This window comes from Lolium rigidum, chromosome 7 (genome assembly GCF_022539505.1).
Source record: "Lolium rigidum isolate FL_2022 chromosome 7, APGP_CSIRO_Lrig_0.1, whole genome shotgun sequence".
Taxonomy (NCBI): domain Eukaryota; kingdom Viridiplantae; phylum Streptophyta; class Magnoliopsida; order Poales; family Poaceae; genus Lolium; species Lolium rigidum.
In genome coordinates, this window is record NC_061514.1 from 48543839 (window position 1) to 48615927 (window position 72089).

At 47.3% G+C, this 72089-nt stretch overlaps 2 protein-coding genes across 5 annotated transcripts; both read right to left on the reverse strand.

Moving 5' to 3' along the window:
- Positions 1-4324: 4324 nt before the first annotated feature.
- LOC124670284 (disease resistance protein RGA2-like) lies at positions 4325-58831 on the reverse strand. 4 transcript variants are annotated; one of them, XM_047206784.1, is made up of 9 exons: positions 58400-58831; positions 53495-58266; positions 53193-53316; positions 7519-7602; positions 7288-7406; positions 6851-6965; positions 6473-6644; positions 6298-6375; positions 4325-6210 (listed from the first exon to the last, which is right to left on the reverse strand). In XM_047206784.1, the coding sequence occupies exon 2, from the start codon at positions 58242-58244 to the stop codon at positions 53505-53507; it is 4740 nt and encodes a 1579-aa protein (XP_047062740.1). In that variant the 5' UTR covers positions 58245-58266; positions 58400-58831; the 3' UTR covers positions 4325-6210; positions 6298-6375; positions 6473-6644; positions 6851-6965; positions 7288-7406; positions 7519-7602; positions 53193-53316; positions 53495-53504. The 4 variants fall into 4 exon arrangements, 3 of the variants coding, with proteins under 3 accessions (XP_047062740.1, XP_047062741.1, XP_047062742.1); XR_006992468.1 differs by lacking the exons at positions 53193-53316; positions 53495-58266; positions 58400-58831 and adding an exon at positions 7960-7993; XM_047206785.1 differs by lacking the exons at positions 4325-6210; positions 6298-6375; positions 6473-6644; ... (1 more) ...; positions 7288-7406; positions 7519-7602 and adding exons at positions 51541-51641; positions 51759-51842.
- Positions 8272-13534, reverse strand: LOC124671297. The gene is made up of 2 exons (XM_047207687.1): positions 13324-13534; positions 8272-12953 (listed from the first exon to the last, which is right to left on the reverse strand). Exon 2 carries the CDS (start codon positions 12943-12945, stop codon positions 8272-8274), a length of 4674 nt encoding a protein of 1557 aa, XP_047063643.1. The 5' UTR covers positions 12946-12953; positions 13324-13534.
- Positions 58832-72089: the final 13258 nt, after the last annotated feature.

Sequence of the window (72089 nt, forward strand, 5' to 3'; positions counted from 1 at the left end):
GACGGACTCCAACCAAAGGAACACGCACTAGGAATCGCGGAGGAAGCTGGCGGGACTTTTGATTAAAGATGTACTAAACAACAAAGGCTTGTTTAGTCCAAATAGATGCTCTACCTCCAAATAGACGGTCGTTACTACCGCTTGTCGATCGTGAGCTAAATGTATATATATATGTAAGGGCTACATGTAAAGAGGAATCGACTTTTACTTCCAACATTTGTTTGATCGATCTATATATATATATATATATTGAATGAACGTGTACAATTTCTAGTAGCGTACAAATATATGCAACTTTTATTTTCGAACGAAAAAAATGATATAACAGGCGGTCGGTGGCGGGGGAGGGGTGCTGCACCCCTCAAACCCTAAAGCAGCAGCGTTGTGCGTGCGCCACGTATAGGACCTTTTGTCGCGGGTGGTAATACCGCCCGCGACAAAGGGCCTGTGCCCTGCGCGCCGGGCGGCTGCCACGTGGTGGACCTTATGTCGCGGGTCGTAAGTGACCCGGGATAAAAGGCCACCCTTTTATCGCGCCTTGCTTGTCGCGGCTGGCCGCCCGCGACAAAAGGCCCTAACCACCCGGATCAAAAGGCCTGTTTTCCACTAGTGGGCTGTGGTGGCCTGTGGTTCGCATCGCAGGTGAGGGATGATATCGAGCGCTTGCTAGATGTTCTTTCTCTGGAGTAGTGTAGATTAACCACATAGTAGTGTAGATTAACCACATAGTCTGTAACATAGTAGTGTAGATTAACCACGTATTGTACACTACTATGTGGTTAATCTACACTACTTCAGGACTAAAGCAGGTACATACGGGCAATTGCAATTTGTTTCTGCACACATGTTGAATATGACAATTTTTAAAATTTGGTTTGATATATGTTTCACTTGTACAGATTATGGACTGCCCGGAGATGGATGGTGTCGATGTTCAAAAAGAATCGAACGACATAGCCCGAGACGGTATTGTTAGAAGTGAACAAATATTCATGTGTGACATGTAAATTTTGCACGTATATGACTAAGAATTTTTTTAAGGGATCATGATGTTACAAACAATACAAGATGTTAACCAGATAATGTTTGTCTTGCCCCGTAGCAACGCACGGGCATTTTAACTAGTACAAAATAAAGTCTAAAAGATAGTAGTAAATCTTCGAGGTCTTCAATTTCTTTCTTCTTCCAGAACACAATCTTGTACTCTTCTGAAGGCAGCCAAAGATAGATAACGAACCATAGACCTGTAGATACCGACGAAAGTTCTCCCATAATTTTTTGAGCCGCAATGCCAAGGCTGCGTGCACGCACGCAACCATTAAAGCAATCATACAACATCGGCAAGAGTACCAACACCAGTATGTCAGGGAATAATAACCGACTAGCTTTGTCGTCGTTGATGGAGAGCCGAGAGTACGAATCACCATTGTCGAGGACGTAGCAGCCGGGATAACAACTGCGAGGATAATCCTCCTCGCGGCAACAACGACAAAAGATCCAAAATCGATCCAAAATCGATCTAGCGAAGCAAGATCCGAAGGCCCATACCTAAAAAATTGTGATCGTTCAACACCACCATTGACGCCGGGAAGAAGATCTCGTCGCCGAACGAAAGGCCGAAGATCACTTATTGCAGACGATGCCATCTCCATTGAGGGGAAACCAACAATAAGACGACTACCAAAATCCAAACATAATATAATGCAAACAATACTTTTATTCTAAACTCCACGCATAGATCGGGTTCCCCACTCCTCCCGATGCCGGCGAAGCCGGCCGGAGGAGGGGGAACCAATCTATGGAGGAGGATGAAGTGGAGGTGGCTAGGGTTGAGGTGGCGGCTGAGAGAGGAGAGACGGATTAATCACGATCTTAGTAGTTCAAAAAAACATTTTTGAGCTGATTTCGAGATCGCGCAGAATAGCACCCATATTCGAACAAAAAAAAACGAAATTCAAATATGGCGGTAGAATTGATCATCGCAAACAAGTTCATAAAACTGAAATTCGACATTGCGATCGCAAAATACATTTACATATAGATTGGCCTCCGCTGCGTGACCTAACTTAACTAATTTTCGGCCCTACCGGGGCCTCTACGCACGGCGGCCGTCGTCGGCGACCTACTCGGAGTCGAGGTCGATGACCTCCTGCTTCACGCGGCGGACGGCGGCATCCTTCTGCATCGCCTCGTAATCACGCACCTGACGGACGGCGTCCGCCTCCTCGTGGCGGAAGCATGCGCGCGCCTCGGCCTCCGAAATGACAGCGACATGTTGGATCGCCGTCGCCTCTTCCTCGTCTTTGAGGATGTAGTCTGCCGAGTTGAGGACGGTGCGCGCCGGCGCCGCCTCCTCCTCCTCCTCGTCGCTGCTGTCGGCGACATGCGGCACAAGGGCACGGCCCAACGCGCCAGAGGAAGAGCCCTCGCCGCTATTGGCATAGCGGGCAGCTTCCCCAGCGGCGTCAGCCCCCAGTTTGTCCACCGGCGCGCGCTCCGCTTCCGCGCGCCCTCCGAGCGCTTCCATTTCCGCCGCTCGGCCTCCGAGCGGAAGACGGGGGGAGGGGGGGGTGGCGGCGAGTTGTTGCTGCCAAGCCACCCGCCTCCCCTCCCGTTGCTGTCGGCGCCAGCCATGCGGTCGCGGTGGAGCTCGCGGAAGAGCGGATGCGGCGGAGGGGAGTAGGGTTTTGGAACCCCACTCCTCTCCGCGGCCTGTATAAATAGGAGCCGCGGGCTCACTTTCTTGGGCCTCGAAAAAGTTTTATGGGCCAGGCCTCTGATTCAGGCGCTGTTCTACGCTGCTTTTGGCCCAAACCTGTAAATCACTGGAAAAAATCCGGCGGCATTTACAGGCTCTGTTAGAGTTGCTCTAACACACGCTAGTTTACGGGTTCGGTTCGAAAAGTAGCGCAAACCGTAAATGAGCCAAAACCGAAAAAAAATATTCATGTTGAGACCAACCCAACTCGGCCTGTATTTGCAGGGGTCCAACGAGCGAACCGAACACGACCCGAACGCAACCCCTAGTTTGCGCGTGACGGAAATTTCACCTCCTCCCAACCGCCGCTGTCGCCGCCGATCTGCGTGCCCTCATCGTTCTCTGCGCCACCGTCGCCCGATCTCGGCAGCGTGAGTCTCGAATCGACCCTGTCGGGCGCCGGAGCTAGCTCGCAGCCCCCGCCACCCTCTCCCGTGGCCGCCGGAGCTCCCGCCACCCCGGCCACCCCCGCCGATGTCGTGAACCTGGTCGATTCCATGAGCTTCCTCAAGAGGCGGCGCGCGGGAACGCACGTGGTCCCGCAAGCAGGTGTTGCGGCCACCGGTGTTGTCCCGGCGGTCCCCGGTCGAGCCAAAGGGGCCGCCGCAGCCAAGCCGACGACGGCGCCGAAGACATCCCACGCCAAACCGAAGTCTTTAGCACCAAAGAGAACGAAGTCGAAGACCACGACGAGTCGTGGATGCCCGGCCCCGCTCCCATCCTCGTCGCCACCGGCAGGTGCCAACGCGAACGACACCCACCACGTGCTCAACGACGGGTCAACAAAGTAAAATGAAAATTTGAAGTCCAATCCGGTTTAATTTGTGCGCAAAAATTAAGCCCGATTATTGGTAGGAACGGCAACACCTCGTATATGGAGATGTTAGAGGAGGTTGATATTGCCGTTCCAAGGTTGTTCGGACGCGATCAAACCGGCATGTAGCCGTTGGGCAGCGGCAATGGATCAAGTACAAGCGAATCCTCCTAGCGGCGTAACCGTCGACGAATATGCGAGTGAATTTGCTCAATTTGTGTTTTCCATAAAATATGTCGGAGATTTGTCTAGATTTGGATGCATTAGATACTAAATAACATCTAGATACATCTAAATTTTAACATATTCCAAACAAGTTTCGTGAGACGGTAAATTTTAACATATTTCAAACAAGTTTCGTGAGACGGAGTGTGTACACAATTCTCGCATTAGTCATCTGATGGTGACAGATGCAACATACACAATTCTGGCAGTAGCCCTCAACTTTTATATTCAGAGGAGGCCTACAAACTGATGCTCTCTTCGAGATGTGCTGGTCATAACTTGTTATTACATTTAAAAACTCACGTGTATTCTTTTCTTGCGCTGTATCCATAAATAAGATGATTTTTCTCAATGTAAAAATAGCAGGGCGCATAATAAACATGACAACACACCGACGACATGATTTGAGGATCAGCACTGCCACCTCGATATCATAATACCACTAGAAAGGCCAAATTTTACATTGAACCATTGCAGGCACGGTATTTCTAACGTAACACAGGTAACCACACAGACATCCAAGCAGGTTATGAACATACTGCAAAGCAGTGCATTATATTGATAAGAACGGATGAATTTTTTTGGCCTATTTCAGCACCATTCATACATAGGAAACCTTCTATAGAAGCTAGAAGGAAAATAATGTGTGGTAACAACCCATTATCGCTTCACTATCACATTGTTAGAAGTAAGTGGCTACAAAGGGAAATACAAGGTACGGTTCAACTCAAGCTTCTCCATGGCAGATTCTTCCCTTGAGAAAGATGTCTCAAATTCCAGTAAATGGCAGACCAGATCTTTCACAGGGTATAGGTTCCTGATTCAACTTGCCCACGTGTTTGTAAAATACCTGAAAGCTTAGCATAGATAGATTGCAAACAAGTGTTCATGTGCAAACAATTATTAAGACCCTCATAAACTTCAGTTTGAGACACTTCCTGCAAACTTATCAAAGTAGCAAGCTAACAATTGAGCATAAGTTTAAACTAAACCTCATATTCATTGCCACGAGAGAATGGAGTTACGAGAGTGAACAGCATCAACAATATAGTTATCAAAGTTTTAGAACGCCAGGTCACTAGGTTGTCTGACTTCAACATCAAGAGCAAAAGAAAACAAGAGTAGCCAACACTTTTATTCCCTTATCAACCTTCCAAGGGCAGGTGTCTAGTGAAATTATCTTGTCATGATCCGGTACTACACTCATTACATAATGGCAGCCGTCACTGGCCAATGGCCAAAGTATTTCCTATAGCTACTTTATATTTGTGGAAAGCTTATCTAGAGCTTGGTAGGGTAATTCCAAGCTTATCTGATATCTAGATTGTAAAGCTAAATAAGTGTTCAATTCCAGTACAAAAAAGTTTTTCAAATGCCAGTCATTGGAATAATAATGTCCAGGGTATGTGGGAGAGAATGGACTCAAGCGTCATAATAATTTATTGAGAGGCCTATGCAACGAAAGGTGATCTCAGGACGCAATAGATGTTCTCATTATCTTTATTGCACAGGTAGAAGTTCGATTAGCCATTCTGCACATGAACATTGAAGCGCTGCTGAAAATTTCCTCCTGTTTGAGGATGAACATTTCAATCTTCTATATGGTGCCCCCTTTTCTTCCTTTTACTTTTTTTCCTTTTCCTTTTTCTTTTTATTCTTTTTTTTTTTGTGTGAGAGGCATCAATGCTGACAAATTCACAAGGTTGATGAAGATGACCACAAAGGGCTTTTGTGCCTTCTCGAACTTTGGTGAGTGTGCACAATCAACTACTAGGGATAGCAGGATATGCGCTATATAGGTAGGTATGGTGTGAAGACATGGAAGAAACGGTTTAATTCTTGGATTTTGATATGTACCCTGGTAGAGTATGCAATCTCCCGATCAAGGTAAGCATTGCCAAGTGTCGGAGGGGCTAGAAAAAATTGGTTATGCAAAAGAAATGACTGGCTTTTAAAAACTTCAGACTAGAGGAACATCAAACTTAACAATACGCACTAAATATTCAGATTGCAATAATCAAGGCTCATGAAATCTTCTCTTATTTGGCTTTGGTGGGACAGAAAAATATTCCGGATCAATAAGAGCTTTATCTTTACGACTATATGTATGAACTCATCACTCTCGTATATTATATCATTGGCAATGAATACAGAGGATGTAAGTGTGCTCAAAAGCTAGACTACCAACTTATCAAGAAAGCAAAAAGTTCTCTAACCAAAGTCTCATGAGGCAACAAGAGTTTGACACTTGCACATTGAATACAATCTAGCATAGCTAAAGCGATCATGCATTTCAGTGGGTTTAACTAACCTTCGAACAAAGGTACCTTCAGGGATATGTCCCTATAGTAGAGCTGTTTCCCATAATTGTACCACAAGCCATATACCAAAAACCCCAGGATCATAGTTGTGTCTGAAAGTTTGGAACATAAAATAATTATACAACAACCTTTTATCTTTTATACTTCTAAACGGGTCAAAGGAAGAACATTGTGCATACCAACTAATGACATCCCGAGATCTGAATTGGCTCCACGCAAGCACTAATATCATGAGTATTGAGTATTTGTTCAAGTTCCTATAATTCATTAAATTCTGTTAAGCCACAATTATGAAGAATGCAAGAACACCTTGTATTGATTCAATATAGAACCGAACTGTAGAAAAATACAAACCTAAATTTCAGTAGCAAATCACCGAGTCCCATTTCTTCCAACATTACGCCTTGACCTTGGTGATCTGACCCGCACAGGGCGAACAAGCCAAGTTTACCACCAAGTCTCTATGGGTGACGACCAAAATGCAAATGAACTTATCTAGAAACAATCAGAACGAGCAGAAGAATACCTGCAGAAGATAGAAAAAAAAATAGGTTTGTCATAAATCACATCCATGGAGGAAGACAGAGAAGTTACGAAATAGTATTAGCTGAGAATCATGTTAGTTTCGTGCTATTTTTTAATACAGTATATTCTAATGTGTTTGCTGGAACATCTAGGTATTGGTAATTTGGTATGGTACAACATGATACAGTTATATTTACACATACTTACCAGAATGGATTTATCTATAGGAAGAAGATACCACATATGACCCTCATGTGCCTACTGTACATGGATGGAGTGATATCTACAAGGCTAAAACAATGTTAAACTCCAAGATGGAGCCCTGCATAGTGAATAAATAAACCTCGGTCAGACATCAGATTATCCAGTATTGAAACTTATCTAGAAAAAAAAGAACGAACATAAGAATACTTGCAGAAGATAGACAAAGTGTTAAGTGTGTCATAAATCAAGTCCACTGAGGAAGACAGAGAAACTACGAAATAGTATTATCTGAGTATCATGTTATTTTTCTTGATATTTCATAAATATATTATATTTTAATGGGTTTTCCTGAACATCTAAGCATTAACTAGAAAATCATGTAGGGGATTGGTAATTTGGTATGGTACAACATGAGTACAGTTCCACCTACATATGCTTACCAGAATTATTGATTTATCTTGTAGGATAAATATACCACATATGACACTCATGTGCACGCTGTACATGGATGAAGCGAAATATACAAGGCTGCAACAATGTTTAACTCAAAGATGGAGCCCTGCATAGTACATAAATAAATCTTATTCAGACATCAGATTAGCTAGTAACCAAACCTGAAAGTTTTGACTTGATGCATGGAATTAGGGAACTGTGATGTTACACATGCGTACCATATCAAGACTATAATGTTAGAGCAGTGCCTCAATGCCGAGAATTCTACAAAGATGGGAGAATTTATGACTCCATGGCCCAGCCTGCACGGTATTATGAGCACTCACAGTTTAGACTTTTGGAATAACAACATAAACTGGGGAAAGATTGATGGTATTTGTGGTTTCTGGTGTGGGATAGGAAAAAACAGAGGTTAATGGTGGGAATCGTGGATGGATTCAAACAAGATCTTATTTGTTCAAACTGAACTCTAGTACAGAACAGTCCATAAGAACACAAGAAATCGTCTCAAAAAATTGAAGGACACACGAAGGGAAATTTGCCTCAGGTAATCAAAACAGCATCAACCAGATGAACAAACTATGATAAAAAAAATTCTTCTTCTAAAGTGTGAGGGAAGTGAGGCAGTACGGATTTGTTAATTATATGAGTATACTAACCAGTTTTATGTGCAGGATGGCAGATACAAACTGACTGTCACGCTTGCAGCTGGCACCCAGAAACCTTGATCCCACGGAGAACATTGTAGGAGTCTACATGAATATACAAATCCAAGGAGAAACCTGCACGGAAGATCAAAACAAGTGACTTATTTAGATGAAACAAACAACAGTGAGTGCGATGCACCAAGCAAAAGAAAAGGAACGATTTTGAGGCTTACAAAGTTACGAATCGGAAAGGCAGGGGAAGTAACTGGGAATGAGTACAGAGATTGAGGGAAAGTGTTCCCTTGTTACATACCTTGGATTTGGTCAGGTTTTAACAACCGGAATGGTTCCTATTAGCTTGCAGCACGCCCTTTTTAGCTCCTCGCTGTTGCCGCCATGGACATCTAATTCTAGCATTGAACTTGGAAGGCCATCCTTGGGCAGCGACTTGATGGCGTGACAGGAGGAGATCTTCAGTTTTTCCAGAGAACTCGGGAGGCTGTTGGGCAGCGACTTGATGGCGTGACAGCAGGAGATCTCCAGTTTTTCCAGAGAACTCGGGAGGCTGCTGGGCAGCGACTTGAGGGATTTACAAAGTTGGATCACTAATTCCCGCAGAGAGCTCGGAAGGCTGGGCAGCGACTGGATGGCCGAAATAAACGAGATCTGTAATTCCTTGAGGTTGATAAGCTTGTGTAGCCCTGCAGGGAGGCGCTGCAGCTTGTCTCCCCCGACAAATCGGAGGTATTGGAGAGAGGTGAGTAACTGAAGGGCATCTTCTTGCTCCTCTGTCAAGCTCTCCACCTCGTCGCCAATGAACCTGAGATCCAATCCGGTGAGGGTGGAAGAGAGGAGGCTGCAGATCGACGCGGCAAGGACTCCTGTGTTGCTTGCCGTGGTCAGATCCAAGAGCTTGGAGGAACGGGAAAACAGCTCTATGTCATGCGGCCGTGAGGGGTCGGGATCGGCGAAGAAACCGGAGGCATCATGGATGTGCAGTTGTGTGAGGCGGCCGTGGGCGAGGAGAGGCCACAAGCCCTCGGCTGTTGCCTCCCCAAGTGATCTCATGTTTAATTGGGTGAGAGAGGTGAGGTTTGAGAGGTGCAGCGTCTCCATGTGCTTAACGCCATCCAGGGTGAGCTGTTGCAGGCAGGTCGGGAAAGGGGGAAAAGAGGAGGACGAAATCGAGGAGAAGAACTCGGGGCAATTTTCTATAAACAACCGGCGGAGGGCGCTCAGACGTTGGAGCCCACCTCCGCCTGCGTGGTCATCGTTCGGTGGATTGACGAAACAGTGATCAAATGTCAAGTCCTGTATCTTGGGAGGCAAGAGCAGCATTCCTTGTGAATATGCCGCAGCTGTTATTATTTCCTTGTTATCGCCTCTTGTCTGCTGCTGCTCTTCCGTTGCTGTGTTTGCATTATCCGCCACACCTAACCCATTTATATTCTTACAATCACATATTGTCAATTTTGAGATCTCCGGAAAGAATGAGAGCAACAGCGTCAATTCTTCCCCACTAGTATCACAGCGAATAATATGGAAGTATTCACATGAAAACCGGTATATGCCATGAACCACACCTTGAACCCGCGGCAAGATGCCACTCCGACAATCAAATATCGTGATATCTTTCAGCGAAGTTAGCACTCCCATGTGATTCAACGGCAGGAGAGGACATCTACTCATATGCAAATATTCCACATCAGCTAGATTAGAGAAATTCACCCCATTCCACAACACATTACCGTGACCACCTTTTACATTAAGTTCCACCCCTTTTTTCGATCCATGTATTCTTGTTCTTCCGTAAAAGAGCTCCTCAAAACCTGATCCTACTGTTTCTATCTTAGCATGGCATGAACAATGAATTCTCCAAGGGATAGGAGGCAAGGCCGCTAGTTTTGGGCAGTGTGCAATAACAAGCTTCTCTAGTCTAGGAAACCAAGCCATTTTCTTCTCTTGTTGTGCTTGACAGGAAGTAGGATGTGAAAACGGTAACTCCGTAAGTTCAGAACAATATGTAATGATGATCACTTCCAAGCGGGAGAAAAAAGGACAAGCACCATTTCCAAACCACTTTGTTAAACTAGACATATTACTTAATTGAAGCCTTTTCAAATTATAAAAGCTTGGAGATGATATACTACAACACTGATACTCTTCGCCACGCTCATTAACCATCCACATCTCCCCTAGAGGTGGAAGATTCTTCCATGATACACCATCCAGACAAAGAGATTCCAAATATTTAACTGAGAGATTATCACGTAGCCAGGATGGGCAATTAGTGCCCCCATGCCATTTAATGCATAGCTCTTGAAGTTCGTCATGTGGTACAAGACTTTCAAGGATACTTTCTTCTTGTACAGGATCCTTATTAGGACGCTTAGCATCCCATTCTAATATGAGTTCTCTTAGGTGGTTCTTGCGTGTCAGTTTTAACTCATTTGCTTCCTCTTTTGTTTGCACCTTTTCAAGATTATAAATACCAAGTGATCCCCTGATCTGTTTCAACTGCCCAAGTTGACTCGGTTCAAAACCCTCACTCTCCTTTCTCACCCTAAATGCCCTTAATTCCTGAAAGAATTTTAGTTTTCCGACCTGAGGAATATCAAACTGGGGGTTATTAGGTATATGTCGTTTCACATAAAAGTGACGTAATTTTACAAGGTTGCTCATACATTTAGTTGAAATAAGGCAAGCACCCTTGCCATCTACATCAATAACCTCTAAATGGTACAATCTGACGAACGCACTTGGTAAGGAGATGGTCCTGTAATCCAACGTACTCATCCTTAAGTAGCGAAGATGGACAAGTTTTGCAAAGTTGTGGAATATATCATCCATATCATATGACACCCCGGACAAGAAAATGACGCGAATGGCATTAGCCTCCCTAAACAATGCACCAAAAGTTTTGGCAAAGCTTCCTTGGTAATCTCCAAACAACATTAAAGTATGTAGGTTCTCAACCTTCAATCTTTTCCCTAGTGCACTCAAATTCTCATTATAATCTTCAAAAGACAGTTTATTCTCAATGTCTGTGTTATCCACGGTGATAGACAAGTAACGTATCGTGGGGGGTATTTGTATGTGCTTCAAGTTAGAGCCATTTATGCTAATACAGTCATACGATGAAACCTTGACTGCTAAGTTGTGTAGTAGGTCATGGATAACATAACAAGGGCTTCCTTTCTCTTTTTTGTTTGTTTTAAAAAATCCATAATCAACCAATTCATCTAAAGATCTACGTCCATCATCTTCATTTCCTTTTTTCATCGGATCAGGTGAATGCAAAATATCTAGTCCAATCCACAAGTGAACCAACTCTTCCCTACCAAATTCATAATCTTCACGAAACAAAGAACAAAAAGAAAAACATCGTTGCAAACGGAAAGGAAGGCAGTCATAGCTAAGCTTTAGAGCTGGCATGATATCATTTTCGTCCGTTTGTGATTCCCATTCTTTACTTTCTAGAACGCTTCTCCAGTGGTTCATTGTAAGGTTGTTTCTTAGTAATCTACCAACAGTTCTCGCTGCAAGAGGTGAGCCCTTCAATTTGTCCACTATTTTACTCCCAAAGTCAGTTAATTCTGGATGGTTAACCCATGGGTCTTGTTCATCGAATACACATTCTTTGAAAAAAGACATAATATCTACATGACTTAGACGCTCGAGCTGCAGTGAGCATTTAGTTGTCTTAACTGCGTTTGCTACATGAGGTATTCGAGTCGTAACTATAACCATGTTACCTTTCCCCCCCTCTTTTTCAAATAGAGCTAATAGTTTTTTCCACTCATTCTTTGGATGTTTCCACACATCATCTAAGACAAGTAAAACCCTCTTTCCTTGGATTCTTAGCTTGATAAGATCTTCATCACTCGAACTTTCCTTTTCATTATCAACTTTTGGGATCTTTTTCACAATATATTTTGCCAACTTATTTGCATTAAAAGCGTGAGAGACACATATCCATATGCGAACCTGGAAATGGCTCTTCATTTGTTCATATATGTGTTGTGTGAACGTTGTCTTGCCAATGCCCCCCGGGCCAACAATTGGAAGAACAGTAAGTTCGCAACATTCACTATTATCAATTTCATGTATAATAAACTTTTTCTGATTATCCCTCCCATATAACTTAGGCTCTATAATTTGTGGGGTGGTTTTGGGTCTGTTCATGGCAATGTCCTGGTCAGGGATATGGCTATAGCTCAGTAGCGCTCTAGAGACTGCAGAATATATGGTATTAAGCTGTTCTAAGATGCCCAATATCTTTGTAGACATCTCCACCCTATCGAACTTCAGTCTTGGTATTTCTGTACCACCACTTCTCTGTTTTACCATGGACGGGCCAGCATCGGTTTGAGCATCATGGTCGACAGACAGTAAGGAGAAGCAAGAGAAGTGTTTACCGGTATAGTGGATAGCCTTAGGCGGCATGCATCCGTTGTGAGCCTTCTGGACAGCCAGCTGATTGTCGGGTGACGGTGGTGATGATCTGATCTCGCGCCGGCCACATGAGCGGATGCCTGAGAGGCATCCTTGTTTGGCACCATTGTCAGGATCGTCGTTCCTGGTAGCAGGAAACTTAAGTTTGTTCACACAAGCTCTAGCCGTGTGGCGAGCGTTGAGGGCGAGGTTTTGGGCCCAGCCAGCAGCATGCTCGTCGGCGGTATGGTAGGTGCCATCGAGCTCATCCTGGATGCGGAAGTAGTCGAGCTCGTCCAGCACGTCATCAGCCCCATACACGACCTGGCGCAGCTTGTCTAGCAGCTCCGCCAAATTAGGGTCGTTGGGGATCGCCTTGCCCTGGGCACTATTCAGCTTCACTCGCGCCTCTAACAGTACCAGCTCTAGGGCTTTTATGTTGGATCCGAGCTGTTCGCTCGCTGTCCACGCCTCCAGCACACCGTCGGATAGTGGGCTCAGCGCCTTGCCCACCACCCAGGCCGCGGCACGGATCCCGGCCGTCTCCATCGCAATGGTTGACATCGATGTTCCTGCATGAGATCAATCGAGAATTCAAGATCAAGATGAATATATTGTCTCCATACCGGATTAATGGGCAATTACGCACTTTGAGAAATAAGTTTGACTACTAATTTGGTTAATAAAATATAAGATATATATCACAAAAATTATATTATTAAAAACATTTTTTGAATACGAATCTAACGGTATAATTTTTGTGGCATATATCTCATATTTTGTTGACGAAATTTATAATTAAACTTATTTCTCGAAATGCGTAATTGCCCATTAATCTGGTATGGAGGTAGTAACAACTAAGAAGCAGTGAACCACACAGTAGCGGGTATGGCTGCAAGAGGGTCACATCAATAGTCAAGACAAGATATGAACGTACCAGACCAGCCAGGTGCCCGGATGGCAACGCTACAGAATGAGTTAGTCACCAGAACAGGTACTGAGCTGTTGCTTCCACAGGAGAACTAGCTAGAAAAAAGGTCAGGAAGAAAGTGTGTGGATGCGACGGTGGAATGCCAGAGCGAACTGGGTGCAGCTACCAGATATGTGAGCTGTGGAGTAGCAGGTGTGCAGGAGGAGGTAAAATATATAGAGAAGTGAGGTAGCTCCAGATCTGGCACTGGGTCTCCTAATTTTGGTGCCACTGGGCACTGGGATGCAATCTACTCACCGGGGTTGGAGGTGGAGACTTCCGGACGCAGGTCAGGTGACATGCAAATGGCATGTCACGTTGTGCCTGGCAGCCTTCAATCCACCATCCAGCAAGGATCCAACGCACCGTAGCTTCCTAAGGCAAAAGCAACATCCAGATATAGACCAAAATGGGCACGCATGAGGGCATCTCCAACGCTACGGACGCGCGGACACATAGCAAATTTCAAAATAAAAAGAAAATAAATATAAAAAAGGAAAACCAAAACAAATCTCCAGTAGTACTCGTCGTCGTCGCCGTCGATGAGGACGACGCCCCCCGGCGGCGACGCGCTGTTCCGTTTGGACACGCCGGAGGGCGCCGGGGACTCCGGCCAGAACGACCACTGCGCCCTTTCCCAGGCGAAGTGCGAGTCCGGAGAGCTCGCCGGCCTGCGCAGGCGTGCCAGGCGTGCCAGCCGCGCCGCCTCCTTCTGTTCCTCGCCATGGCGTGCCGGCAGGAGGAGGCCACGTGCCAGGCCGCGCCCCGGGCGGAGGAGGAGCGCCATGCCGCACTCCAGCACGAGGCGGACCTGCAGGCCGCTGCGGCGGAGCAGCGGCAGAAGGAGGCGGCGTGGCTGACACGCCTGCGCATGCCGGCGAGCCCTCCGGTCCCGCACTCCGCCTGGGAAAGGGCGCAGTGGTCGCCCTGGCCGGAGTCCCCGGCGCCCTCCGGCGTGTCCAGCCGGAACAGCGTGTCGCCGCCGGGGGGCGTCGTCCTCATCGACAGCGACGACGACGAGTACTACTGGAGATTTGTTTTGGTTTTCCTTTTTTATATTTATTTTCTTTTTATTTTGAAATTTGCTATGCGTCCGTGCGTTGGACGCAGCGTGCGAACCAAACGAACACGCGTACGCGCGCCGCTATTCGGGTGTCCGCGCGGCCACCCAAACGGTCTAAAACGGACGGTCCAGAGCGTCCGTTTGGGTCGCAGCGTTGAAGATGCCCTCGCGCGTGCCCATTTTGGTTTGTATCTGGATGTTGTTTTTGCGTTGGGAAGCTATTGTGCGTTGGATCCTTGCTGGGCGGTGGATTGAAGGCTGCGAGGCACAGCGTGACATGCCATTTGCATGTCACCTGATCTGCGTCCGAGACTTCCGTGTCTGCATCGTGTGCACCGTCGACTCCAGTAGCTGTTGGAAGTTTGTTGAGACGCTGATTGTGCTACTTGTTACTACTGTAGTACTAAAAGTGATGGCCGGTGCAGTGTCGAATCTTCACTTGTACTAATGTCAGATTAATTAAATCGAGAGCAGCAGCTGCAGGGCAAATGCCCCCAACGGATCTGACAAGCTAGACTAATGTAATTTCCAGCCAGGTAAGGCTGGTGCTAGTGGGGGCGTGAGGACGGGCTATAACGCCCGGCGCGGGGCGGGAGACAAGTGAGAGCGAGGCGAGACGAGAGCGGGAGGCGCCGGCGCTGGCGCCGGGCGGTATCGGCCGCTCTCGCCCGCCTATAGCCCGCATTAGAGGCGAGAGCGGGGCGAGAGGGAGGCGATAGCGGTGCTAGTGGAGGCGGTAGGGAGGAGAGAGAAGTGAGAGCTAGCACTATAGCCCGTGCACAGGCACCGTGGGGTAAGAGTGGGGTGAGAGTGAAGATAAAAGCTGACGTGGCGAGGCTACAGTGACGTGATACATTGGCACCAGCCTGCATTCAGATCCAGTGGCTTGAAACTAATAACAACTCGTGATTTCAGATCTCGTGCTGACTGGACGGTGGCTTGGCAGTCTTCACGATGCTTGGTGCGATTGCAGAGTTGACTGGAGTGGAAGAAGACCCAGCCCCAATTAATGACGGAGCCATGGATATGCGTGTGAGCAGCAGCAAGTTGTGAGAGCAATTCCAATAGTGTAGCCAGCTGCTAGCTATAAGCCAAGTGCCATGTTATCTATAGCTAACTTAGAGCCAACATATACAATAGTGAGCTATAAAAGTGTAGTACTTTTACAATACATGGCCCACCTTTTAGTCTCACATAGTGCTTTAGGAGCACGTGCTTAGAACTGGCTACAAGATAAGAGCCACTCCTCTTCTCTCTCCTAATCTCTCTCTTCCAACTAAGCAAATTTATAATATTTTATCTCTTATAGCCAGCTGACTGTACCTTATTGTACTTGCTCTGAAAGCTCCAAGCAACGGGTGGGAGGAGCTACTGAACTGCTTCGGATCTCGTGCCAACTCAACTGCTGAAGTATAGTGACAGCAGCACAATGGCTTAGGAAGAGGGATGCACATGGATTGATTCCACAAGAATCATAGGCAGTTAGGGCATCTCCAACCCGGCGATCCAAATGGACGTGCTAGGTGGTCGCGTGGACACCTGGATAGCGGCCCGTATCCGCGTGTCCGTTTGGGTCGCACGTTGCGTCCAACGCGCGACGCAGATGTTAGAAAAGCAAAAAAAGGTAAATTTGAACGAAATTTTATTTTGGGCAAATTTGTACATAACCATATTTTCGGCAAATAAACTAACAAAAGAAGCCCTCTATATGGGCTTTAAAATTTAAAAAACAAATCTAAGAGCATCTCCAATCGCGTCCCCCAAACCGCGCCGGATCGAGCGTTTGGGGGACGTGTTTTGTTCGTGCCGCGTTTGGGGGACGTCGCTCCCCAGCCGCGTCCCCCAAACGCCGCCCCCAAATGAATATTTGTGCACGAAAATAAAGATTTTCATTCAATTTTGATTATATATTACAAAGTTTGAATGAAAACGGCTAGATTTCATCTAAACCTAGACTACCGACCGCCGGCGGCGCGTTCGACGGCCCCGCCCCGTCGTCGCCTCCCCTACGCCGCAGCTCCTCCTGCGCGCGCCTCCTCTCCTTGCGAGCGGCGTTGGCCAGACGGTCCCGCTCCCGCCACGCGTCCTCCGCCGTCCCCTCCTGCGCCGCCTGGAGGGAGAGCTCGATGGCGCGACGAATATGCGCCTCTTTGCGGGCACGGGCGTCGTCCTGGAGCTTCTTCTCCGACTCGAAGGACTCGACGAGGGCGCGTTGGCGATCGGCCGTCTCGTTCGGGTGCGGCCCGTCGTCGTCGGACCGGTCGAACTCGTCGTCATCGTCGTCCTCCACCTCGGTCTCCTCCGCCTCGGCCTCCTCCTCCTCCATTGGCGCCTCCTCCTCCACATCCGTTGGCGCCTCCATCATCGCCGCCGCAAACGCGTCGGCCTCCGCCGCCAACCGCTCCGCCCGCCTCCCATAGCGCCTTCGGCGCCGCGCTTCCGCTCGCCGACGCTCCTCCGCCGTCACCTGCTGCTGGAGCTCGATCGACTCACGCCGCCGGCGCTCGATCGAGTCACGCCGTTCACGGAACAGCGCACTGCCGCTCATCGCGGCGCGCCGGCGCTCGTCGGCCCATCGCTGCTCCATCTCCTCCCGGTACCGGCACCGTCGCGCCTCTTGCCCCGTCGAGGCGTCGAACGCCGCAACGGTGTCGCACTTCGCTGCTCTCGCCACGCTGCTGCCGCCGCGGCCTCCTCGAGCTGCGGAGGCAAGGGCGAGAGAACGCCGCTAGATCCGCCGCCTGCCGGCGGGCCTCCTCCTCGAGTGCCTCCTCTAGTGCCGCACGCCGCTGCCGGGCTGGAAGTGGAGGAGACGGCGGTGGAGGGAAGTGGCCATCGCCGGGGCGGTTCGCCATTGCCACTGGTGATGGAGGAGACGGCTGTGGAGCGATGAGGGCTGTGTTTGTTGCCGGCGGGGTGTGGTGGCTACCGTTGATGAGCCGGGAGACCTTTTATAGACGCCGGCGTCGGGAAGAAAGCGCGGGAACAGGACGAGAAGAGGCGGGAAGATCGCGCGGGAACGGGCGGTGGCGTGCGAACGCCGGCGACGCGTGGAGGCTGCGCAGCACCGACGAGACGTCTCGCCTGCCTCTCCGTCGCCATTAAGGCAAAGATGCCGCTGCGCGCCGCGAGGTAGGCGACGGTTAGGTTAAAATTAACTGTGCCGCTGACGCGTCGGCCCCGCGCCTCCTCGCCTCTCATTTCGTTGTGTCCGGCGTGCCCGGTGCGTCCCCTGTGGGACCGGGGACGGGCTCGGGGCGCCGGACACCGCATAGGGGCGCGCCGGACAAAAAAGGGCTTTGGGGGACGCGGCTGGAACGCTTTTTTTGTCCGGCGCGCCCCAAATCCCTTTGGGGGACGCTTTGGGGGACGCGACTGGAGATGCTCTAAAAACCCTCTACTAGGGTTTGGTCTAGGACACGGCGGCCGCCGGTGCGCCGCCTAGTCCCTGTGGGCGTCGTCGGTTTCGGCGTCGACGACGTCCGGGCTGCGAGACACTGTTGTGGCTCGACCACGCCGGGGACTCCGGCCACGGAGACCACAGCGCCTCCTCCCAGGCGGAGTGCGGGTCCGGAGCCGCCCGCCGCTGCTCCGCTGCAGCAGCCCGGATCTGCGCCTCTTCCCTGAGGCGCTGCTCCCTCTCCTGCCAGGCGAGGCGCCTGGCCTGCTGCCGCCTGGCCTCCTCCGCGCGGCGCCTGGCCTCCTGGCGCTCCTGCTCCTCGCAGCGGAGCCTGGCCTCCTCCTCCCACCGCGCCGCGCGGGCCTGGTCGTACAGGGCCCAGGCCTCGGCGTCCTCGACCTCCTGCCGGGCCGCCTCCTCCATTGCGGAGGTGCGAATGACAACTTGGAGTTGCGGCCATTTCGCTTCCTCCTCCGCCGCCGATATTATTAGCGCGGAGGTCGGGGTCCTCTTCCGAGGACTCCGACGGGCAGCAGCAGCGGCAGCGCCGGTTGCGGCAATACCGCGCCGCCGCGGGCGGCCTCTCCGATGTGGAGACCGCCGCGGTTTCCTCTGGCCCGCAGCGCCGGCGGAGGGCGGCGGCTGTTGCTGGCCTCCGAGTCGTTGGCTCCGGTAGCGAACCGTCACTTGGGGGCCATGGCGGCGGTTCACGTCTCGGAGAGTGGGGAGTGGAGTGGGGAGTGGACTAGACACTACTAGGAAAAGCCTCATCAGTGGCGCACCAAAAAATGATTCTGTGGCGCATGGGCGGTGCGCCACAGAATTCTCGCCACAAAAATAAGGTTTACGTGGCGCACCGGCCCATGCGCCACGGAAAGTCTTATTTCGTGGCGCACCTGCGGTGGTGCGCCACAGAAACTTATTTCTGTGGCGCACCGACGGTGGTGCGCCACAGAATTTTTTTTTGAAATTCAAAAAAAATGGCGGCCAGATCTAGATCCCGATTTTTTTAATTTTTTTTGGTATTTCGCTGGAAAGGAGGAGGGCGGCCGGAGGAGGAGGAGAAGGTGGTGGTGGAGGTGGTGGTGGAGGAGGTGGTGGAGGAGGTGGTGGAGGAAGAGGAGGTGGTGGTGGTCACCGGAGGAGGAGGAGAAGGTGGTCGTCGCCGGAGTAGGTCGCCGGAGTAGGAGGAGGAGGTCGGCCGAAGGAGGAGGTCGCCGGAGTAGGAGGCCGGCCCCGGAGGAGGTGGTGGTGGTGCTGGAGGAGGCCGGCGGGAGGAGGTGGTGGTGGTGGTGGTGGTGGTGGTGGAGGAGGAGGAGAAATGGAGGAGAAGTCCAAGGAGGAGAAGTGAGGAGAAGTGGAGGAGTAGTGAGGAGAAGTGGAGGAGTAGTGAGGAGAAATGGAGGAGAAGTGGAGGAGGGCGGCAAAAAATTCAAATTTTGGACGTTAATTCTGTGGCGCATGGTCACTTGGTGCGCCACATAATGTTTTTTTCTTTTTTGGTATTTTGCAGCAAAAAACTTTAACTGGCCGTAACTTTTTACTCTTTTTGAATTTGGGGATTCTAAGAATTTCCGTGGGAACATTTTGATATATTATGCGTTTTTTTTTTCGAGTTCGTATGCAACCAGAAATCCAGTTTGATGATTTTGCAACGCAAATTTGCAAAAAAAGTTGAAATTCATGTTTGTTAATTTTTAGTGGTGCTAGATGACATAGTACACATGGGCATCTCGAAGGATTTTATTTTCTGTAATTTCTATCTATTTTTTTTATTTTTTACAGAGGTCAAAAAGGCGATCGGGGGGGGGGAGTTGCGTGGGGAGCAAAAAAGTCTTCTGTGGCGCATGAAGCTCATGTGCGCCACAAAAATGTGTAATTTTTGTGGCGCACCATCCCACGTGCGCCATAGAATGACTTAATTTTGTGGCGCACTGGTCTTATGCGCCACAAAATGTCTTATTTCTGTGGCGCACATGGTATCGTGCGCCACAAAAATAGCGAAACCAATGATTGGGTGTGGTCCCAACCTTATTTCTGTGGCGCATTAGCTTGTGGTGCGCCACAAAAATAAGCTATTTTTGTGGCGCACCAGGGCTGGTGCGCCACAGAAACAATTTCTGTGGCGCATATTTGGCTAATGCGCCACATAAATAAGATCCGCCTATAATGCTTTTCCTACTAGTGAGAGGGCCAGATCCCTCCTGTCCACGGCCATTCACATTTGTGCCGGGTTTGCGCCTTTCTAGACGCCGCGCCATCCGTATTTGCGGTGTGCGGCCGCGTTGAACCGCGCTTTTGTCCGGTTGAACCCATCCGGACGTGCGGACGTGGGATGGGTCGCCGCATTGGAGATGGCCTTATGCCTTACTCCAAGCTCTAGGGATGGTTTGGAGGGGGTTTGGTGTACCTAAGGATTTGGGGAGGTTGGATTCGGCGACCGCAGATGAGTCCTCGTCGGCGAAGGGAGACGGAATTCGTGGCTGCCGTCGCCGGCGGCGAGGCCATGGCCGTAGTCTTCGTGTTTGCCTATGGCGGATTGGCGAGTTGGGTTAGGGATTTTTCATTCTTGGGCTTTGACGATAGGATTATACACTTCATACACCCAGTAAAGGCTCAAGCAAGCTAGGCCCATGTTAAACGAATCTGATTACTTACAGATGGTACTATTTTTTTTAGCAGGTACAGGTTCAGAAAAAAAAAAGCAAATGCAGTCTCCCAGCCTCTCAACACCACTAGCATTGGTAGCACGAGAAACTACCGAGTAGTTTAATACTCCGTATTCAGTAGGACATGTTCAGCCCGTGCTTGGAGAAAAATGGCTATTGAGGCATGATATGATCGACTTTAGTTACACGGTTTCGTTTGAGTAGGCCAAGTCCAGAACGACTGCTTTGCTTAATGGCACTGGAGATCTCAAACAAGTCCCTTCATCAACAGTCAACCATCTAGTGTGAATGCTGGATCACCTCACCAAAAGCGGTCTCTGTCTCTGTTGTCTTATCTCTGATGCATGGTGTCTGAAAAGCAAGATGCTGTAGGAGGAACATTTTTGGGATATTCACTTTGGCTCATAGGAGCATTTGCTCCCACTATGTGAATCTACTTTTTGAAGTATCAAAAAATTCTAAAGTAAAATTTTTCATGTACATCTACACATTTTATGTTCGTGCACAAGTTTTCAAAAGAAACTAAAAATAATTGTGGCTCCTGTAAAAAAGATAAATTTTGATGCTATAACACGACTACGTACAGGATATTTTTTTTGTCTTTTTTGTATACACCACATAAAATATTGTTTCTCCATAAAAACTTGTGCACTAACAAAGAATGTCAAGATGTACACCAAAAAAATGATGTCAGAATTTTTTGACATTTTTAAGATTGTTTTTTAATTATTTTGTATAATGGGAGCATTTGCTTCTATGAGGCAAAACGCCACCTCCGAACATTTTTCATCTAGTATGTTACTTCAGACAAGCCTGGATATCTTTTGCATGCATTAACTGAAGCAGACTGTCTGCACCGCAATGCTGGGATAGTCAACCTTTCCAACTGGACATCAAAAGGCAACCAACGAAGTCTGAATTTTGCAACGAACAAATAAAGGATCTTTATTTATGCTTTAGCAAATATAACCACACTCTGCATCCAAGGGTAGGTTGAGATCTGAGTATATTGCAAAGATTTTCTTACAGATGTCTACATTGACAAGGCTAAATGAAAATAATTGCGATGTCTTGGTACCATTCATGCTAAAACTAGTACAGAAGCAGAAGGGGGAAAAAAGGTGGGAACAACCCATTCTCTCTTCATTATACATTCTTAGTAAGAAAAGTGGCTACAAACAAAAATACAAGGTACAATCCATGTCAAAGTGATTCCATGCTCATTCATCTCTCGAGAAGGGAAGTTCTGAAGGATCTCCTGATTCAACTTGCCTATACGCTTTGTAAACCTGAAAGCTTAGCATAGGTAGATTGCAAACAAGTGTCTTGTGTGCAAACACTTACTGAAACCACATAGACTTTGGTCAAGAGACTTGCCACAAACTCATCAAAGTAGCATCTAGCAATTGAGCACAAGCTTAAATAACAACTTTATTCATTGTCAGGAGGTTGTGAGAATGTGTTTCATTTTATGAGAGTGAACAGCATCAACAATATAGCTCCAAAGTTTATTAACACTATGTCAACTAGGTTGCTTGACTTCAATGCCATGAACAAAGGAAAACAGGAGCAGCCAACAGTTTTATTCCCTTGTAAACCTTCCAAGAGCAGGTATCTCGTGAAATTACCTCGTCATGATCCGGAATTACTCTCATCACATGAAAATCCTCACAGGCCAATGGCCAAAGTGTCTCCTATCTACTTTATATTTGTGGAAAGCTTATCTGGAGCCTGGTAGGGTAACTGAAATAATGAGCAAATCTGAAATCTAGATTATAAAGCTAAATAAAGAGTTCAACTCCATTACAAAGAAGTTTTAAAATGCCAGTCATTGGAAGAATAATGTCCAGAGCATATGGGAGAGAATGGACGCATGCCAAAGAAATGAATGAGAGGCCTACACAATGAAAGGTGTTCTCAGGACGCTGGAGATATTCTTGTTAACATTATTGCATAGGTAGTAGTTTGATTAGCTATTCTGCACATGAATATGGAAGCGGTGTTGACAATTTCCTCCTGCTTGAGGATGATCATTCTTATCTTCTGTATGGTACCCCTTTCTCTATTTATCTTTATCTTTTTCTTTTTTGTGTGAGAAGCGTGAATGCTGACGAATATGGGTTTTCTTGATAATGAAATTTGCAAGGTAGATGACAATGACGATGACGATGACAACAAAGCGCTTTCGAGTCTTCTCGAACTTTGATGAGTGCGCATTATCAACTACTATGGAATAGCGAGAGATGCGCTATATAGTTAGGTATGGTGTGAACACATGGAAGAAATAGTTTAATTTATTGGAATTGGATATATACACTGGCAGATATATGATATGCTGATCAAGGTACGCAATGCCAAGTGGAGTAGAAGAGACTAGGAATATATAAGTTATGTAAAGAGAATGACTGGCTTTGAAAAACTTCGGACTAGAGGAACATCAAACTTAACAGTACACACTAAATAGTCTGATAGCAATACTCGAGGCTCATGAAATCTACTCTGATTTTGCCGAATCAATCAGAGAATAAAATCAACATACCATACTTAACTTAGTGGCTTTATAAATAAAAATTAGCAAGCTCTTTCAGTTGCCCGAGTTGACTTAGTTCAAAACCGTCACTCATGTCAAATGGAACTCTAGCTTTGTAGCCTCCCGTGTCGCACCCCAGGGCGACACCGGGGGTGAACCCTAGCGCCACCAGCGGCTCGACCAAGCGCAGGCCACCTCGCCGCCGCCGGCGGCGGGCCCAACTGCCAAAGGTGGTCCGGGGGAGGCTCGCGCCGGCGACCTGCTGCATTGGCCGGCGACCTGCTGCAGATGGTGCAGGCGAAATGGGGCGCAGGTTATATCCCAGCCGCTACAGTCTCCTAGGGATACGAGCCACCGTTGACCAGCCTGGGCCTCCCCTCTCTGTATAGCATGGTATTGCCTGTATACCGACTTTTCTGTACTCACTAGTAATAGTGCACGTGCAAAGCACGTGTAATCTTTGAAAACAAATATCATAAAGTATTACATTATTTTTTGGGAGGCGATGTGAAAGTAAAATTTAAACCTTTTCTTTTTTTGGTAAGGGTGTACACTTTTTCTACATTGATAAAAATATTTGGAGAACTAAATCTCCAGGAGAGGAAAAATTTATGATCCCAAATTATAGTCAACAGTTGCACGATTTCCTCCGTGTAAACTCTCCAAAAATACCTTCCTATTCTTCTAATTATGTGATTAATGCAAGAAGGGGGAGGCGTGCATGATGTGTCTACCTTTCTGTTTGCATGTCCCTAGTAATTAGTGCCTACATGAAGATGACCTACCTAACTGAAGCGATCTTGAATGCTAATTGAAGGGAAAGAAAAATACGGGAACCAAATTAGTGGCACTGAATTAAAAGATGATTGGGCTGACAATGTTTTACCGTGAATCATGGGTGCTATGTAAACTGTTGGATGTAGTATTGGTGGTCAAGATCTTTTGGATCAGCACACTCTGGGTCTTTTTATATTGTTACTAGTAAAATGCCCGTGCGTTGCCACGGGTGACAAAACAGATTATGAAGCAGAACAATGGTTGAAATTTAAATAAATCATTATCGCAATTATTCATGCCAATTATACCTCTGTAGCACAAACAAATAACATTCTGCCACCAAAGATTGGTACTTCCTTCATCCTAAAATAGATATCTTAGTTTTGTCTTGATAGGTACTCCCTCCATTCTAAAATAAATTACTTAATTTTATCTATACTCAAAAATATATCGGAATTGCTAGAAATCAGACGCCTGAGATTTATTAAATCTCAGTCACCTCATCCTCCATTAGATTAAGTACATCAAAATTTGTGCAAGCTTCGTGTAATCCTGTTTTACCGTCATACTTTTTCTACATGGGCTGCACGCTGACATTTTTGGCCATGGGCTGCCGCAACTATGCCCTGTTGCTTTTGTCATGTGCTCCTTTCCTCTGCTTCCTTACCATGCATCTGTACTGTGTAATTTAGCATATTTTTTCTTTTCTTTTTGTGTGCTTTGATGTTGTTCTCTTTTAAAAAAAAGCAACACATGTGTTTTAGCTAAGAAAAAAATCTGGACTATTGAATTACGTAATTATTCGAGATTTTTTTGAGTTGCATGTGGGTCGTAAGTGTGATTTCTCCCAATTGCATGTGGGTCATAATTTTAAAAATTCGTAGTTGCAGATTTTTTTCAGTTACATATAGGTCGTAACAGTTGCATGTGGCTCGCAACTGAGACTTTTCACTTTGCATTGGGGTTGTAACTGAGATTTTCCAGTTGCACAGGATGTAACGGATATTATTGCAGTTGCATGTGGGTTGTAACTGAGATTTTTTTTGTTGCAAAGAGTGTAATGGATATTTTTCCAGTTGCATGTGGGTCGTAATTAAGATTTTCTTAGTTACATGTGGGTCAGAATTTTTCGGTTCCATGTGGGTCGCAACTGAGATTTTCTTGTTGCAAAGAGTGTAATGGATATTTTTCCAGTTGCATGTAGGTGGCAATTGAGATTTTCTTAGTTGCATGTGGGTCGCAACTGGGAATTTTTCAGTTGCATGTGGGTCGCAATTGAGATTTTCTTGTTGTAAAGAGTGTAATGAATATTCTTTCCCATGTGGGTTGCAATTGAGATTTTCTTAGTTGCATGTGGGTCGCAACTAAAAAATTTACAGTTACATGTGGGTCGTAACTGATATCTTCTTGTTGCACAAGGGTGTAATTGACTTTTTCCCAGTGTAGTTTGCAATTGAAATTTTTGTAGTTTCACGTGGGTGGCAGCCGTGCGGGTTGCAGTTTCCAGTTTCACACGTTGTAATTGAGTATTTTTCTAGTTTTTTACATTGAAAAAGATGCAAGTACGGAGATTTATTCTTTTTTTTCTCTTATATACTTTATGTAAGGTGTAACAAGAAAATCATGGTCCTCACGTTTAAAAAAAAATTGTGCCAGCTTCCATGGTCTTCTAGTTTGTAGTATGTCAAAGAGCCCCTAGGCAATTCGCTACAAGCTAACGTCGAAACAACAAACAGCAAACTGAGCATGCGTAAGAGCTGCCTTAATAATTAAGTGATGTCAGCGACTGAGATTTATAAAATCTCAGTCGACTGAGCTGTAGTCTCTCCCAAAATATATATACATATTTTAGTTATACATCTGTATATCTATATAAATTGAGTTACTTATTTCAGGACAAAGGGAGTACATAATATTTCCGAACCCACTAAATTCGTTCTTACGATAGATTTCACTTTGTGTCAAGTTGGATGGTGAAAACCAGTGAGATCATATATATCGTAGGACAAGTGACCTCACAGAAATAGAATGAATGGAATTACAACACTGTGTTTAGACATTAGCACTCTTTTCAAAATATTCATATTTATATAGTATTATACATATATCATACATGTTAAAGGACATGTAAATATCTTGTCCAGTAGAAGCATTCCCCCATCACCACCGGTCGCTCCTCCCTTAAGATTCAAGCTTCAAGCCTTCGAAGCGCCTTTAGCCAGCATCTCGCCTGCCTCGAGAATGCAGTTCTAAAGATGCGTAGAGTCAGAGTTGTTTGCCTTCCTTTTAGAAAATGATTATATACTGTAACTGAATAAAAACATTGCTCATAAGTTCATAAATAAACACCACTTGAAAGCATACATGAAAGCATACACATTATTCCTAAGACACTATCAAAAAACTTGCGGACTATAGCAAATCCAATACCATGTGAAAGAAGCCTCTACTATTCTCTACATAATTAAATTCGTTTCAGCAATCTAAATGGTTGGAATAGAAAAATCTGATAGTCATACTGTACAAATTATCAACAATGTCATCCAAGCGCCTCATCACTTCCGTGTACATCTCCAGCTTGTCACGGGACAACAAGGCATGTAAAAGATCATTTGACTTCATTTGACTTTGATGCACATTGCAAGTAGAATAGGAGTTTTTTTCACAAACAGCAATGCAATTTCTAGTGTCAAATTCCTATCAAATGCTTCATTCAGTGGTACAGGACCATCATGCGCTTTATTTTCTCAGGGCAGGAGGGAATCAAAGGTGTAAGCAGTATATAAAATACATGCTTCCTCCTAAAAAAAATACATGCTTCCACTAACCTTCTAGCATGTTCATGTATGCAGTATATAAAGTACATTCTTGCTGCAATTTTGTAGACAAAAGCACATGCAATTTTGTGGCTCATGTAGAGCTCTACAGAGCATTTGCTATCATCGAAAGCAGTACCACACTTAGCTAGTTCATCAGCCACATTGATAAATAAGGTCCACTAACTAAGCTAACCAAAGTAGCAAATTACTAATGCATCAGCCATGCAAATGCATAACTGAATGAGCATTATCCCATGCTTCCCAATCATAACAGAAGAGATATATATGCTATTCTAAACTGAAGTCACTAAAGTGGGCAAAATAAGAGCTAGAAAATGGAGGTGGCGTTTTGGCTCATAGGAGCAAATGCTCCTATTATATAAAATAATTAAAAATTAATTTTAAAAATGTTAAAAAAAATTGACATACAATTTTTGGTATACATCGTGACATTCTATGTTCGTACACAAGTTTTCGTGGAAAAACAACATTTTGTGTGGTGTGTACAAAAAAGACAAAAAAAATATGCTATGTGTAGTCGTGTTACAACATCAAAATTTGTCTTTTTTACAGGAGCCACATAATTTTTTTCCTTTTTTTGAAAATTTGTGTACCAACATAAAATGTTTAGATGTACATGTAAAATTTTAATTTAGAATTTTTTGACATTTCAAAACGTGGATTCACATAATGAGAGCAAATGCTCCTATGAGCCAAAGTGCATTTCCCCTAGAAAATAGTGTACTATCTAAAATAGGTACTGAAAGTAGCTAAACATTTGCTAGATTGATAAAAGTGCAGATGTAACATCAACGATCTGGACTAAGCATTTGAGATAAATTGCATATTTATATGAGTAATTTATCTAGATCATAGATTCAAGGATACAAAGAGACAACTATCACGATCTAGACAAATTGCATATTTATATGAGTAATTTATCTGGACTAAGGGTACAACAATCACGATCTAGCATGGATCTAACAACCAGCAAAGAACATTTGAGGAAAGCAAAATTGAGAAGCTGGCAAGCTGCAGACCACTTACTCGCTAGTGATGAAAGAGACAACTATGAAACAGTCAAACACACCCGCATGGTCTCCATAAATCATTGGTTATCTGCCTATCTATGTGATGGTACAAAGGAAGCATGGTAACTGTACAGAATATGAGTAATCATATGCTATTTAGAGTTTCTGTCAACATGCGTCCATGCTTATTCTACTGAATGTGCTGAAATGGATGATTTGGTTCAAAAACACCGAATCAACAACAATGTTTCATTACTGCCATAGTATGCTATACTTTTGAAAGACTGAACCATGTTTATCTGCATGAAGAATAATGTATTAACAAAACTCAAGCAATACATATTTGTGTGACACAATCTCATCTCACGTTAATGATATATTTGATCATGGTTACTCTACATTACACGAAGAGGAGGCTGAATCTAGAGCTGAGTTGGCTCTCTCGTAGGTCAAAGCTTATGGTCCATAGCCTTCCAAGCTTCAAGCATTACATCCCTTTTCCCCTTCCCCAATGTTCCTGCCCTACATGTGCCGGCCTCTCCTACATCCATCCCGGCGTGCAGCACAGATATATCAGTCCACTGAATGATGTCGGCACCCGCAGCACCAACTCCCTAGCACCGCCCATCCAAGAATCGTTGCCAGGAATTTAAAGTTTTAAACACATGTGTTTTAGTGCTTTTGTGTTCCCCAATTAGGGTGTGATTTTGCTATGTATTTAGCTGGTAATGATCACCAGGACACGAGTTAGTTTTGATTTATAATCTAAAGGACCAAACCTTTCCTACATATAGTATTGATCCCATGTATTCCTTTAGTTGGCTCTCTCGCAGGTCAAAGTTTCTGGTCCATGGCCTTCCAAGCATCACACATTACATCCCTTTTCCCCTTCCCCCATGTTACTTCCCTATGTGTGTCGGCCTCTTCTACATCCATCACCGTGTGCAGCAGACATATCAGTCCACTGAATGATGCCGTCACCTGCAGCACCAACTCCCTAGCACCGGACCACCAAGAACTGTTGCCAGGAATTTAAATGCACGTGTTTTAGTGCTTTTGCGTTCCCTAATTAGGGTGTGGTTTTGATATGTATTTAGCTGGTCATGATCACCAAGACATGAGCTATTTCAGATTTTGTCAGCTAAGGACCAAACCTTTCCTACATCTAGTATTAATCCCATGTATCCGTTTAGTTCCCATGTGCTAATTCCTGCCACTACTTCTCATCTTCTTTTAATTATTCCACCTGATCAACCAGTCTATCCATCTATTCTAGCACTACGCCCCATAGTGCTTGCTTCCCATCCAATCTATTCCTTCTAAATGCATATATCACATCTACTTGCAATGGAAAAGGCCAACAAACTTCAATGTGTCAATTCATCAAATAGCCACAGTAAACAATAATAAATCTATTATGCATATATGGAACAGGATCAACATGATTTGCGATGTATATACTGAAAATTGCAAGCAATTTTTTAGGAGATGGCTACCTTGTGAGAAGAGAATTTATGGAAACAGGAGCAGATCCTGGATGGAACTGCAGAGAAGACGCCCACGCATCCAGGTTGCCTGCGTGGAGCCAGATCGGCACGCCGGCTGCAACGACTTCTTCGTCGTCATTACCATCGCCACTGTCCCGATGGTGGTGACCAAATCGGCATCCCACACCAAGATCAATCCTTCCGTTGCCCTAGTATTTCAGCTTCTTTGTCGTTGTCATCACCGTGAGGAGGAGGTATGTACCGCCGATGCATGGGCTTGTCCATGGTGGTGGCTGGGCCTGGATCCATGGCGGTGGAGAGCTGGGACCTGGGATCCATGGTGGTGGCTGGACCTGGATCCATGGCGGTGGAGAGCTGGGACCTGGGATGCATGGCCGCGGATCCATGGAGGCAGGAAGCAGGGGTGGTTGCATCGGGGATTCCCGCCGGCGACCGCTGCGTCTTGCGTCTTGCAGCAGCCGAGGATTGAGGCGAGCCGATCCGAACGAGCGGTGAAGACACGAGCTCGAGGAACAGGAGGCGGACGCGGGAAGTTGGCGATCGGGGATGGCTCGGGCGTTCTCGGACACGGTGGTCCTGTTCCACCGGCCGGATGAGGTGGCCGGAGATCGACGCAGTGGCGGGTGGAGGGGTTGAGGCGTGATGTAGCACCGCCGCCAATGTCATGATGTTACGGGGAGAAATCGATATTTTGGGGGAGAGGTTTGGAAAGCTAGCGAAACTTACGACCGAAGAACCGCAGATTTCATTGGGCCTGGCCCATGTGGACGACGAACGAGGAAGCGCGAGGACGAAAGGAACGACGAAGACTACGAAACGTATCGTGGATGGCAGAATAAGGAATCACTTTAGTCTTTTTAAGTAGTAGAGATAGATTATAGATTATAGATGTATTAAAGCGAGATTCCTTCATGTGGGTCCCCTTTTGTCCACACATACGTCTCGCATGAGTGCATGACAGACTTTTTGGCAGTAGGAGGGGATAGGTGGGAATCTTTTTCTCTCTCTGTCTTTACTCGTGTTGGAATTCCTGTGTCGTTTCATCAGTTTCATCTATAATAACAAGGTAACACCTCAATTTATTTATTTGTATTTTTCAAATTTCGAAATTTTGTGATCATGATATTTGTCTCCGTAAGTGCTCCACATAGAGTACAATATGTACTGCATTTGAATCCAACTTATAAAGTCCTTATAAGTTTCTGTACTAAGTTCTGCTTAGTACTTATAGAGTTCTTCAAGGTTCTGGTCGAGGTCCATAAGGTAAGCGAAAAGTACTGTGTATAGTCTTATAGAGTCCTGATCACATATTTATAAAGCCATGTGGGTTTTCAAGGACTGGGGCAACAAGTCAAACTGTGTTTACACAATTTGCACAAGATTCGCTTCCGAAACCAAATAAATTCAACCTTATTTATAAATTCTGTGTGCAAAATTCTCAAGAGATATACATGTACAGAGATTTGTGTGTAAAAACAAGCTCACAGCAAGAAAAACGGGAAAAAGGAAAAGAATGGGAAACTAAATCCTGCTGCAGAATTAGAGAACAAAGTATTTTGATCAACTTGAAGGAATTAGATAACCCAGAATAGATTCGAATTCTATATATCAACACAAAAATGTAGATAAACCAAAAATAAGGCAGATGCAACAAGCTCCGAAAAAATAGCGTCTCCGGGAAGCCTCGGGTCGCCGTCGCCAGCGCCATAAACGGCGCTAGCTCGACGGCCGTTCTCGCGAGCTAGGGGAGGACCAGGAGTGGTGGCGCGGCTCGTGGGGGAAGGAGTGGCTATGGTCCGTGGCGGCGGAAGGTGGCCGCGGGGTCGTGGTAGAGCGGCTGCCGGCGAAGCCTGGGTTGGAGGAAGCCGTGGTGGGGCCAGTGCTGGTAGCGAGGAGAGAGAGCGCAGCGAGATGGAGGGGATCGATAGTGGCGGCGTGGGGAGGTGGTCTGGAATCCATCGAGGGTAAAAATGGTTGTGTGACTTGTGTCTAGTTCTAGGGTTGGGTCCTTGGGGGTCCCGTGCGTGGGTTGGCTGTGTGGGCTGGCTAGGCTAGCGTGCTATACGTTATTTCCCCTTAAAACTGTGTTTTTTCTATTTTATCAGAAAATAAAATACTCTCTCCGTCCATTAAATGATGTCGGAAGGTTTATCTAAATTTAAATGCATCTATGCACTAAAGAGTGTCTAGGTACATTCGAATTCAGACAAAACTTTCGACATCAAAAAATAGATAGATGTAGTAGAAGAGATGAGATGTTTTGGACATTTTTTTAGAGACACGGATTATTTTGGTGTTGTGAAATTATTGTGGAATTAAACCACACATTTAGAATACTGGAGATCAGGGAAGGCTGAATGGTCATCTCATGTGGAAAACGATTTGGAAGCTTAGGCCATCTCCAATGAGGAGGAGGAGGAGGTGGCGGCGCTGGCGTTGGTGCGGCCGCCTGCTGCACAACTGGATGGCCTTCTCGGGCTCAATCCACTTGGCTCGCTCCTCCGCCTTGGAGATGAGGGTGGCGCGATAGATGGCCTCCTTCTCGGTGACGTAGGCATTCCGAATGGGCCTGCCGAAAAAGGTACCCGAAGATTACTGAAGGCCTATGACCCGAAGATTACAAAGCCCGGAAGCCCAATAAAGCGTCGATATGGAATATGGAGATAGATTAGGAATAAAGAGATTTGTAAGGGTGTGTTTGGTAGGTTGGGCCAACCCAGATATTCTGACCTCAACCTAGCTCAACCAACTATTTGTTGTTTGTTAGCCCGGCTCGGTCCATCTCAGCACTGCCGACCTCATACGAAAAAGCTCTCTCAGCCAGGCTGAGGTGCGAAGCCCGAATCGAGCTTCACAACTCAACCAAGCTGAACTCATCCCGCAAATCCCTGTAGCAACCCCGCCGCCCCGCCCCCAGACCTCCACCCCCACCTCTTTCTCTCACTCATTCTCCCCCATCCTCCTCTCCCGTCTGCCACAGTCCTCACGCGCCCCAGCCTCTCGTCTGCTATCCAACCGAGCAGGAGACAATGCCGCCGGCCCGCCACCTCCCCGCCGTCCTCCTCTCCCATCGGCCGAGCAGGAAGACCAACGCCCGCATCCCTGCGCCACCAACCGCCGCCTACAGTGCCCGCCGCCGCCAACCTCCGCCTACAGTGCCCGCCGCCGCCGCCTCCCTCCCGTCGACCAGGGCACGTCGCCGCCTCCCTCCCGTCGACCAGGCACGCCTCCTCGACGCGCAGGTTCTACACGCCACCAGGACGCCCCTCGCATCGACCAGGACACGCCGGCGCGACCGCCAGCTAGAAAACTCCACGATCTCGCACCACCGTGTCCTCACGCCGCCCGGCCCGCCATCACGAAGCTCCGTCCAGTCCTCGCGCCGCCGCCTCCCTCCCGTCGACCAGGGCACGCCGCTGCGGTTGCCGGCAGCAAGCTTTGCCATGGCCAGCCAGCAGCAAGCTCGGTCATGGATCTGAGGACCTGATTGATTTTTTATTTTCTATTCAAGGGGCTTTGTGTAAAATCTGGACCTTTTTGTATTTTATATTGCTGCACATGAGCTGAGCACGTCTGAGCACATGCAAGCCCACCAAACAACATCTCAACTCAGCTTGTGTCAACACACACATGCTACCAAACACATGCTAAAATCTCAACCCAACTTAGCTAGGGTCACCATGTATGAGGAGAGATGGAAATTCTCTGTTGGCCCAGCCTACCAAACACACCCTAATTGTACGGGACGAACTCAAAGAGTCTCTCGCTATTTTGTAACTTGTGCGATACGAAAGCCTCGGTTCAACCTCCTATATAAAGGGGAGCCGAGGGAGAAAGAAATGATCGATTCATTCTCAACACAAACCCTAGTTTTAAGCAGTCGAGCACCTTTTCGGCTGAAACCTTCGAGATCTACTTGCCCTCTACTTTCCGCAAAACCCTAATCTACAACTTGTAGGCATTGACAAATTAATACCTTGTCAATTGGCGCCGTATGTGGGGATTGGAGGCGACAGGGAGCTGATCACGATGGCATCGACAACATCTTCAACATCATCGGTAGCAAGCAACGCGATGGACGAAGGTAAACATATCAAAACTGGTCTCGTTGATTTTGTTCCTCACCCTCCCGCCCATGTGGATGCATATGCCCATCTGGAGGAGCCAATGGAGATGACGTTCGGGAGCTTCCACTTCCGTGTCGGGAAAGAAGGATCGCATCGTCTCGCGGTACCGATTTCCTCTGGACCGTTAGCGGCTGATTCCGATTTCTCGGGATCATCATCATCGTTCGAGTCAGGCGACGAAGAGATCACGCCGTCAAGCTTCACCATGCCCGCTTCAAGAGGAAAACTCGCCAACATGTTCGGCGGCATATCCTTCGGGTCATATGCAGACTCAGATCTGAACAGCGACTCAGAAAGTGTCGATAGCTTTGACTTCGTCGACATATCTACTTCTCTTCGGGAGGTCTTCGCTGATCTATATGACGGTGTCACCGACCCTGAAGAGGAAAACAAAGCTACAATATACCATCAGGTCTATGCAATTGGCGAGTCAAGCCGTCAAGAAGATGAAACATCGGAGGCTTTCGATGATTTGGGAAATCCATATATCGATCCCGCTGATCTTACGTGAGGATTAGGAAATAAATACGTTGGGCCTACACCTCGTGAGAAATTACACCTTCCGCAAGCAGCTTGGGACAGAGCATCAAGAGTCATGAATGGCACAGAGCCGATGACCACCACAGCCACGGCGGAAGAGCTGCAAGCATATCAATATAGACTCGCACGTGCTGGACGAGAGCTTGAAAAACAAAGAGTGATACTTGAACAAAGAAAAGCTGCAGCCTCTGCGTCGAGTAGACGAAGAGCTGAGTTAAGTCGACAATCAGGAACTTCGGGAGATAACCATAGAGCAGCACGCGCTAGAGGAAGATCTCGACTGGTGCATGTACCGGAGAATGAGCGAGAGCATCTGATCCAGAACCTCGACATGTCCTTTATGTCAATAGATACAAGAGGGAACGTTATCCCCAAAACACCGGAAGCTGGATACATGGCGACTCAAGCCTTCATATTGGCATCTAGGCCACCTCCTGGATATCCAAGAGAAGCATTGTATCAAATGGCCATGGCGGGAGTCGGAGCCATGGGAACAGCGTTAGCAAGCTCAAGCACACCACCTGAAAGTGCCCCAAGGCGAAACAGTCCACGACCTGTCACGATAGCGCGAGATCCTCCACGAGAAGGTGATGCGAGAGACACAACGACACAAGCACGAGTCGATAGAGCACGTCAAGAGAGAAGAGAACGTCGGTATTCACCAGAAGTAGACGAAGAAGATATGTATGGGCTCGGGTTCCTACAAGTTGAGCCTACACCCAAGTGCAAGCACTCGACTGTAGCCTCGGGGGCTACTCCCATCGGGAGCGCTCGTCGCGCACCCGATAAAACATGAGAAGAAGAAGGAAAAAACAGATGGCAAGACAAAAGATAAAGCAAGAAATCATTGTCATACATCTTCGAGTTACATATAACTTGCCATGTACTCCCATCGGGAGATCAAGATATTATCATTAGCATGTCGAAGAAATTGGCAATTCCAACAGCCGAAAAAGGCACTCGACAATATATTCCCAGGGCGCATCCGTCGCGATTAAAATTCTGGATGCCGTAATATTTTACGAAGGTAAGTCCCTAGGATCCATCCTGTGAGGCGTGGTATCGCACCCGAATGCGTCTACTACTTTTTCCGTGTCAACAGACGCGAAGAAAAATCCTAGCGGACGCGTTAGGTACTCGATAAAATATGACTGGAATTCGGTTCATGGTAAGACCTTAAGCGGCACATGTCGAATTACGCCAGTATACCGAGGTCGAGTCCAGGGACATGACCTTGAAGTAGGTTTTTGCGGGTTTGCCACGAGAGCAGTTAACTGGTACCTGATCCGTCAGATGAACCAGCCCCATCTACCATTATCACTGCGCAAAATATAAATATTTTAGAGGAAATGTGTGGTGAATCAAAGAAATTATGAATTAACTTTATGATGGAGATTTTACTCGACTCTACGATTGAAGCAAAATCTCGGGGGCTACTGACGTAGGCATCCCGAATGGGCCTGCCGAAGAAGGTACCCGGAGATTACTGAAGGCCTATGACCCGAAGATTACAAAACCCGGAATCCCAATAAAGCATCGATATGGAAGATGGAGATAGATTAGGAATAAAGAGATTTGTAATTGTACGGGACGAACTCAAAGATTCTCTCGCTATTTTGTAGCTTGTACGATACGAAAGCCTCGGTTCAACCTCCTATATAAAGGGGAGCCGAGGGAGAAAGAAAGGATCGATTCATTGTCAACACAAACCCTAGTTTTAAGCAGTCGAGCACCTTTTCGGCTGAAACCTTCGAGATCTACTTGTCCTCTACTTTCCGCGAAAGCCTAGTCTACAACTTGTAGGCATTGACAAGTTAATACCTTGTCACTCGGTGAGGTCGTCCTCCATCGGCTCGTAGCCACCGTCGTCGTCGTCCTCCGGCGTGTCTCCTCCTTCATGGTCTGGTAGTAGGTCTCTGGAGCCAGCGAAGTCACCCATGGGAGGGGTCCACGTACTTTGTGGATGCCCCGAGATATTGCCACCAGCCAGGACGCGACGTGGGGAAGACGAAGCCATCCCGATGTTGTGGCCACCAGCAGAGGGGGCGGCGCTTGGTGCGCCTCCTTCTGCGCCTCGTAATCAACATCCTCGTCGTCGAGGTCTTCAAGGTGCGCCTCGATGCCAGCGCGCCGCTCCTCGTGCTCGGCCTAGTTCTTGATCAATATCTTCAGGGTACGCTAGGTTCAGTTTGGCTTCCAAGGATACCCTAATGAAGACCTTGTATAGTCCATGCGGTCTGTATCAAAATCTTCATATCGTTAACAGTGTGATGTCATAGATTCCTCCATGTATCCTCATACATGCGGCACTAATCGAGAAGATATCGGCATGCCGCCCTCAAAGAATCATCCACACAGTACATTGTTGCATCTCATAGATGGACAAGAACTATTTAAGACTTGCACGGTTCAATCTCTTTTAGCCCTCCTCATACCTGCAAGTGTGATATTGTCGTCTTGTCTATTAGAGCTTGTATAGTACATGCGGTCCTTATCAAAATCTTCATAATGTACACAATGTAATATCATAGAGTCCTTCGAGTATCCTCAAATACGGGGCGGAATTAATCAAGAAGAACGAAAAATGGCTAAAACGATTTTTTAATCCCATATTGACATGGAGCTCTGAAATAAATAAAACACCTTCATAGTATATAGTTGCATCTCATAGTAGACAAGTACAAAATTACACAGTTGCATCTATTATAGCCCCGCTAATACATCCGGGTGTGATCCCGTCGTCTTATTACATGACCTAGTATAGGCATGCGATCCTTAACAAAATAGCCATATCATACACCGGGTTAGGGTTAGGGTAATATCATAGATTAATTCATGTAACCCTCGTACACAAGCGGGATTAATCGTGAAGATATTCGCATGCCGCCCCCAAAGACAAGAACTATTTAAGACTTACACAGTTGAATCTATTTTAGCCATTATCATACTTGCAGTTGTGATATCACCGTCTTGTCGATTCTACTTGTATAGTACATGCGGTCCTTACCAAAATCTTCATATCATTCACTATGTAATATCATAGAATCCTTCATGTATCCTCAAATTCACCGACTCTGTCCAAGGCTGGCGCAAGAAGTGGATGTATGTCAAGGACGAGTCAACCAACACTCAAAAATATGGACTTGCTCCCTTTGACGCGTCGGAAGAAATTTTGAGGTGCAAGTCTTGGGATGCAGAAGCTACACCCTAAGAGATAGCAGCCACTGAATCCTTGATTGCTCAAATTCAAGCGGTGCAAAATACTCAAGGGGAAGAATTGTCGGGGTGTGCAGATCATTGCACATTTTCTGCGAATTCGAGTGCAACCCCTCCAGGCTCGCGCGAGGCCTCTCTGGCTATACTCTGGTGCTGGTGATGCTGCTAGAGTTTCCGAAGATCTCTCCGTGAAGGACTTGGAAAAACTAGTACGCCACTTCACTTCGCTCAGCAAGAAATCCCCAGTCCCTTCTTCTGCAGCGTGGAATCATTTAGTGGTACCCATGCCCTTCCAGCTGTAAGTGCTTTTCCTCAAATTGTGTTGCCTTTCTTTCCTTGCTTATTTTGTACTGTTATTATATTGACTCGCCTTTTTACCATTCAGAACCATCAAATTCTTTCCTCGCTTCCTCCTCTCCCCAAAGGTGGGGATGTGTGTGAGAGAGTCATCATACCTGATGGCTCGCAAGAAATTTCTGTTCGTGACAGCGAACCCACGGAATCTGAAAACAGTGCGGGTTCGTCTGGTGGAATCTCGGAATCAGAACAAGTTTCTGGTTCCTCCCAATCAAATTCCGTTCCTCCTGCGGCTTCTCCAGAGACGCAAGAGAAAAAAGACTCATGATGAAGAAGATTCCGGCGCGTCAAAGCTGTCTCAACCAGCTGCCGTAGAATTTTCTCCTGAAGAACAAACATAATTTGATCCTTTCGCTTCTGCTATCAACATGAGCTCGTAAGTTTCGTCTCTCTCCCAACTATGTTGACTTGTATTCTTTTTCATGTGCTAAAGTTGTTGATGCGTGGATAGGGATGATGAAGAGCCTCTCGATCTCGACGCTCCCATGCCAGCAAACACCAGTACTTCTCACACGCTGGTCCTTTCCGAGGATCCAAAGGTTGCTCCAGAATCTTTGGATCCGCCACGCAGCCCCCGAGTGTTGAGGAAAAAACCAAGAACGGGTGCTGCTGGTAAAGAGGTGATTGCCACCGGGAGCTTGTTGCCTTCTCTACTTGATGATGTAAGTTTTCCGAGTTTGCCTGATCATACTTTTTTGTTACTCGAAAAATGCCAACTTCTTGATGCTTTTCTTTTGCGTGTCGACTATTTTGCAGCCTGTGATGAAGGAGATGGTCGACATAGGTTCCCGTTTTATCGGGTTCCGCGATGAAGCTGACTCCCTGAGGAGTAAGTTTTTATTGTATGTATTGCATAATATTTCCTTGCTTGTCTTATAACATAATCCCTCCTTTTATCCAGAGGCGCTGCATCTTGCTGAAAAACGCGACAGGAGAGGAAACTCAAAGCTAGCGAGAAAGCTCGCAAAAAAGCTTAACAAGATGCCGTAGGTATTGAAGATCTTCGGGGCAGACTTCATGCCGCCGAGACTGCCTTGAGCGACAAGGAAGAAGAACTTATCAAACGGGAGGCCGACATATTGCGTGCTTCAAGACGCAGTTCGCCAGATTCTCGAGTAATGTTTCCTTCTCCCTTGGTTATCCTTTTTATTTGCTTGCTTATACCAGCTTCGTATCTATATTAAAAGAATGCCTCTTTTTCTAGTAGAAATATTGGTGAAATGTATACCAGGAACCAGGACTCGGAAGAAGATCCCCTCCTGTATACCCTCTCAGTTATAGAGATGAACTGCACCTTGGCGCGCGATTGCTTAAAAACAGCGCGGATTGTGTTCGAACGCCTATTCCCGCACTTCTTCCCGAAGACTGAGCTGCCAGACAAATTTGAACTGATCGCCAAGAATTTCACAGGGAAGGATGACCCAGTTTTGGCGCATCTCCAAGCAAGTCTAGAAATTGGAGTCGAAGGCACCATCGCTCTTGTGGCAGCCAGTGGCGAAAAAGTAGACTGGGCCAAGGTTGTTGCTGTTCGAGGGTTGAACAACGACAAGTGGACTGCTCTGATAAAGGGCGCGAAGTCCTTCTCGAGAAAAATCATCTCCACCCTCGACCATAAATCTACTGCTTCTGCCAGCACTGCCCAAGTAAAATATGAATCACTAAAATCGTCGACATGCGCCCCATCAAAAAAGGCAATAAAACAAAGCATTGTACAGGGTTAAATGCCATAGAGTGCTTACTTCAAAAATGTGTCCTCCTCGAGTATCAATAATATAGTCCTTAATCTACAAATATACACCATCGGTATTATATAAGGACTAGTTGTTGAAATGCAGCCCATAATTTTTTTAACACGTGGTCCTTACCTGAGTTATAAGCTAGATTACATGTTGATATTTATGCCATGTGGTCCTTATCAAATTACTTGAGACGTACATCAGGTCGTTCGTGCCATAGAGTCCTTAATCCAGGCTTATGTTCGTCAGGGTCGATATGAAGCGATAGAATTATCGACATGCGCCCCATCAGAAAAGGGATAAAACAAAGCATGTTTAGTTTCATCTCAAAATAGGAGACAAAGCACATAGAAAAAGATGCATGGTCTAATTACCAAGTCAAGTAATACCCATAAGGTCCTTACCAAAATAATCAAAATGTACACGGTGAAGTATCATAGAGTACTTAATTAGAAAAATGCCACAAGAGGATACCCCCACCCCAGCTCTATTTTGATCTCTAATACTTTTAACATGTGACATATTTATGCTATGTGGTCCTTATCAAATTACTCGAGACATACATCAGGTCGTGCCATAGGGTCCTTAATCCAAGATTATGTTCGTCAGGGGTAAGATATGGAGCGCTAAAATTGTCGACATGTGCCCCATCAAAAAAGGCAATAAAACAAAGCATGGTTAGTTTCATCTCAAAAAAGGAGACAACCCACATATAGAACAAGATGGGTGGTCTAATTACCAAACAAGTCTAGTAATGCCCATAAGGTCCTTATCAAAATATCCAAATTGTACATGGTGAAGTATCATAGAGTACTTTCTTAAGGAATGTATCCTCTTCGGGTATCGATAATCATGAATACGTTGGCACGTGACCATAAAAAAAAGGCGTACACCCACTTCATGGCCTATAGTCTCATCTCAAAAAGAGCATACAATGCGCAAGTAAAAATGTCTTAAGAGCGTGCCCCCACCCCAGCTCAATGTAGACACCTAAAAGTTTAACATGTGGTACTTATCTAAGCGATAAACAGATTGACGTGTTGATATTTATTCCATGTGGTCCTTATCGAAGTACCCGAGACATACATCGGTATGTACGACTACGTTCGTAAGGGGTCAACATGAAGCGGTAGAATTGTTGACATGCGCCCCATCAAAAAAGGCATAAAACAAGCACATGGTTAGTTTCATCTCAAAATAGGAGACACAGCCTGTAGAAAAAACTACGTGGTCTAATTATCAAGTCGCGTAGTTTCCATAAGGTCCTTAGCAATTTAATTTTATTGTACACGGTGAAGTATCATAGAGTACTTACTTAAAAGAATGTATCCTCGTCAAGTATCGACAATAATGAATATGTTGGCACCATAAAAAAGGCGTAAACCCACTTCACGGCCTGTAGTCTCATCTCAAAGAGGACACAATGCGCAAAAAAATACCTTAAGAGGATACCCCCACCCCAAATCTATTTCAACACCTAATATTTTAGCATGTGGTCCTTACCTAAGCTATAAGCAGGTTTACATGTTGATATTTATGCCATGTGATCCTTATCAAATTACTCGAGACGTACATCGGGTCGTGCCATAGAGTCCTTAATCCATGATTACGTTAGTGAGGGGTCGATATGAAGCGATAAAATTGTCGACATGCGCCCCACCAGAAAAGGTATAAAACACAACATGGTTAGTTTCATCTCAAAAAAAAAGGAGACAAAGCACATCGAAAAAGATACGTGTTCTGATTACCAAGTCTATTAAAACCCATAGGGTCACAATAATCAAATTGTACACGATGAATTACCATAGAGTACTTACTTAAAAAATGTATCCTCGTCGGCTATTGATAATATAGTCCTTAATCCACGAACGTACACCATCGGTATTATCTAACGACTAGTTGTTGAAATGCAACCCATCAAAATAGGGCATAAATCATCGACATGTCCCCTAGTTTAATATGAGGATGAGACTGAAGTAAAATTTGATACACATATCAGATCCTTAAAACCATCCTTAGTCTATAACTAATACCGAACCCTAATGTTTTTTCCATGGGGTCCTTAACAAAGTGAAGACTGAGGACTATATGCTAACGAGAAATAGAATGTCGTACAACAAGATGCGGTCCTTAACAAATCGGCTTGTTTCTTAGATGCGGTCCAATCCAAGCCATCTCTAGCTCACACATTAAACATGTTATAGTGCTCCGAGTATCCTCCTACACCCTGGTCATTCCCTCGATATCAAATCAGCATGCCATGCTTCATTCAGAAAAAAGGGAACACCCCCACGGTACACTGTCAAATCTGTAAAGTGTTACATGCACAAAAAAACTAGACTCATTACATGACTGACAGAACACCCGCCATATGTACTGCCTATTACAAATGTAGGTCTAATCAGCCAATGAATAATACCAATGTTATAATTGGGTCGCGCCAAAAAAATCAGTGAACACGAGATGTGTTAGCCTGAAGAACAAACAGCGAGTTATCTCACTGGTTCGTCACCATATACCCCTTTGATAGACAAACATTTTTCTTATGACCAGCAATTCCACAGTTGGAGCACCGTACCTCTCGCCTAGGCTTCTTAGAGCTCCTCTCAACAGAGGGACATCTCCCCATCTCCCAGCATTATGTTCCCTGCTGCAGCACAAGGAGCAAAAACAAGTCCTTGGCACACTCACCTCATATCCAGGCTTGGCTCTTGCTGAGGTGGGTCGGCCTAAATCTTCCTTCAATCATGTCTGGGTTGAGACTAATCCGTTTTGGAGCATCACCATGAGCAGATGTGTCATCCATGATTTCGCCCATACCTGATGCATGAATCCTCTGTTCCAGCCCCAGACCATCACTTATCCTGCTTGCCTCTGAGATCTTGGGCATTGCATCTAACATACTGCTCATAGCAACTTCGAATGACTCTGGATTCGAGTCACCTAACTGTACCATCTCAAGTGCAGTTCTGTACAGCGTTGTGTGGCGGAAACTTGTAGACTGCAACGCAGGACTATCCTTCTGGTACACTGCATGCATTTCTGGTCCATCTCTGCATTATGTGACAACCTGGTATTTCGGTTCTTCCCAAGAAGGATAGGACCTGCAACCACATCACAACGTAAAATTTGTTAGCATATAGTCCTCATTCATGACTGTTTCACCAATCCCCGGTTGGATGGTATTTCCATAGTACCTAGTAGATAGATAACTTACCCTTATAACATGGCAACAAATCATACCCATATGCTCATACATCCAACATTGGCATAAACACCATAATCCTCTTGTGTATTCAGTTCTTCCTCTTCTGATGAACTGCATAAACAGGTGCAGATAAATCAGTCATCAGGACGTCCTAAGCAGGAGGATAATGCATTATATATGCTCAGGAGTACTGATCCTTCAGCCTCTGAATAATCAGTACCTCTTCTCCCCCGTATGCGGTGATGTGTTAGTTTCAGTATATAGACCATATGGAATGTCATTCTCCAACTCTTCTGGTTCAATATCACATCCCCTGCAATATCAATTAGACCATGCCTTGTATTAATCTCTGTTCTAAGCTGGTGTAGATAGTGCTGTTTTTTTTAGTCGCCACTGTCTAATAAATGTGATTCTAGACGGAACTATGAGCTATTCAAAGCATCCTTATACGCAAACTACATGGTTGAATATTGTGGAAAACCCAAGCAGTACGATATCTCCTCCAACACCCGATCCTGACCCGATCCCTCAATTCCTACTCGCCATTTAAGAACCACACCTGAGCAGAATTTGCAGATGTTAAAAACCTAAGTCGACTCACCTGTTGTCCCATGACCCCGGGGGTGGCGGCGAATCTGCGAGGCTGGAAGCGGCATCTTCCGTCGATGTCCTGGAACTTCCGCCCGGTCCTCGACATAGCTCGCCGCCGCCGCCGCTGCTCCCATAGCTGCCGGAATCACCGCTCCGGCTTGGGCTGTAGACGGAATTTCCGACCGCATGGCGTCTTCTCGTTCGATCCAGCCCGAATCTATACCTGGAAACTCCATGCTGGAGGTGGAATCGGGAGATGGCATCAGCGGAGGTGCGGCTTCAAATTCTCCGTCGAATTGTACAATGGGAATTATAGATCTGACCTGAGAAGCAGCTGAGAGAAACCTTGAGCTGTACCATGGGCCTGCATCGCCGGCGCCGTCTGCATCTTCCAATTCGAAATCTGCGGGCAACTCCTCGCTCCCTAACACCTCAAATCTGCGGGCCTGGTCCTATAATTGACCCCATGATGCGGGCCACCACCGTATAACTATACGAACCGGTACAGAGCGCGTATACGGATGGCTCACGCGTATTGTCGAAATGTGCGGTCAAACCTTTCAGCGTGTGGGCCCTGCGCGTGAATCTTACAGCGACGCTGGACGGGGACGATATCACTCACGCCCCATTTTATAAGCACCAGCGCATTTTCGTGGTTGCGGCCTGTTTCGCCGGAGCGCGGAGGCCGGGGCAGCATCTCCGTTCTGTGGTGGTGGTGGTAGTGCTCGGCTGCCTCTCCGTTGGGGCGGCGTCGACCATCTGGTGGCGGTGGCGCTCACAAGGCTGGTGCGCGGAGGGTGCTGCGTGCAGGGCCGGCGCCGATGTCCGGCGGGGAGTGCGGCTGCTCCCGTTGTCGCGGGCCCGTGGGGCGCTGGGACGTGCGGCCAGAGGTGGTGGCCATCCGTTGAAGGCAAAGCAGGGGTGTTTGGGGTCGTGGCGCTGCGGGGCGGGGCGGCTGGGCTTCGGGGAAGGTGCCGCGGAAACTCTGGTCCACGAGGGAGGCATGGGCGGCTGCTGGTGGCGCCTTCTAGGATGCGTGAAGTTCGACGGGTGCTCTGTCGTTGGTGGCTCATGCTTGGCGGAAGACGACGTTGGGGCACACTGCGTTGTGCGGTGCCGCAAGCTAGGCACGGCTGTGTCCTAGCTGGGTTGGAGGAGGTCCGGGTGAAAGCCTCGCGTCGACAAGTCTTGTCAGCGACGGCAGCGGGCGGCGCATCAGCGTCGTTTTCCTTCTCGAAGGCGCTTGCTGTGGAGCTCCTTCGACTTCCTTGTGGGCATTTGGACTCTCCGGGAGAAATCCCTAGCTCCAGGTTCCAGGGCAGGCGACGGCAGCGGCTACGTCTACCCTTCTTGAAGGCGTCGTCTTGGAGGGACCGCATTCAGATGTTGCGTGAGTTCCCCTTGTCGTCGGGCGGTTGATGTCGAGGCAGCGGCTCCGAGCGGTTGATGTTTACATGTCGAGGCGGTGGCCTCAAGATCCATGGTTGGTAGTCGCTTCATGGGGTGGGGCCGCTATTTGCATGGCTTGGGTGACGATCTTGTGCCGTTAGGGCGGCTCAGTTGACGCGCCTTAGCGGAGGCGGTTTGACTTTATGTCGATCGGGGTGGTGGCCCCGGATGTTGGCGTGGCGGTCGTGGCCAGCGTGCGGTCTGCCCTGTGCAGTTTGGGCTGCGGGCAGCCGAGTCGTGCGGCGTTGCGGCTTGAGCACGAGCGGAGGTATGTCGGGATGGCGGTCCCGGAAGGTGGTGCTGGCGGTTTGCTGGGTGTAGCGGAGTGGGTGGCGGAAGCTTGCCAGTGTGGAGGGCGTCAACCTTGTGTTGTGTGGACGACGAGGCTGCCTTTGATGCTGGTTCTCAGCGTCATGTTGGCGCACACCCTCGGAAGGTTGACTTCTCCTGTCAGAGTGTCCCGTACCTGCTCCTCTCCCATAGCGGTCACGGCGTCTTCTCTGTGACGATGGTTTTCACACGATTTTTCGCTAATTAACTGGGCACTCTCTTCTTAATTAATGGATAAGGCAAAGATTTTGCCTTCGTTTCAAAAAGAAAAAAACCATGACTCTCCTTTCCCACACTAAGTCTCTTTATTTCCTGGATGAATTTTAGCTTTCCGACCTGAGAAATGTCAGAATGAAGCATGCCGTCTGGCACAAGAAAGTGACGCATTTTTACAAGGTTGCTCATATGTGTAGTTGAAATAACACAATTATTGACGCTGCCTAGATCAATAACCTCTAAATGATACATTCTGTATAAGAGCATCTCCAGTCGCGTCCCCCCAAAGCGTCCCCTAAACCGCGCCGGATTGAGCGTTTGCGGGACGTGTTTCGTTCGTGCCGCGTTTGGGGATGTCGCCCCCCAGCCGCGTCCTCCAAAATCCCGCCCCCAAACATTAAAAATATTATTTTTTTGGCATTTTTATTTCAACCATAAAATATTGCAAAAAAACTAAACCTAACTAGGCCGTGCATCGAAGATTTCGTGTGTTTGCTGCCAAGAAAGAACACTCGAGGGCACACCCAGTCACCTAAACTGGTGTCGGTGCCCTGTTGGTTCTTGCGAGGGAGAACATACAGAAACCTCCGTGCACGTATTCGCTGCGAAGAAACAACACTCTTCATCAGTCGTCCTCCCCGTCGGTGCTGTCGCCGTGGTAGTCCCAGCGGCAGCGCGTCTCGTCGAAGACCTTGACGCTCATGTCCCTGTCGCCGAAGTAGGAGAACAGGAGGATGAAGCCGACTTCGAGGCTGTGGTGGCGCGCGAACTTCTCCCACCCGATGTTGAGGTACATCTTGCCGCGCGCGTCGTAGATCACGTCGACAATCCACCGGTAGTAGCCGCACGAAGCCTCCAGCAGATGCATCGTGCGCGGGCGGCCGTCGCCGCGACGTACTCGGCGAAGGAGTCCGGCAGCCTCTGGATGCCGCGCGGGTCGCCCTTGAGGACGAGGACGAACTCGAACAGCACGCCCAGCTCCACGTCCATCTCCGACAATGAAGACAACGGCGTGGCAGGCGACGGCGGGCGTTCAGCTCTGCCGCGGCCACGACCACGACCACGGCCGCGAGGTCGGCCTCCGCCTCTACCAGACATGGCGTCGACTCTTGTTGAGATGGTGGCGGCTAGGATTGGGGAGAGAGGCGCTAGGGTTTGTGTGTGAGAGGGACGATGAGAGACGGCCATTTTTATAGGCCGGAGGGAGGCGGGGGAGCGGTGGTGCTCATTAACGCCGGCACGCAGAGCTAGGCGCGACGAGACGCGTCGCTGCGCCTGTGGGACGGGGACGGGCTCGGGACACCGTATCGGGCCGCGCCGGACAAAAATGGGCTTCGGGGGACGCGGCTGGAACCTTTTTTTGGTCCGGCGCGCCCCAAATTGCTTTGGGGGACGCTTTGGGGAACGCGACTGGAGATGCTCTAACACACTTGGTAAGTAGACGGTGTGGAGAGACGTTGTTACCTTGATCCTTAGGCAAAGATGGACAAGTTTTGCAAAGTTGTGGAATATATCATCCACATCGTACGAGTATGACGCTCCGGACAAGAAAATGACGCGAATTGCTTTAGACACCCTAAACAAACCACCAAAAGTTTTGGCAAAGCTTCCACGGTAATCTCCAAACAACATTAAAGTATGTAGGTTTTCAACTTTAAGTCTTCTTCCTAGTGCACTCAAATTCTCATTGTAATCTTGAAAAGAAAATCTATTCTTGACATCTGTGTTTTCAACTTTAAGTTTTCCATGATGATAGACAAGTAAGGCATTAATGGCTTCCATCCTGATTTTTATATGTTTTAAAATATCCATGATTAACCAATTCATTTAAAAAGAAAATTCCAACAGCTTCAATTCTTTTTTTGTTCATATCACATTAATGTAAAATATCTAGTCCAAATCACAAGTGAACCAGCTCTTCGCTCCCGAATTTGCAATCTTCAGGAAACAAAGCACAATATGAAAAAACTTTTTTGTAGATGGAAAGGAAGATAATCATAGCATTGAGCAGCATTTGTGATTTTCAAGGAAGCATCCAACCAAAAATAACAATATAAGGTATGACAAACTGCATGTCATGTGTATCGCACCTGCGGAACCAAGGTGGGAAAACAGCTCAGGATCTTCATCTTGTTCACTATCAGGAATTCAAGCGTCCGCTCTGCGACAATAGGATCTGCGAACTCCCTATCACCAAGAGATAAAAAATGAGCAGCTTTGAGAGCTTGTAGAACCAACCCAACCATAGCATGCCCACAGAACAAGAAACAAATGCACAGAAAAATATTACCTACTTAAGCAAGAGCGGAAGAAAGTTTTCAGGCTGCCATCAGCATCGTGCAACACAGCCTCCCCAAAATCCAGGAAGAACTGCAGAATTGTCTGGATAGGAAGCAGTATCATACAGATTATTAGACAGTTTTCGGTACTGTATGTTTTCACATATAAGGAAACAATACAATTATCCAATGTGAATGAATCTTTCCACAACCAAACCGGCAGATAAAATGTTGTTTTGGGGGTAAGTACAAAGTAGGTGGTGGCAGGCTTAACAATAGATCAAGCATTCTATCTTAAGTTCTTTCTGACCACTCAAAGTTAGCAACATATTGCAGCATAGATATGAAAATCCACATGTAGAAGTACAATTCTCGCATTAGTCATCTCATGGTGACAGATGCAACATACACAATTCTGGCAGTAGTCCTCAACTTTTATATTCAGAGGAGGCCTACAAACTGATGCTCTCTTCGAGATGTACTGGTCATAACTTGTTATTACATTTAAAAAATCACGTGTATTCTTTTCTTGCGCTGTATCCATAAATAAGATGATTTTTCTCAATGTAAAAAAAAGCAAAGCGCATAATAAACATGACAACCCACCGACGACATGATTTGAGGATCAGCACTGCCACCTCGATATCATAATACCACTAGAAAGGCCAAATTTTACATTGAACCATTGCAGGCACAGTATTTCTAACGTAACACACGTAACCACACTGACATCCAAGCAGGTTATGAACATACTGCAAAACAGTGAATTATATTGATAAGAACGGATGAATTTTTTTGGCCTATTTCAGCACCATTCATACATAGGAAACCTACTATAGAAGCTAGAAGGAAAATAATGTGTGGTAACAACCCATTATCGCTTCACTATCACATCTTCTATTCTTAATAGGTGATCCCATTTTTCTTCACATGCAGCCTATCCACCTCATCAATCAACTTTAAGCAATCCTAGGGCGCCACATCAGCATAACTGCCACATCAGCCCCATAAAAAAATACAGAGCATATTATGTTCAATGCATCCCCTTCCGTTCATCTTCCAAGAAAATTAGCATCCAATTCCCTTCCGTTCACCAACTTCAGTCTAATTTTATTTAGTTTCCTTTACATGAGAAATCCCCATTTTATTTTAGCGTGGCTTTGTTCGGCCCAATTACAGTAGACCAGCCTAGCACTCTTTGTCTTCTCCAACTACCAGAATCTAGATCGTCTTCACAACCGAGAAAAATCTAGATCGACCGACAATATGCTCTTCTCAATCAATGCCCTTTCTCTTCCTCTCCCAGCGAATTTGATGCAGGTATACGAGAGGTTCATGCTAAATTCCCGTTGTGCCGTCTTCTCCCCTCCCCTCCCCTCTCGACTCTTCCTATAAAATCCGGATGCATTCTGACTCAACTCGTAGTCATGTTGTGTTGGCCCTGCCGGCGATTTAAGCACTGATCCAACTCGCCGCGACAATGGCGATTTTTTACCATTCAATGCTTGAAGTGAATCTACAATGTTCACGTTCTCCCATAAAATATATACAGTGTTGACTCCATAACGATCCTTGAGTGTGCTTCTATCCAAACCTTTGCTATTAAATCTAAAAAGTTTTCGGTTCGCTTTGAAGACATATATACAAAATATCGACCATAGTTTTTGTTATGCACAAACTGAAGACAACATTTATTGCTTTGTAAATGAAATATACCCGTTTGTTGATACCATATTAATAAAGATTGTGTGATTCTTATGTCCTTTTGTTTGTACACACATGGGTGTGTGTTTTCCCGATGTATACGCGGTCCTTCGTATTATTTATATTGTCTCGATTACACATTGTAATTTGGCACAGAAAATATTATTTTGTATAAGCTTTATTGCAATCCAAACTAAATAGTTTCATTTTATATCATACAGTCCCGCCGCAACGCGCGGGGTATTATCTAGTTGTTAGAAGTAAGTGGCTACAAAGGGAAATACAAGGTATGGTTCAACTCAAGCTTCTCCATGGCAGATTCTTCCCTTGAGAAAGATGTCTCAAATTCTAGTAAATGGCAGACCAGATCTTTCACAGGGTATAGGTTCGTGATTCAACTTGCCCACGTGTTTGTAAAATACCTGAAAGCTTAGCATAGATAGATTGCAAACAAGTGTTCATGTGCAAACAATTATTAAGACCCTCATAAACTTCAGGTTGAGACACTTCCCGCAAACTTATCGAAGTAGCAAGCTAACAATTGAGCATAAGTTTAAACAAAACCTCATATTCATTGCCACGAGAGAATGGAGCTACGAGAGTGAACATCATCAACAATATAGTTATCAAAGTTTTAGAACGCCAAGTCACTAGGTTGTCTGACTTCAACATCAAGAGCAAAAGAAAACAAGAGTAGCCAACACTTTTATTCCCTTATCAACCTTCCAAGGGCAGGTGTCTAGTGAAATTATCTTGTCATGATCCGGTACTACACTCATTACATAATGGCATCCTTCACTGGCAAATGGCCAAAGTATTTCCTATAGCTACTTTATATTTGTGGAAAGCTTATCTGGAGCTTGGTAGGGTAATTCAAAGCTTATCTGATATCTAGATTGTAAAGCTAAATAAGAGTTCAATTCCAGTACAAAAAAGTTTTTCAAATGCCAGTCATTGGAATAATAATGTCCAGGGTATGTGGGAGAGAATGGACTCAAGCATCATAACAATTGATTGAGAGGCCTATGCAACGAAAGGTGATCTCCGGACGCAATAGATCTTCTCATTATCTTTACTGCATAGGTAGAAGTTCGATTAGCCATTCTGCACATGAACATGGAAGCTCTGCTGAAATTTCCTCATGATTGAGGATGAACATTTCAATCTTCTATATGGTGCCCCCTTTTCTTTCTTTTTCTTTTTTTTTCCTTTTTCTTTTTATTATTTTTCTTTTTTTGTGTGAGAGGCATCAATGCTGACAAATTCACAAGGTTGATGAAGATGACCACAAAGGGCTTTTGTGTCTTCTCGAACTTTGGTGAGTGTGCACAATCAACTACTAGGGATAGCAGGAGATGCGCTATATAGGTAGGTATGGTGTGAACACATGGAAGAAACGGTTTAATTCTTGGATTTTGATATGTACCCTGGTAGAGTATGCAATCTCCCGATCAAGGTAAGCATTGCCAAGTGTCGGAAAGGCTAGAAAAAATTGGTTATGCAAAAGAAATGACTGGCTTTTAAAAACTTCAGACTAGAGGAACATCAAACTTAACAATACGCACTAAATATTCAGATTGCAATAATCAAGGCTCATGAAAACTTCACTTATTTGGCTTTGGTGGGACAGAAAAATATCCTGGATCAATAAGAGTTTTATCTTTACGACTATATGTATGAACTCATCACTCTCGTATATTAATTCATTGGCAATGAATACAAAGAATGTAAGTGTGCTCAAAAGCTAGACTACCAACTTATCAAGAAAGCAAAAAGTTCTCTAGCCAAGGTCTCATGAGGCAACAAGAGTTTGACACTTGCACATTGAATACAATCTAGCATAGCTAAAGCGATCATGCTTTTCAGTGGGTTTAACTAACATTCGAACAAAGGTACCTTCACAGATATGTCCCTATTGTAGAGCTGTTTCCCATAGTTGTACCACAAGCCATATACCAAAAACCCCAGGATCATAGTTGTGTCTGAAAGTTTGGAACCTAAAATAATTATACAACAAATCTTTCATATTTTATACTTCTAAACGGGTCAAAGGAAGAACATTGTGCATACCAACTAATGACAGCCCGAGATCTGAATTGGCTTCACGCAAGCACTAATATCATGAGTATTGAGTATTCGTTCCTATAATTCATTAAAATCTGTTAAGCCACAATTATGAAGAATGCAAGAACACCTTGTATTGATTCAATATAGAACCAAACTGTAGAAAAATACAAACCTAAATTTCAGTAGCAAATCACCGAGTCTCATTTCTTCCAACATTACGCCTTGGACCTTGGTGATCTGACCCGCACAGGGCGAACAAGCCAAGTTTACCACCAAGTCTCTATGGGTGACGACCAAAATGCAAATGAACTTATCTAGAAACAACCAGAACGAGCATAAGAATACCTGCAGAAGATAGAAAAAAAATGTTAGGTTTGTCATAAATCACATCCATGGAGGAAGACAGAGAAGTTACGAAATAGTATTAGCTGAGAATCATGTTAGTTTCGTGCTATTTTTCAATACAGTATATTGTAATGTGTTTGCTGGAACATCTAGGTATTGGTAATTTGGTATGGTACAACATGAGTACAGTTCCACCTACATATGCTTACCAGAATTATTGATTTATCCTGTAGAATGAATATACCACATATGACACTCTTGTGCCCGCTGTACATGGATGGAGCGAAATATACAAGGCTGCAACAATGTTTAACTCAAAGATGGAGCCCTGCATAGTAAATAAATAAGTCTTGTTCAGACATTAGATTAGCCAGTAACCAAACGAGAAAGCTTTGACTTGATACATGGAATTAGGAAACTGTGTTGTGTTGTTACACATGCGTACCATATCAAGACTATAATGTTAGAGCAGTGCCTGAATGCCGAGAATTATACACAGATGGGAGAATTTATGACTCCATGGCCCAGCCTGCACGGTATTATGAGCTCACGGTTTAGACTTTTGGAATAACAACATAAACTGGGGAAAGATTGATGATATTTGTGGTTTCTGGTGTGGGATAAGAAAAAGCAAAGGTTAATGGTGGGAATCGTGGATGGATTCAAGCAAGACTCTTATTTGTTCAAACTGAACTCTAGTACAGAGCAGTCCATAACAACACAAGAAATCGTCTCAAAAAATTGAAGGACACACGAAGGGAAATTTGCCTCAGGCAATCAAAACAGCATCACCCAGATGAACAAACTAATTTGCCTCAGGCAATCAGAAAAAACACCTCTTCGCTCGCTCGCCCCCCCCCCCCCCCCCCGCGGGCGACGGGCGAAACCTAGGCCCTCCCTCTCTCTCAGCTCCCTCCCCCCAGCTCTCTCCGCCGCCGCCGTCGGCGTGGGCCGCCGGGCGTTGTCCGCGCGGTGCCGGCGGCGGCGGGGACGCCTTTACCCGTCGCGCGGAGGGGGGCGCGGGCGGCTTCTGGCCCCCTAGCGCGACGTCGTCTCCCCTGGTAGCAGTGAAGATGTGGTGGCAGTGGTTGGCGACGGCGACACACAACCGGCCAGTTGCAGCGTGGCGGCGAGCACTCTGCCGGGCCAGGTTGGGCCTGGCTTGTTATTGCTGCTACGTCCGGTCGACTACCGCCAGTTCGGGCGGTGGAGGTTGTTCCCTCCCGCGTGGTTGTGTTGCTGCTATCCCCGACCTTGCGCTCGCCTTGACTGCTTCTAGGCCTCGCGTTGGTGACCTTTGAGCGACGGCGAGGATGGCTTCAAGACCGTGGTGGCGTACGCTGGTGGACGACGGGTGGGGTGGCGCAGTTCGGATTGTTCGAGGTGGTGGGGCGGTGTGGGTCGGGAGAAATCCCTGTCGGATTGTCCGACACCGACGCGGCGACGCCTGTGGGTGCCGCCATTCCTTCCTGAAGGGTGTCGCGTGTACCCCTCCCCCATCACCTCCGCGTACCGGGGAAACCCTAGGACTTGTCCGGGCAGCAGCGGCGTCGACGTCGTTTTCCTTGTTGAAGGTGTTGCTTTGTATGCGGCGATTCGGATTGCGAGGGAGCGTGGTGGTACTTTTCCGGAGGGCGCAGCGGTTGCGAGTTGTTTTCGTGTTCGTCGCTCAGCCATAGTCGGCATTTGTTTCTCTTATCTTTCTTTGTGTTTTTGTTTGGACCTGGTTGTGCTGCGGTCCCCATGCTTGATGTATCTTGGTTGCTATATTAATATAGCGGGGCGAAAGCCTATTTCGAGGAGATGATTTTTTTTTCTTCTTCTAAAGTGTGAGGGATGCGAGGCAGTACTGATTTGTTGATTATAAGAGTATACTAACCAGTTTTATGTGCAGGCTGGAGATACAAACTGAGACTGTCACGCTTGCAGCTGGCACCCTGAAACCCTGATTCCATAGAGAGCATTGTAGGAGTCTACAGGAATATACAAATCCAAGGAGAAACCTGCACGGCAGATCAAAACAAGTGAGTTACTTAGATGAAACAAACAACAGCGAGTGCGATGCACCAAGCAGAACAAAAAGAATGATTTTGAGGCTTACAAAGTTAGAAATCGAAAAGGCAGGGGAAGTAACTGGGGATGAGTAGAGAGATTGAGGGAAAGTGTTCGCTTGTTACATACCTTGGATTGGTCAGGTTCTGACAATCGGAATGGTTCCTATTAGCTTGCGGCACGCCCTTTTTAGCTCCTCGCTGTTGCCGTAATAGACATTTAATTCTAGCATTGAACTTGGAAGGCTGTCCTTGGGCAGTGACTTGATGGCTTTGCAGTTGGCGATCATCAATTTTTCCAGAGAACTCGGGAGGCTGTTGGGCAGCGACTTGATGGCTTGACATCTAGAGATCTTCAATATTTCCAGAGAACTCGGGAGGCTGTTGGGCAGCGACTTGAGGGAACCACAGTCGTAGATCTCCAATTCCCGCAGAGAGCTCAGAAGGCTGGGCAGCGACTGGATGGCCGGGCACTCCCAGATGCATAAATTCTTGAGGTTGATAAGCTCGTGTAGGCCTGCAGGGAGGCGCTGCAGCTTGTCTCCCCCCCAAAATTTGAGCTCTTGGAGAGAGGTGAGGAGCTGAAGGGCCTCCTCTTGATCCTTTGTCAAGTGCTCCACCTCGTCGTCGAATCTGAGATTCAATCTGGTGAGGGTGGAAGAGAGGAGGATGCAGATCGACGCGGCAAGGACTCCTCTGTTGCTTCCCGTGGCCAGATCCAAGAGCTTGGAGGAACGGGAAAACACCTCTATGTCATGCGGCCGTGAGGGGTCGGGATCGGCGAAGAAACCGGAGGCAGCATGGAGGACCAGGTTTGTGAGGCGGCCGTGGGCGAGGAGAGGCCACAAGCCCTCGGCTCTCAACTCCCCAAGTTCTTCCATGTATAATCTGGTGAGAGAGGTGAGGTTTGAGATGGCGTGCAATGTCTCCATGTGCTTAACGCCCCATAGGGTGAGCTGTTGCAGGCAGGTCGGAAAAGGGGGAAAAGAAGAGGACGAAATGGAGGTGAAGAACTCGGGGCAATTTTCTATAGACAAGGTGCACAGGAAGTGCAGACGTTGGAGCCCACCTCCGCCTGCGTGGTCGTCCTTCGGTGGATTGGAGAAACATTCCCGAATTCTCAAGTGCTGTATCTTGGGAGGCAAGAGCAGCAGTCCTTGTGATGCTGCTGTCGCCGCTGTTATTATTTCCTTGTTATTATCGCCTCTTGTCTGCTGCTGCTCTTCCGTAGCAGTTTTTGCATTCTCCGCCACACCTAACTCAGTTATATTCTTACAATCATTTATCATCAAAATCGAGAGCTTCGGAAAGAATGAGAGTATCAGCGTCAATTCTTCCCCACTAGTATCACACCGAGTGATTTCAAAGTATTCACATGGAAACCGGTATATGCCATGACCCACGCCTTGACCCCACAGCAAGATGCTACTCGGACAACCTACTATCACAATCCTTTTCAGAGAAGTTAGCACTCGCATATGATTCAACGGCAGGAGAGGACATCTCTTCATACACAAACATTCCACATCAGCTAGATTAGAGAAATTCAACACATTCCACAACGCATCACCGTGACCACATTTTCCCTCAACTTCCACCCGTACTTCATTTTCATCTATTCTTTTGTAAATGAGCTTCTCAAAATCTGATCCCACACTTTCTAGCTCAGCAGAGCATGGAGCATGAATCCTCCAAGGGATAGGAGGCAACGACGCTAGTTTTGGGCAGTCTTCAATAACAAGCTCTCGTAGTTTAGGAAACCAAGCCATTTTATCGTCTTGTTGTGCTTGACAGCAAGTAGGATGTGAAAACGGTAACTCTGTAAGTTTGGAACAATTTTTGACGATGAACACTTCCAAGTGGGAGAAAAAAGCACAAGCACCATTTCCAACCCATTTTGTTAAACTAGATATGTTGCTTAATTGCAGCCTTTTCAAATTATAAAAGCTTGGAGGTGATATACTATAACACTGATACTCTTCACCACGCTCATTAACCATCCACATCTCTCCTATAGGCGGAAGATTATTCCAAGATACACCATCAAGACAAAGAGATTCCAAACATTTAACCGAGAGATTATCACATAGCCACGATGGGCAATTAGTTCCCCCGTGCCCTTTAATGCATAGCTCTTGAAGACTGCTATGGGGTACAAGACTTTCAAGAATATTTTCTTCTTGTAAAGGATTCTTTTTAGAACGCTCAGGATCCCATTCTAACATGAGTTCTCGTAAGTGTTTTTTATGTATCAGTTTTAATTCATTTGCTTCTTCTTTTGTTTTCACCTTTTCAAGATTATAAATGCCAATTGATTCCCTAAGCTCGGTCAATTGCCCAAGTTGACTCGGTTCAAAACCCTCACTCTCTTTTCTCACCCTAAATTCCCTTAATTCCTGAAAGAATTTTAGTTTTCCCACCCCAAAAATATTAGAATGAATGTTAAACTTGTCTTCTTGCACAAGAAAGTGACGCATTTTTACAAGGTTGCCCATATGTCTAGTTGAAATAGCACAACGATCCGCTTTGCTTAGATCAAGGACTTCTAAATGATACAATCTGAATAACACACTTGGTAAGGACAAGAGCCAGTGAGACAATGGCTCAATCCTTAAGTAGCGAAGATGGACAAGTTTTGCAAAGTTGTGGAATATATCATCCATATCATATGACACCCCGGACAAGAAAATGACGCGAATGGCATTAGCCTCCCTAAACAATGCACCAAAAGTTTTGGCAAAGCTTCCATGGTAATCTCCAAACAACATTAACGTGTTCAGGTTCTCAACCTTCAATCTCTTCCCTAGTGCACTCAAATTCTCATTATAATCTTCAAAAGACAGTTTATTCTCAATGTCTGTGTTATCCACGGTGATAGACAAGTAACGAACCATGGGGTGTATTTGTATGTTCTTCACGTTAGAGCTATTTATGCTAATACACTCATACGATGAAACCTTGACTGCTAAGTTGTGTAGTAGGTCATGGATAACATAATAAGGGCTTCCATCCTCTTTTTTATATTTTTTAAAAAATCCATAATTAACCAATTCATTTAAAAAGAAAAGTCCAACATCTTCAATTCTTTTTTTCTTTGGATCGGATGAATGTAAAATATCTAGTCCAATCCACAAGTGAACCAACTCTTCCCTACCAAATTCGTAGTCTTCAGGAAACAAAGCACAATTCGAAAAACATTTTTGTAGATGGAAAGGAAGATAATCATAGCTGATCTTTAAAGCAGGCATAATATCATTGTCGTTGGTTTGTGATTCCCATTCTTTATTTTCCAAAATGCTTATCCAGTGGTTCAATGTAAGATTGTTTCTTAGTAATCTACCGACAGTTTTTGCTGCAAGAGGAGAGCCCTTCAGCTTCTCCACTATTTCGCTTCCAACTTCAGCTAATTCTGGATGGTCAACCCATGGTTTCTGGACACCAAATACACATTCTTCAAAGAAAGACATAATATCTTTAGGAGATAGACGCTCCAATTCTAGTGAGCATTTAGTTGTTTTAACCTTGTTTGCTACCTCGGGTATTCGAGTCGTGACTATAACCATGTTACCTTTCGCCCCCTCTTTTTTAAACAGAGCTAATAGTTTTGTCCACTCATTGTCATGATGTGTCCACACATCATCTAACACAAGTAAAACCCTCTTTCCTTTGATTCTTTGCTCGATAAGCTCTTCGTCACTCGAATTTGTGTTTTCATTATCAACTTTAGGGATCTTTGTCGCAATATCTTTTGCTAGCCTATTCGCATTAAAATCTAGAGAGACGCATACCCAAATGGGAACCTGGAAATGGCTCTTCATCTCTTCATATATGTGTTGCATGAATGTTGTCTTGCCAATACCGCCCGGGCCAACAACAGGAAGCACGGTAAGTGCACAATATTCACTGCAGTTAACAATTTCATTTTCAACAAAATTTTTTTGGCTATCCCTCCCGTATAACTTAGGCTCTACGATTTGTGGGGTGGTTTGGGCTCTGTTCATAGTAGCTTCCTTACTTGTGGTACGGCTGGAGCCAAGTAGCTCAAGATTAAGAATGGTCGAGACCATAGCAGATATGGGTTTCAACTGTTTTACGATGTCCATAATTTTTGTAGACATTTCTACTCTATCAAACTTTAACCTTGGTGCTTGTGCGTCACGATGATTCCTCTGTGGTGCCTTGGAGGACTGCCAGGCACCACAGACAAATCGTTGTTCACGTACGCTAGTGTCAGAATCATCATCGTGAACGGACGGAAAAGAATAGCACGGAAAGTGTTTACCGACAGTACGGGCGGCGTCGCGAGCACTGGAGGCAACCTTCGGCACGCATCCTTTGTCAACCTCTTGACCAACCTGGCTTGCGGGTGACGATGCTAAGGAGCAGATATCACACTTTCCACACGAGCATATGCGAGAAAAGCATCCTTGCTTGACACCATCTTGTTGCTCTTCAGGATCATCACGTGTGGCAGCACGCGAGCATGCTAGTAGCTTGACCTTATTCACGCAAGATCTGACCGTATGGCGAGCGTTGAGGACGAGGTCTGGGACACAGCCTGCAGCATGCGCGTCAGCAGCATGGTGGGTACCGTCGAGCTCATCCTGGATGCGGAAGTAATCGAGCTCGTCTAGCAAATCATCTGCCCCATACGCGAGCTGCCGCAACTTGTCTAGCAGCTCACCCAAGGCAGGGTTGTGGATCTCCCTGCCTTGGACGTTGTTGAGCATGGCCTGTGCGTACAGCAGCTGCATCTTCAAGTCCTCCATGTTGGATCCAAGCATGGAACTGGCACCCCATGCCTCCAGCAAGCCACCAGACAGCGGGCTCAGCGCCTTGCCCACCACCCAGGTCGCCGCGCGGATCCCGGCCGTCTCCATCGTTGGGTTGTTATCGATGTACCTGCATGTGATCAACCAAGAAGTGAAGATTAAGCTCAAGACAATGGAAGAGCAGGACCGTAAAAATTATGCTAGATATGGAATCAGACGAATCAGGACATATACAGAGATGGAAGAGAAGATTAAGTGGATACCAGCTGAAGTGGCACGGCTGTGCCCCTGCCGGCGCCGGGGGCGCCCAGATACCAACGCTACAGATGCAGTTAGTCACCAGAACTGGCACTGAACTGTTGCTGCTGGAGGAGAAATACAAGCTAAGAAGAAAGGTCTTGCCAAAGGGCTGGGTGCAGAGAGATGGCAGGTAGCAGATGTGCAAGCTGCGGAGTAGAGGGGTGTGCACTGTGCAGGAGGCAGGGTAATATATAGACAAGCGACCAGCTTCAGGTGAGCTCACCACAACGGAAGGGATCAAACTAAACTCATTCTGCTAACTAAGCACTCCATGGGAAAAATGTAAATCCCATCCACAGAAAAAACCTTAGCGAGAAGCCACAACCACACAATGCACGCCTTGCATCGTCCCCCGCCAAGAATGGCGAGGAGGCGAAGCACGAAGCTTCTAGACCGCGTCACAGCCGAAGAGGGAACTCTATGAGGTCGACCCAACTCCAAGATGACCCAAGCCAACACAACCGTCCACCCAAAAGCGCCTAAGGGTCGGCGAGAGAACGGCGGGACCGAACCAAACCAGAGGTGGCGACGACCAAGAAGTACCAGTGACAGTGTACATAGCGCCCCAGAAGCTCCCTCTCTAGGCGGCGGCCGACAACGACTCCAGCAGGTGCACCGAGAGCTCCACGAACCAACTAGACGACGCCTCCAAGGAGGGGAACGACGCAGGTGCGCCGCCGCCGCCCGTTCCGATGACTGGAACTAGGGTTTCCCCTGGTAGTCGGGAAGGGGAAGCACAGACAGAGCCATGACGACGCCTCCAAGAAGGTGACGGCGCCCACGGGCGTCGCCGTCGTCGGCAACATGCAAGGATTTCTCCCGGCCCGCCATCGACCCCAACTCCATCGGACACGCGCGAGAAGGAGCCGCCTTGGCCACGCCGCCGACGGAGGCGAGCCATGGCCATCGGCCCGAGCGAAATGCGCCGCCAATCGCCCCACCAACACCAAAGACGGAGCTGGGCGGTGGGGATCCCAGCCCGCCGCCGCCTGGCCGGCCGCCGGCACCACCACGGTGCCCAGCAACCGACACCGAAGGCGCCACCGCGCTTGCCCACCACCATAGCCCAGATCCAGGCCCGCACAAGTCCAGATGGGCTGGGCGGAGAAGGAGCTCTACCATGGCAGCGGGGGCGCCCCCAACGTAGGGAGGTCACGCCGCCACCTCAATCGACGCCATTGCGTGGTCGACGTCGAGCCCCACAGCGCCTCGCTGCCGAACGCCGCCGGAAACCACTCCACCGCCGCCAGAGAGGAGCAACCGCCACCACCACGCGAAGGAGAAGGCCCCCGCCGCCGCCGTCGCTGCTAGGGCTTCGCCCGGCAGGTACTTCGGCGGCGGCGGCGGAGGAGGGGGCAGGGGAGAGAGGCTCGAGCGCCTGGCGGCGGAGTCGCCCCCGTGTCGCCCAGGGTGAGGCGACGCGGGGGTGTTTTTCCAGATCTCGCACTGTGAAGGTCGCACCTGACAACATAGAAGAGACCTTCCCAAATGTTGCAGAAAACAGGAGTAAAATCACAATAACAAGGCCTAACCTAGAATCGACTCTATAGACCAAAAGAGATTTAAAGAAAATACCTCAAGACTCTAAAACCTTTCTTCCCGGAAAGTACCATGTGCACATAAGCACAAGTGCTCCTTGGACTTTTGGATTTTTGAAAATTTTCAAAACCTCGCTCTTTTATGTTTTCAAAAATTATGGCATTAAATATGTAGATAGATTTAGACACGAGGAGTGTAGTCAAAAAAAGTCCCATTAAAAAATACTTTATATTTTGGAAAATGCAAAAAAGACAAATTTCTGACTATAAATAGTAGTACAATAGTACGTATATTTTGCCAGTGTACTGTCAGAAATTTGTCTTTTTTGCATCTCAAAAAATATAACGTATTTTTTGACGAGACTTTTTTGATTCTAATCCTCGTATACACATATATCTACATATTTAATGTCATAATTCTTAAAAGCAGGGAAATATGAGAATCTGAAATTTTCAAAAATCCAAAAGTTAAGTGAGCACCGACTCCCATGTGCACAAAATCCTTGTCCCTTTCTTCTTAGCTTATCACCTTGGCAAGACCTTTCTTCTCCTCCTCGAAATAGGCTTTCGCCCCGCTATATAGATAAAGCCACAAGCATACAAGGTTCAGATACAACACGACAAGCACAGCACACACAACAACAACAGTCTGCTGGGGCAATAGCACAACATGCCCAGAAAAACTAGCAAAGCGATACATCCCCATAGCAAGGGGCCACTCAGAGGTTGGACGACGTAGAAATGCGACGGGCCGCCGCAAGAAGATCCTCCAACAGGCCGTCCAGGCGCTCCCTGTCCCGCTGCCTACACAACGGGTACCACTGCTGCAACAAAGCCAAGAAAGAGTATAAGGAGTCGGAAGCGCGTCGAGGTAGGATACGCTCAATGACCAACTTATTACGCACGGTCCACGGGGTCCGGGTCAAGGCCGCGAACGGTAACCGGAAGAGGCACCTCCTCCTCTACGGTGTTGTTCGCATGGGCCTCGATGAACTCTCCGAGGGCTGAGGCACGCCACTCGGGCCCGGCGCCTCTGGAGGAAGCTCCAGAGGAAGCGGGCCGCGGGGCAGGAGAACATTATGTGGGTCGTCGTCTCCGGGACCGCACACAATGGACACAGCCCGTCGCCCGGCCCGTGCCTCTTCGCAACCTCCACCCCAGAGGGAAGGCGATGCCTAAGCAACTGCCAAACAAAAATCTTCGTCTTAAGTGGAATAGGCGATTTAAAAAGAGGGACTGTCCATGGCAGCGAGGGGCCCCTAAACATAGCCCTATAGGCAGTCCGCACGGAGAACGAGCCGGAAGGCGACAAGCGCCAAGAGGGCGAATCGAGACCTCCCGGCAGAGCGTCTGGGAGGAGGTTCCGCAGCAGGGTCAGGCTCAGGGCCTCTCCCTGGGTAAGACCACGCCGGAACAGGATATCCCAGCCCCCCTGGGCGGCGTCGGCGAGAAGAATAGGGGGGTCGGCGCAAATGGCGAAGAGGTCCGGGAAGTCAAGGCAAATGGGGCGATCACCCAGCCACGGGTCAAGCCAGAACATGGTCCCTCTAACATCGCCTATGGAGAGGGATAGTCCCGCTCGAATCTCATGCTTAATGTCCTGGAGGGCTCTCCAAAACTGAGATCCCTCCCGGCGGTCACAAGCAAGAAGTGGCCGGCCCCGTAGGTATTTAGCCTTAATTAACTTAAGCCACAGTCCCCCGTCGTCAGAAAGGATCCTCCAGACCCATTTCAGCATGCGGGCCACATTCATGTGGCGAGAGGAGATAATCCCTATGCCCCCAAGATCCTTGGGGGCGCACACATCGGCCCATTTGACCATGTGGTATTTTTGACGGCCTATCCTGTCTTGCCAGAAGAAGCGTGAGAGCTCTTTGTCGTAGGCCGCATGTACCCCTTCAGGAAGGAAGTACAGGCCCATGATATACATGGGAAGACTAGACAGGCACGAATCAATGAGAACCTTCTTGCTACCCTTGGAGGTGAACCTCCCGCACCACGGTTCAGCCTTCGCTCTAACTCGCCCCACCAAGGGGGCGAGGTCTCTAATAAGGATTCTAGAATCCCTAACAGGTACTCCCAGATAATTCACAGGGAAGGTTGCCAACCTGCAATTGAGGTTGTCAGCGATCCGCAGTTGGGTCACCGGAGGGTACCCCAAGACCTTTCTTCTTAGCTTGTATCCAGACAAATGAGGAGAATTGGAAGTCTGGATACCACAATGATAACTTAGATAAATGAGGAGATTTGTATCTAGACTTCATTGTGGTACACGGGATCAGAAAGGTCCGCATGAATAAGGGCATCTCCAGCGGCGCGACGCATTTTGGACGCCCAAAAGTGGTCGCGAGCGTCCGTTTGCGTCGCCCCGCGGATATATTTTTTCCGCTCGTCCGTTTGCGTCTGGGTGTGCTCCCACCGGGGCGGCCCATTTTTTGAATTGCAACGTAGTACAAACATTGAAAGTAGTACATAAAAATGCATAAAAACTATACAAAGTAGATCTATAGGCCTAGACTACTTGCTTCTCGACGGGCGGCACCGTCGTTGCGTCGCTTCCGTCGCTACCTTCTCCGCCGCCTCCCGCGCGGCCGCTATGGCTCGGTGCGCCGCCACGTCCTCTTGCGAGCGCACTGCTCCGGCCTCGCGTTGGCGGCCTCGTCCTTGAGCGTCTCGAAAGACTCGACGAGGGCCCGCGGCTCCCGCCCGTCCTCTCGCCGGCGTCGGCGCATCGGGGTCATCGGATGACCAAGATATCTCCGAGTCGAGTCCTCGGGCTGCGGCGGCAGCCGCGAGCCTGCTGTTGTTCCGGCTCGGCGTCCAACGCCGCGTGGCCCGCCGGCTCCTCCTGCGCTGCTGCGCCGCGAGTGCCGGGCCGCGGCGTCCACGGCCGGGTCGAGGAGGTCGCCGTCTTGTCGTCGAGTCGAACTCCTCGGAGGAGCTCGGCGCCGGAGGAGGTGGAGTGGGAGGTGAAGGTGGAGGTGGAGGCGCGGCAGCCGGCCGCGTGCGGCGGCGCTCATGGTGGATGCGCGAGAGGAAGCGGCGCTACGACGGTGGCGGCTAGGGTTTGTGGGGAGGGGAGGTACTCATGGTGAACCCCGTATATATAGCGCGGAGCGGGGGCGACGGCCGCGCCACGCGTGGCATCGCCATTCCTACGTGCGCGGAGGTGGCGACGGCCGTGGGCCACGCGAGGCATCGCCATTGCGCGGCCGCGGTGCCGAAGCGACGCCTCGATGCCGATGCGTCGGAGAAGACGCGTCGGCCGCTGCGCACGCTCGAGGAAGCGAGGCACTTCATTACGCGCGGCCGCAAAGGCTGCGGCGCGCCGCCGGAATAATGCGCGGAAGACGAAGGCTGTTGTGCCGGCCCGCCGGGCGGGCCGGTCGCGAGGACCAGGCGGACATTTTCCGCGGCCGCCAGGCGTCCTCACGGCCGCAAGCACTGGCGCATATTTGGGCCGGGTTTGCGTCGCGGCAGACGACCCGATCACTTGCGTCGCCCGCGGAACGAGGCCCAGAGCGCATTTCCGGTCGCTACGGACCGCGAGCGGTTCTTTCGGCGTCGTTTGCGTCGCGCCGTTGGAGATGCCCTAAGAACCATACAGGAGATAAGATAGCAGGACGATAAATGAGTGGAGAAAAACGATCTAGTCTAGGGAGATAAGATTAAACATGGTGGCCCTTACCGTCGCTATCTCCCGTAGAAAAATGAGAAAATGACGCGTTGGGCACTCACGTGGAGGAGGACGTGAGACCGTTGATCCTCTGGCGGTGAGCTGGAGTAACATAGTTGCCAGCCTGGCAAGTATCTATTATTCCAGACTCAGTGGCGTGGAACAAACTCAGTGGCGTGGAACAACCAATAACAAGTCGTGATTCACATCTCGTGCTGGCATCTACTCCATGATTCCAGATGAGTTAACTCGAGTAAGAGAAGACCCTAGCCCAACTAAGGCTGATCATAGTGGTAAGAGCATCTCTAACAGAGCCTGAAAACAGGGCAAAACCGAAAAATAACCGCCAGTTAGAGCCTGAAAACAGGGCAAAACCGAAAAATAACCGCCAGTTTACGGGTTCAGTGTGAAAAATGGCGAGATCAGAGTCTGAAAACGAGGCAAAACCGAAAAAAAAAATTCAGTCCGAACTGAAAAACCCAACTCGGCCCCTATTTGTAGGGGGGCGAAACGCCGAACCGAAGCGAAACCGAACATTTACGCGCGCTGAAAGTTCATGGCAGTTGCTCTTCATTGTCGTCCTTTCGCCCGCTAGGCCACTATCAAATTCACCAAATTCCTCCAAATTTCGACTAGTTTCCGCCGGAGATGAACTATAGGCGCCGGAGAGAAACACATCCTCGCTGGAATTGGCTGCTGGTGGCCGAAATCGGTGGCCGCGCGCGCGACGGCGGACTGCCCTGGCAGGGTGGGCGTGGGTGGCATCAGGCGGGTGGGCGGCGGCCAGGGGCCGGCGGGCGCGCGGCGGCGCGGGGCGGGCGGCGGCGCGGTGCCGGGCGGGCACGCGGCGGCGCGAGGCCGAGCGGGCGCGCGGCCGGCGCGAGGCGGGAAGGGCGTGCGGCGGCGCGGTGCCGGGCGGGCACGCGGCGGCGCGAGGAGCCGGGCGAGGGCGGAGCCGGGCGGGCGGCGGCGCGCGGGGCGGCGCGAGGGCGAGAGCGGCGGGGCGGCCGGGACGGCTCGAGAAGGAACACGGGGAAGAAGAAGGAAAGATAGGAAAAAAAAAAGAAAAAAATAGCTGACAGGTGGGCCTTAATAGCATATTTGAGGAATATTCTACTCCCTCTGTTTCATTCTATAGTGCCTATTGTTTTTTGGCACGGAAATTAGCGCAAGAGTAATTTTTTACACAAGACCCCTAGCTGAACGATTTGAGATCAACGTAAAATTTGGGAAATCCATATCTTCCTAACTTATTATAACAATTTTGGGTGCTGAACATTTGGAGCTGAACGAGTTGGGGGTAATTGAAAAAAAGCTAAGCTAAAGCCTTATATTCTGAAACAAATGCTAAAAATCTATAGGCACTATAAAAAGGAACGGAGGGAGTATTTTACAGTTTTCCTTTACGGGGTCTGTTCTGCGCCAGCGATTTTTCAACCCGTAAACACGAGTTCGGTGAACTGAACTCCGAGTTTTCAGTTCGAGTTTTTACGGGCTCTGTTAGAGATGGTCTAAGTTCATGTAGTAGTTCATGCATATAATAGGGAAATTCGTCTTGGCTTCCAGGAGCACTCCCGGATTTTTGGGGAGCAATTTTTTTTCAAAACTTTTCAAAAAATTCCGAGAAAAATCATGCACATAACTGACCATGGCACGCACCACCTTGTGAGATGTCGCTGTGAAATCTCATCGTTTGCCTCCTCGGCAAAAATGACAAATTTCCAGATCTGAGATTCAAATTTTTTGATCTCATTTCATGTCAGAAATTTGTCATTTTCCCCAGGGCGCATATGATGACATTTCGCGGCGACATTTTACACGGTGGTGCATGCCATGGTCAGGTATATGTGCATGATTTTTTCCGGAACATTTTGTTAAGTTTTCGATTTGTTCTGATTTTTCGAAAAATCCGGGAGCAAATGCTCCCGGGAGCCAAATCGCCGCTCCCCAATACCATATAATACTACTACATGATACTATCTCTATAGTGGGTAGTATCATGAAGTATATCATAGTTATGCTATATTTATTATTGTTTAGAATCTCAATACAAATTTATGCACAAGATTTGTTTAGCATTAATTTTTCTCGTTGTTTGCGCTATGATACAGTATCTACATATGTTACTCGAATCTCCTCTCTCCTCCTTAATTAATTGCCACATCAGCATTTTTATGGGATTAATATACATGATAGGAACTATGATACTAGCACTATGGCTAGCTTAACGATAGGCAACAGCAGCCCCAAGCGACGGTCTAGTCGTCTAGATCTACTGCTCCTTCCCTTCGTTATCTCCCGCAGAAAAATGAGAAAATGACGTGTTGGGCACTCATGTGGAAGAGGACGCGAGACTGTTGATCCTCTGGCTGATCAGATGAGCTGGAGTAACGTAATTGCCAGCCTGGCAAATATCCAACTCAGTGGCGTGAAACAACCAATAACAAGTCGTGATCTCGTGCTGGCATTTACGATTGCAAATGAGTCTCGAGTAAGAGAAGACCCTAGCCCCAGCTAATAACGGAGGCCGCCGAAGAGTGGCTGAGGCTCCGTGCCTGGTTGTATAGGAGTAGAGTTGGGCCTTATGCCCGCGTCTGGAGTAGGGCTCAGATCTATTTTGACCGGATTTGGGGCCTGCGGTGGTGGTTCCCCTCCAGCAAGCTTCGATGGAAGAAGACGTCGGACCATGTCGCCGCTGGAGAAATCTCCGTCAATAAGGTCAATCGTCGCCGTCCAGCGAGCTCTGCGGATGCCTTGTCGTATCTTCTCCTTCTGGCCTGCCGTGGAGACGAGGAGAAGGGGAGAGACGGCAGGGGCCTCGGTGGATCTGCTGGCCGGTGGGGGTCCTCGGCTGATTTGTCGCCTCTGCGCGGCGCAAATCAGTCACCTGCTGAGCTCCTCGGCGAGCTTCCATGGTGGAAGAAGCCGCAGGTCACTCGTACGGTGAGCCCCTATCTCAATAAGCGTACCCATCTCCTTCCTGGTGGCTCTGCTTCTGCCCTCCTCTTGGCCGGCCTGGGTGGCGAGGGATGTGGTGTGGGTGGTTGCAAAGATGCCAGAAGCTGGAGATTGTGGTCTGGTGGACATCCTCTTCCTCGAGCGAATCACATGGTGACCGACGTCGTCGCCATGATCTTTGGCCAACAAGGTGGCCCAAAATCAACATCCAAGATGGAGGCCCTCTGGATCAGCCGTTCGAGCTCGACGCCTCCACGAGACCAAGTGGTTCGTCCCCGGCCTCATGGAAGCAGCCAGCGACTGGATCTTGGCGGCGGTCGAGAGCTTTCGAGCAAACCGCTCTCGGAACTCGGCGGAAACACCTCGAGCTCGTCGGTGTCTAGCGGCAGAGACACCCATGTCCTTGATTGCTTTTTATTTCATTCTGCTGGGGTGTTCTACGTAAGAAAGATGGCCTTTTCTTCAAATATTAGGTTTACTAGGGCAGTAGATAAAAAGGGCCTTCTTTCAAAATTTACGCCATGCAAGTTCCATCGGGATCGTCGACTGTTCAAAAAAAAAGCAGCTCCAAGCAACGGTCTAAATCTACTGCTCCTTCCCTTCCCGACAAGTATTTAGGTCTACAGATCTCGTGCCAAGTGATGTGATCTAGTGCAACTGTTGACGGTGGCACAATCACATTAGGTCATTAGCAGAGGATGCACATGGCTTGATTTCACACCAATTATATCGAATAATTAGAGCATCCCCACTCGTTGGCGCTCCCCACGCCTAAATCCGGCGAAATTTTCGTCCGGATTGAAGGAAGATTTGGCGTGGGGAGCGCCGAAGTTCCAGCCGTCCCCCCAGCAGGAAACCCCCAACCTCGACCATTTGACATATTTCAAACAAATTTAACATAAAATTTAACAAGTTCGGCAACCAAGAGTACGAAAATTGCTGAAACAAATTCGGCGATAATCAGTACAATGTTTAACAAGTGCCTCAAACAAATAGCTTTCTGCTCATCCTGAAACGACGCCGGAAAACACTCTCACCGTGCAATGGATTGTCGGCGAAGTAGTCGGCGTACAACATGCAGTAGCCCTCCATTCGTTGTCTCGGCTTGCACTTCCGGCGACCTGGTGCCGATCCACCACGTCGACCAGTTGCCAGTCCGGCGTACATGCTTGCCAAGCAACCGAGGATCATCATGTGCTCGTCGTCTTGCGCGGCTGCTGCCATCTCTTCTTGCATAAGCTCGACGAACATCTGATCCTCCTCTTCGTCCGAGTCCATGGCCGGCGAGGCAAATGGACGAACACCTGACGGGCGTGGTCGAGGCAACCCGAGCCGCGGCGACGAGGAGCGAGCCAAAGTTGGAAAACGAGGCGGCGGAAGAGCGGCCGGATAGGCCGTCGTCCAAAGACGGCGAAATATAGGCGAGTGGGGAAGGAGGGGCGGCGGAATCCGGGCAACAAGCCGGCGGGGTGGTGCCGGCGGCGAGAGAGATACGAGGGGTGGGGGAGATTTTGAGCGACGTGGCGGTGGGGTTCGTGCGTCGAGTCACGCAGACGGATCGGGCCCTTCCCCGCTTTTCACTCGTCCGGAGTCCCCGATAGGTCCCCGGGGGGCCGGGGATTGCGTGGGCTCGCCGGATGGATGAAGGGGCCAAATCCGGACGAAAACGAGGAACCGGGGGCGCGATTGAGCCAAATTTCGCCGTCCGAATGGGAAAAACGTCGCTCGGGGGCCTCGTCGGGGGATGAGTGGAGATGCTCTTAGTCCTGCGGTACACCGACCCTGCAAGCAAACGATTCAGGCCAGATCCCAGTTGGCTGCATCATGACCAAATACATCAACTCCGTGCTGCTGGACTCGTCCTTTTGGTCTCCTCAATAGAAAAAATCGGAAACAGACCACCATGGTGTCATTTTGGTGTTTTCTACCTCAAATTAGTAGAAAGCGTAATTATGGAGTACCCACAGTGCACAATGGTTAACACGCTGAAGGTCGCACCTGACTGACCTAGAAGAAACCTTCCGAAGTGTTGCAGATATAGGAGTAAAATCACATTAACAAAGCCTAACCTAGAAGGTCATCCTCATCATCACCACACCGCATCGACTCTACGGATCAAAAGAAATTAAGAAAAAACACCTCGGGGTCCACGGGATCAGAGGGCAATCATTTGGAGGAAGATGGGCTTAGAGCATCTTCACCAGCGGCCTCAATAGCGGTCCCGATAGCGCTTCTCCTTCTATAAAAATAAGGCACGCATTTTGCATGCTCTCGAAAAAAAAAGCGGTCCCGATAGCACTTTGGAGGGCCGACATGGCGACATCGAAAATAGGCTCACACCGACACGTCATAAAAAGCGCCGGCGCTTTTTTGAGCCCAATAGAGGCGTCGGCAACCCCGTGATACGTCTCCGACGTATCGATAATTTCTTATGTTCCATGCCACATTATTGATGATATCTACATGTTTTATGCATACTTTATGTCATATTTATGCATTTTCCGGCACTAACCTATTAACGAGATGTCGAAGAGCCGGTTGATGTTTTACTGCTTTGTTTTTGGTTTCGGGAATCCTAGTAAGGAAATATTCTCGGAATTGGACGAAATCAACGCCCAGGGGCCTATTTTCACACGAAGCTTCCAGAAAACCGAAGGGAAGACGAAATGGGGCCACGGGGCGCCGCCACACTAGGGCGGCGCGGCCCAGGGGGGGCCCACGCGGCCCTAGCGTGTGGGCCCCCCGTGACTCTCCCGACTCCGCCCTTCGGCCTACTTAAAGCCTCCGTCGCGAAACCCCCAGTACCGAGAGCCACGATACGGAAAACCTTCTAGAGACGCCGCCGCCGCCAATCCCATCTCGGGGGATTCGGGGAGATCGCCTCACGGCACCTGCCGGAGAGGGAATCATCTCCCAGGAGGACTCTACACCGCCATGGTCGCCTCCGGAGTGTGAGTGAGTAGTTCACCCCTGGACTATGGGTCCATAGCAGTAGCTAGATGGTTGTCTTCTCCTCATTATGCTTCATTGTCGGGTCTTGTGAGCTGCCTAACATGATCAAGATCATCTATCTATAATGCTATATGTTGTGTTTGTTGGGATCCGATGGATAGAGAATACTATGTTATGTTGATTATCAATCTATTACCTATGTGTTGTTTATGATCTTGCATGCTCTCCGTTATTAGTAGAGGCTACGGCCAAGTTTTTACTCTTAACTCCAAGAGGGAGTATTTATGCTCGATAGTGGGTTCATGCCTCCATTAAATGCGGGACGAGTGACGGAAAGTTCTAAGGTTGTGGATGTGCGATTTGCCACTAGGGATAAAACATTGATGCTATGTCCGAGGATGTAGTTATTGATTACATTACGCACCATACTTAATGCAATTGTCCGTTGTTTGCAACTTAATACTGGAAGGGGTTCGGATGATAACTTTGAAGGTGGACTTTTTAGGCATAGATGCATGCTTTGGATAGCGGTCTATGTACTTTGTCGTAATGCCCAATTAAATCTCACAATACTCATCATATCATGTATGTGCATTGCCATGCCCTCTCTATTTGTCAATTGCCCAACTGTAATTTGTTCACCCAACATGCTATTTATCTTATGGGAGAGACACCTCTAGTGAACTGTGGATCCCGATCCTATATTTTTACATCTGAAATACAATCTACTGCAATACTTGTTCTACTGTTTTCTGCAAACAATCATCATCCACACTATACATCTAATCCTTTGTTACAGCAAGCCGGTGAGATTGACAACCTCACTGTTTCGTTGGGGCAAAGTACTTTGGTTGTGTTGTGCAGGTTCCACGTTGGCGCCGGAATCACTGGTGTTGCGCCGCACTACATCTCACCGCCATCAACCTTCAACGTGCTTCTTGACTCCTACTGGTTCGATAAACCTTGGTTTCTAACTGAGGGAAACTTACTGCTATACGCATCACACCTTCCACTTGGGGTTCCCAACGGTCGCGTGCTGTACGCGTGTCAAGCTAAATTTCTGGCATCGTTACCGGGGAGATCAAGACACGCTGCAAGGGGAGTCTCCACATCTCAATCTCTTTACTTTGTTTTTGTCTTGCTTTATTTTATTTACTACTTTGTTTGTTGCACTAAAACAAAACACAAAAAAATTAGTTGATAGTTTCACTTTATTTGCTATCTTGTTTGCTATATTAAAAACACAAAAAAATTAGTTACTTGCATTTACTTTATCTAGTTTGCTTTATTTACTATTGCTAAAATGGGTACTCCTGAAAATACTAAGTTGTGTGACTTCACAACGACAAATAATAATGATTTCTTATGCACACCTATTGCTCCACCTTTACTACGAGCAGAATTCTTTAAAATTAAACCTCGCTTTACTAAATCTTGTTATGCGAGAGCAATTTTACAGTGTTAGTTCTGATGATGCTGATGCCCATCTCAATAATTTTGTTGAATTATGTGAAATGCAAAAGTATAAGGATGTAGATGGTGACATTATAAAATAAAATTGTTTCCTTTCTCATTAAGAGGAAGAGCTAAAGATTGGTTGCTATCTCTGCCTAAGAATAGTATTGATTCATGGACTAAATGCAAGGATGCTTTTATTGGTAGATATTATCCCCCTGCTAAAATTATATCTTTGAGGAGTAGCATAATGAATTTTAAACAATTGGATACTGAGCATGTTGCACAAGCATGCGAAAGAATGAAATCTTTGGTTAAAAATTGCCCAACCCATGGACTGACTACTTGGATGATCATCCAAACCTTTTATGCAGGACTGAATTTTTCTTCGCGGAACTTATTAGATTCAGCTGATGGAGGTACCTTTATGTCCATCACTCTTGGTGAAGCAACAAAGCTTCTTGATAATATGATGATTAATTACTCTGAATGGCACACGGAAAGAGCTCCACAAGGTAAGAAGGTAAATTCTGTCGAAGAAACCTCTTCCTTGAGTGATAAGATTGATGCTATTATGTCTATGCTTGTGAATGGTAGGACTAATGTTAATCCTAATAATGTTCCGTTAGCTTCATTGGTTGCTCAAGAAGAACATGTTGATGTGAACTTCATTAAAAATAATAATTTCAACAACAATGCTTACCGGAACAATTCTAGTAATAACTATAGGCCATATCCTTATAATAATGGCAACGGCTATGGTAATTCTTATGGGAATTCTTACAACAATAATAGGAACACACCCCCTGGACTTGAAGCTATGCTTAAAGAATTTATTAGTACACAAACTGCTTTTAACAAATCTGTTGAAGAAAAGCATGGGAAATTGATATACTTGCTTCTAAAGTCGATAGTCTTGCTGTTGATGTTGATCTTTTGAAATCGAAAGTTATGCCTCATGAAAATCATAATAATAAGATTGTTACTACAGCAAATGCTATCCAAGTTAGAATTAATGAGAATATAAGATTGATGGCCGAATTGCGTGCTAGGTGGGAAAGAGAAGAAAATGAA

What these genes read in the sequence shown, in the direction of transcription:
- LOC124671297 (XM_047207687.1), bottom strand. Translation starts at nt 12,945, where the DNA reads ATGTCAACCATTGCGATGGAGACGGCCGGGATCCGTGCCGCGGCCTGG.
- LOC124670284 (XM_047206784.1), bottom strand. Translation starts at nt 58,244, where the DNA reads ATGGAGACGGCCGGGATCCGCGCGGCGACCTGGGTGGTGGGCAAGGCG.